The sequence below is a fragment of the Polyodon spathula genome, chromosome 2 (genome assembly GCF_017654505.1).
Source record: "Polyodon spathula isolate WHYD16114869_AA chromosome 2, ASM1765450v1, whole genome shotgun sequence".
Lineage (NCBI taxonomy): Eukaryota > Metazoa > Chordata > Actinopteri > Acipenseriformes > Polyodontidae > Polyodon > Polyodon spathula.
The window spans coordinates 66,017,156-66,089,244 of NC_054535.1; the positions used below are offsets into that span (position 1 = coordinate 66,017,156).

The 72,089-nt window shown below is 39.8% G+C and overlaps 1 protein-coding gene and 1 pseudogene across 1 annotated transcript; both read left to right on the forward strand.

Moving 5' to 3' along the window:
- Positions 1-3,582: 3,582 nt before the first annotated feature.
- Positions 3,583-14,817, forward strand: LOC121326847 (annotated as a pseudogene).
- Positions 14,818-23,289: 8,472 nt separating this feature from the next.
- LOC121328228 (beta-1,3-galactosyl-O-glycosyl-glycoprotein beta-1,6-N-acetylglucosaminyltransferase-like) lies at positions 23,290-35,562 on the forward strand. The gene is made up of 2 exons (XM_041272781.1): positions 23,290-23,444; positions 33,231-35,562. Exon 2 carries the CDS (start codon positions 33,317-33,319, stop codon positions 34,595-34,597), a length of 1,281 nt encoding a protein of 426 aa, XP_041128715.1. The 5' UTR covers positions 23,290-23,444; positions 33,231-33,316; the 3' UTR covers positions 34,598-35,562.
- Positions 35,563-72,089: the final 36,527 nt, after the last annotated feature.

Consider the following 72,089-nt stretch of genomic DNA (forward strand, 5'->3'; position numbering starts at 1 on the left):
GCCATGGGCGACAGCTCCAAATAGTGTTAGCCATCTAGTCTACGTGAAAAAACAACAATGATCAACGATTAGACAGACAGACAAAAAAAACAAAACACTCACGGTTCTCTCTATAAATACAAAGGTCCTTTTGGTTTCAGCGTAGCAATAATAAGGAACAGATCACATTACTATATCCCCTATTTATATTGTCAGTCATGACCCCTTGGTTAACTAGCATATCCGCTCCTCCAATCTGCGGATGCCATGCCGTTAACCTTCTGGGTCAATGGTTTAGTGTACAGTAGCTCTGCCCCCTTTCTAGATGTCCGACTTCCACCGAACCCCAGGAATAAATTGTCGGGCCAATTAGTCCAAGGTCCTCTGTTCCCTTTACACAGCGCCCTCACAGGTCTGGGGGGAGATCTAACACCAAGAATCATTCAATTTCCGTCACAGTGGTACATTTAGGCTACTTCCGTTAAATGCCTTAAAACTATATGCAATGTTTTATGTTAATGTCTACACAGGTTTAAAACAATATCATTACTATTCTTTTTAGAAAAACAGGTGGTGTAAACTTTTATTGGACAGTAAATACTAAACAAAGATGTCATTGGTGGAAATTAATTTTATTATCCTCCAAAACCAGCCAATCAATATTTTGTTTTGATGAGAGCAACCAATCCTGTGTCTGCAATTGCAGAGTCAGCCAATCACAGCATGTCAGTTCGACTGGAGCTCAGACAATATCTTTAAACAACAACAAAAAGACATGGACGATACAGATAAAGCACACACAGCCCCGACAAGTAAAAAAGGTATTTATTTAATAAAGTTAAATTTTTTTCTCTAATTATGTGTGCAAAATGAACATTTGTGGGACTATTTTTCTAAAACTTTTTTTTCAGAGGAAGGGTACATGACGAATGCTTAATATTCAAGGTCCATTTATATATATATATATATATATATATATATATATATATATATATATATATATATATATATATATATATATATATATTTTTAAGAAAATTAAAATTTTTTTCTAATAGCAATAGTGCCCTCTTGATGCAGGCTCTATTGTGCCATAGTTGACCTTGACTTTCGTTAGCCTTTGGCTAATGGCTTTCAATAAGCTTAATTTTGTCTCTCTACACAGATAAAGACTTTAGTCTAATACATTGTGATTTTTTTTTTTTTAATCATGCAAACCTTTATATACAAGAAAATAATTCAATCTAAGGTTTTTCTGACGTCATAAATTAAGAGACCAAAGATCAAGTAATTAAACCTTTACAGAAACCCGAGAAGAATTGTTTTCCTGTAACTCACTGAAGAGGCCCATCTGTTATTTTTTCTAATACATGGATACCCTTGTGATGCTGATATTAAAGAAGATGAGGTTCAGCAATACAGTTTTTTTAAAAACTTAGTGTTTCTGTGCTGTGCAGACGTTCTACATCCATTAGTGCTTCAGCTTTATTTGGATGATTGCCTTTACCTTGTTTTAATTTCCTGGTCCTCTTCAGTTTCTCTGGGATATGAATGTACCACTTTGCATCTTTGTTATATATTTATTTTAACGTATTCTCATTTATTTGATCATTAATGACTTTAATTGTCTCGAGGAGTCTAATGGGTCAAAGTTCAAGTATATTTGCATCTAGATGAATTATCAATTTTTTATGTCACTACTGTGGTATTATGCTTTTTTTCTCAAATGGCTCAGGATGCAAATATACCCTTCATCCATATATATATATATATATATATATATATATATATATAATATATATATATATATATATATATATAATATATGATTCTTCAACTACAAGCATTTTGGAGTCCCAAAGGAATATTTGACTAATAATGTGTTACATATATAATGTCAATAATGCCAGTAATACAAGAAGGTTTTCCTCATCTGTGCCAATTCATATGTTTTCCATATCATTTGTGTTAATGTTGTTTTTCTTTATATGCTTTTCTCTGTATATTTCATTGCTTTGAACTTGTCCATTGTCTGGTTTTTGTAAAAATATTGCAGTAATATAACATTCCTTCATGTTTGTATGTACAGTTAATAATACATTTAACAATGTTGTATGAATTGTTTGGACAGTATGTGTTTTTTCTTTATTTGTTGTCAAAAACATGGTTGTCCCTTAGTTTTGCTGTCATTACCATCACAAAGCACAAATTATAGAAAAATAAAGTTCCCTTTCAATTCGAAAATAACCATCAACGTATGGGACATTGTCGTCAGGCAGTATGGATTGGCTGAGCTTTATAGCAAAGCTGCCGATAAGCCTCTGCGCAAGCTGCCGTGTAAGCTTGCCCCCCTGGGAGCTTACTATACGCAGCGCGCAGAGACTCTCTTCCTCTTTTGTCTTCAGCATCGGTAGCGTTAGGTACTTGAGCTCATACTGATTGTACTCACAAAGCTTAGGCTTGAGAATCTGGTTTTGGCCCCTTCTCCGAGTTTATTTCAGTTACTTTTATTATTGGTTATTTGGGTTATATAATTGTGTATATATATTTTATATATTACTTTATATATCCTTTCACGCTTTGCTTCGGCATTGTGTTTTTGTTTAACCTCGTGGTCTCCGTCTTCTCTTTATTAGATCATTTTAATTTATTGTGTGTTTTTGGGTTGTATATATATTTTTTTCACAGATATATATATATATACACGGCTCCGACGTTATGTGTGGCAAAGCCCGTTTCGGTTGCGGCGAGCAGGATTCTTATATTATATATATATATATATATATATATATATATATATATATATATATATATATATATTCTTAGGACGAGCGGCGTTGGCTTTGCCACACGTGTATTGCAGCCTCGGTCTTGCCTGGCTAAATCACGTGTGTGGAGCCCTCTAGAATCTTCTACTTCTGTGTGTTCCCCACCGTGTGGTAGCTGTACGGTTTGCCCTACAGTATCTCTCACAGTACACCAAGCACTTGCTGCAGCGTCCCAAAAAGAAAAAAAAGATGACCACCAAGCACCAAGATAAGTATTAACACCAAATAAGACACTGTACCAGCACCAGCGTCTCCGCTTAGGCGTCTTGTGCTAGCGTCTCGACGCTCGGTACTCGCTCTGCGAGGTGTCAGCGCTTCGGCACTCGGCGTAGCACTTCCGCACTTGGGACTCGATGCTCGACGTCGACGCTATACGCTCGACGCTTGGCGCTTCAACGCCACATGCTCGACGCTTGGCGCCTCGACGCTATGCGCTTGCCGCTTTGACGCCATGTGCTCGACGTTCAGCGCCTCGATGCTACACGCTCGGCACTTTGACACTCTGTGCTTCGGGCCACGTGCTCGACGCTAGGTGCTTCGACGCCACGTCCTCGACGCTCAGCGCTTCGACACCACATGCTCGACCCTAGGCGCCTCGACCCCACACGCTCGGCGCTTCAACGCCACGTGCCCCGACACTCGGCGCTTTGACGCTTGATGCTTCAACGCCACGTGTTTCGACGATTGGCGCTTTGATGCCACGTGCTCAATGCTTGTCGCCTCGACGCTACATGCTCAGCGCTTCAACGCTCGATGTTAGACGCCACGTCGTTTCATGCTCGATGCTTCAACGCCACGCACTCGACGCTTCGGCGCTCTTTCGCTCGACACTCAGCGCTTCGACGCTAGACGCTCGGCACTTCGACGCACGGTGCCTCGGTCGATGTTTGTCATGCCACACTCTACTAAGATGTTGGGCTTTCACCACTGCACGTCCTGCCAGGCAAAGCTGCCTGCCAGTGACCCTCATGAGGAGTGTGTGGCATGTCTTGGGCCGGAACACGCCGCATCCGCGTTGGCGGATAGGGCTTTTTGCCACCTTTGTGCTTGATTTCAAGCACGCGCCCTTCGGCAAAGGTCTAAGAAGTCAGTGGGTGGGCACTCCCCTTCGTCGGGATCTTCCCACACTATTTCAGCCCCGTCGTCGTCTACTGCGACGCCGCCAGGGCGACTGCAGCTCTCCACGAGCCCGGCCTCCCAGATTACAGCAGGTCAGAGGTCCCCCACCAAACGCACTTGGGCTCGTAGCCCCTCCCCTCCTAGGGCTCGCCCTCGTCGGGAGTCTAGCTCGCCCTCCAGATCGCCTCGACGTAGAGGACACTCTCGCTCCCCTCGTTGAGACAGGCGACAGAGACAAGTCTCAAGATGTCCCAATTCATGGAGGTCATGATGGGACAGCAGACCGTTCTTATGTCTCTGGCTACTGCAGTGCCTTGAGCCCCAGAGCAGCCCATTGGGCCGTCTCCAGCCAACCAGTGGCCCCTCCATTGGCCGTTTCCCTTCCAATGCAACTGCAGAAGGACTGGGATATCGATGCTGTCTCCAGAGATGCCTCTGACATCCTGGAAGGGGACAGTGTAGAGGCTGAGGTAGCCTCCCATCACTTGGACCAGGACGCTGAGTCCAAGGTGATGGACACTGACGACCCTATGTGGTCTGTGGTGGACAGGGCAACCCGCCACTTGTGTATCGATTTGCCCAAGACAGAGCTTCCTCGGCGATCTCTGTTTGAGTCGCCTTCAGCCCACTCCCATCAGTCCAGGATACTTCCAGCATTCCTGGACTTTGTCAAGGAGGTGCAGTCTACCTGGGGGGTCCCGGCTTCTGCTCCTGCGACGTCTCGCAAGGCTTCAGCCTTTACTATGCAGGGGGCCAGTGAGGCTTGTCTAGCGTCCTTTCCACTGGTGGACGCTGCGTTCGCCGCGTTGGTTAAAACGTCACACTGTCTGGGCTTACAAAGGACCCAGCGTGTCCTAATAAGCAATGCAGGACTACAGAGATACACCTCAAAAAAGGGTACTCTGCGGCCACAGAGGCAGTCAGACTGTCTAATGTGGCCAGTCTACTGGCGGTTTACCAGGTGGCACTCATTAGAGACCTACCTGAGTGCCCTTCTGCGGCCCTCAGAAGCGAGCTAGGCACAGTCAGCCAGTTGCTGGTGAGGCTAGCCCAGCTCAACGCACAGGCTCAGGGCAGGAGCATTGCTTCTATGGTTGTGGCCAGAAGACAGTTCTGGCTCTCACAGGTGAGAGTGCAGGAGCCTGACAAGGCCCCCTTGCTGGACGCTCCAATTACACCCGGACACACATTTGGTCCGGCAGTGGAGGAGATGCTGCAACGCTCTGTCAAGGCGCAGGACGTGTCGCAGCAAATGGCCAAGATGTGGCCTAATAAGCAGCTCCAGCCGAAGTGGCCTCAGGAACAGCCATGGCGTAAGACACCACCACAGCAGCAGGCGCGACCACAGGGTAGTAGGACCTCCCCCGTAGGTCCATCAGCACGCGGGCAGCCTGGCTTTACAAAGCCGCGGCGTGTAGAATGGCACCCTAGAGGAGGTGGCAGGTCATGTCCTCGTGGCTCTGGCCAGGCCCCTCATGAGCGAGCACAGCCAAAGCAGCCCTGAGACACCGAGGCAGCTATTAGCCCACCCTTATACTGTTGCCAGTTCTGGCAACTGGCCAATGACATCTGGGTGCACAAGACCATTTCCACCGGGTACACCCTTCAGTTCCGGTTAAAGCCCCCCCCCCCCCCCCCCCCCCCTTCAGGGGGGTGGTTGTAACTGCAGTGAAGGACTCGGTTCAGTCCTCAGCTCTGAATGTGCAATACAGGCACTGCACAGGAAGCGTGCCATTCAACAAGTAGACCCTGCTCTCATCGAACAGGGGTTCTATTCCAAATACTTCCTAGTGTCCAAAAAGGACGTCGGGTTCCGCCTTATTTTAGATCTGCGAGTACTGAACAGATACCTACGGCAGTTATCATTCAGATGCTTACGCACAGGCACATCATCCAGTCAGTCCAACACGGCAACTGGTTTACCACCGTGGACTTAACAGATGCGTACTTTCACGTTCCCATCTGCGCGGGTCACAGGAAGTATCTGCATTTCGCATTCCAGAGCAGGGTGTACGAGTTTTGTGTCCTCCCATTCGGTCTGTCACTAGCTCCTCGAACCTTTTCGAAGTGTATGGGAGCTATTCTAGCTCCTTTGTGGGCTCAAGGCGTCCGACTGCTGAATTATCTGGATGACTGGCTCGTCTGCACGCAGTCGAAGGAGCAGCGGGCACAGCACACAGTGATGGTTACGGACCATCTGCAACGGCTGGTTCTGAAGGTCAACTCAGAGAAGAGCCGCCTCGTGCCAAGCCAACAGACCGAATTCGTGGGTCTGCATCTGGACTCAGTGTCAATGGAAGTGACCTTGTCGACACAAAGGGTTGCCTCGCTGGGACGGTGTCTCTCCCTGTTCAGGTTGAGAGAAACAATCAGCATGGAGCTGTGTCAGCGCATGCTGGGGCTGATGGCTGCCACCTCACAAGCCCTTCCCTTGGGCTTATTACACCAGAGACCTCTACAGGCCTGGTTCAATGCCTTCGCGTTACATCCGCGGAGAGACAAACACCGCAGGTTAACGGTATCCCGAACATGCTGGGAAGCACTATTCTGGTGGGAAGTTCTGTTAAACATCCACCAGGGCGTTCGCTTGGGTCCCATCTTCCTGAGGGAAGTGGTTACGACTGACGCTTCCAACCAAGGTTGGGGAGCAGTCTGGAACAGCTCAGGGACCCGCGGAGTGTGGTCAGGACCCTGGAGGTCAGCCCACATCAATGCTCTGGAACGCAGAGCAGTGGACCTCGCCCTCCGGCACTTCTTGCTGGTGCTTCTAGACAAGCACGTGTTGGTGCGGTCGGACAACACCACAGTTGTGGCATATATCAACCGCCAGTGCAGTCTTCGGTCCCCCCGCCTTCACCGAATGGTAGCACGACTGTCGCTATGGGCACAACCGTGTTTGACCTCTCTGCGCGCAGTTAACCTACCGGGCAGAGCCAATTACGCAGCGGACCTCCTATCCAGAGGAGGCCCTCTTGCAGGGGAATGGCGTCTCCACCCTCAGGTGGTAGAGCGCATCTGGGAATGGTTCGGCATAGCGCAAGTAGATCTCTTCGCTTTGCGAGAGACCACGCGTTGCCCCCTATGGTTCTCAGTGAGGGACCCCACAGCCCCCTAAGTCGATGCACTGGCTCATGAATGGCCACCAGTCCTCCTATATGCGTTTCCACCGATTCCAATGCTCCCCGCCCTCTTAGGGAAGGTCAGGGTAGAGAAAGCGACAGTAAATCTGATTGCTTCTCTATGGCCTTGGAGAATATGGTTCCCGAGCGTGTTGCAGTTACTGCATGGTCAACCACGGGAGCTTCCCCTGCGAGCAGACCTATTGTCCCAGGCCGAAGGACGGCTTTGGCACCCGAACCCCAAGCTCATGCAGCTATGGGCTTGGCCCCTGAATGGGAGAGCCTGTCAGCCTTAGGGCTTTCGACAGCGGTGATCTCGACCATTCAGAGAGCTAGAGCGCCCTCTACCAGGTCACAGTACACGTACAAGTGGCAGTTGTTCCAAGATTGGTGTCTGGCGGGGGGCCATGACCCAATCTCTTGTCCTATGGCAGTAATATTACAGTTTCTACAGAAACTGTTAGATGAAGGGAAATCTCCCTCTACACTTAAAGTGTATTTAGCTGCCATATCAGCTTGCCATGTACGCATTGACGGATTATCTCCAGGTTGCCATTTTCTGGCATCTCAGTTCCTTAAAGGTGCAAGATGCTTGCGACCTCCAAGAATGACCAACTTACCGTCATGGAGCCTTGACGTGGTGCTAGAAGCCCTTACCAAGGCACCGTTCGAGCCTCTCCACACAGTGGATATGAAGCTCATGTCTATGAAAACCGCGTTTTTGCTGTCGGTAGTGTCAGCAAAACGCGTCAGCGAGTTACATGCACTGTCAGTGCACCCTTCATGTATTCACTTTGCAGGAGACGGTTCTAAGGTCTCCATGCGTACAAATCCAGCCTTTTTGCCAAAGGTTATATCTCTGTTCCGCATGAACCAGCCGGTCGAGTCCATCCTCCTCCCTTTTCCTCTCCAGAGGAACAGTGGTTACACATGCTTTGCCCTGTGCGGGCGTTGAGGTGTTATACTGACCATACAAAGACCGTGAGGCAAACAGAACAACTGTTCAAATGCCATGGTTATAAGACTTTGGGTCAGCCGTTGTCAAGACAATGCCTTTCCCACTGGATTGTGGATGCTATTAAATTAGCCTATGAGTCTGCAGGCCTTCCACCGCCAGGGCAGCTGAAGGCGCATTCCACTAGGGGTATGGCAACTTCCTGGGCCCTCTTTAGAGGGGTGCCAGTGTCTGATATTTGCGCGGCAGCCAGTTGGGCTACACCACATACCTTTATGAGGTTTTACAGATTAAACGTGCTGGATTCCTCTGCTCCATTATTTGGAGCATCTGTACTACACTCTATGGCACCTCAGGTTGCCAATGTAGTGTTTAATACCCCACCTTAGGACAGGTGTCATTGCGAGCATAGATGCTGAGGCGCAGCTCCGCATATGCCTAGATGTATTGCCTACGCAGTTGCGTTATGACGTAAGTCTGTCCTACTGCCGATAATCCTCCCTCGCGACGGCTTTGGTACACTGTTCCCATACGTTGATGGTTATTTTCGAACTGAAAGGGAACGATAGGTTGCGGATGCAACCCCAGTTCCCTGAAAGAGAAAATAACCATCAACCCGCGAGGTTGCTCCGGAAGCCTTCTCGGCCTGAAGAGCAAAAGAGGAAGATAGTCTCTGCGTGCTGCATATAGTAAGCTCCCGGGGGGGCGGGCTTACATGGAAGCTTGCACAAAGGCCTATTGGTAGCTTTACTATAAAGCTCAGCCAATCCCTACTGCCTGACGGCAACGTCCCATACGTTGATGGTCATTTTCTCTTTCAGGGAACCGGGGTTGCATCCGCAACCTATCATTTTATAAAAGTGTATCTATTTGGTCTCATGCAAATGAAGATGACACAACAAAGCGCATGGAGCTGATGGAGGGAGCTTCTTAATTTTATGTCTTTTCTATGAAGAAAAATTAAGGTAAATATTTTCAATTATTGGGTTATGTGTATTATGTAACATTACCAATCACGTCATAACTTGTGTAGATTAATTACAATTTTAAATATATCGTAGATTGTGATAAAATTAAAGTTTACCAATAGATACTTGTGCAGTATTATGTAGTAGGCCTGAAATCCTAGGTTTTAGACCTAAAAAAGTGTCACACTAGACTGTGAATGTAATGACACCACCATGCTGGTAATGACAATAATACAATCTTTCAGCATATTTTTGCAAATTCTATTAAGTTTATTGTGGAGAAAGCACATAAACTATAACTTAATGAACTGGCCAATGTAAATGCATCTTAAAATGCCCCCCTCCACCCACCTTATATGCAAGGTCAGTCTCTCTCTGTCAGTCTATTTTTCTATTCAATTTTATTACAACAAATCAAATTCCCCTACTGCATCCAGTTCAGTAATACCTACCATAAAGAGTGTGAATATAAATATTTAATTATGTATTAATATATTATATATATTTTCATTATTTTCACTATGTATTTCCATTCTTCTTTTTCAGGAAAAACAAAACAAAGACATCTGCTCAGAGGTCAAGTAAACAGTGGGAACAAATTAAAAATGATCCTGTGAAATATGCAGAGTTTCTTAAAGAAAAAGGGGAAATGCAAATTCCAAAGGAATACAAAACCAGGAAGTGGCTAACTGATGCAAAAAAAAGTATAAAATAAGATGTTAAAGAATGGCATCAAGGCTTAACAGTAAGACTAAAAGCTTCTCCAAAAGCTACCCAACAGTTTTGATCTCAGGTTAAGAAAATACCTCTTTTCCACAATGTTCCTATTGCAGAGTTGTGCAACTAAAATCGGAAAAAGAAAGGCAAGTTGCTTTTATGATCAACAGTGGGAAGATCCTGAAGAAATACAAGCTGATGAAAGAGGCAAAAATGGCATTTGGATTTTTTTTTTCAGATTCTCACTGATGTGTCTGGGGAAATAACTTGGAGGATTCTGAGGCTTTGTTTCTGCTCAAGTCCAGATTTCTGCAAATGTTTCAATCCTCGTACTGTTCTCATGTCAACGCCAGTGCACCACAATCAAGAACGGGAATGCACGACTGAAATTGTACCTATTAGAGATATCAGTGAATTGTAGGAAAGTGGTGTGTTGTTTTCTATGATGGTGATCCTTATCCAGGCATTGTACAGGATGTTGATGCTAGCGATTCTGCTCAGATTAAAACAATGCATCATGTTGGCATCAATCGATTCTTTTGGCCAATGAAAGATGATGTGACATGGTACAAACAAGAGAGCATTGCTGGTATAATTCCAGATCCAAAACCTGTCACAAAACGACATATGCAAATAGAGACCCAGGTCTGGCAAGAAATTTTTGCCCACTTCGGATTCTAATTAGTGTACCTCAGTTGTCCAGGTTCATTATTTATCAGTTTTGTTTGAAACAAAATGTCCACTACAGGCAATACAGATAAAATAAATAAATAAATAAATATAAGTTTAAAATGTTGTTCTAAGAATTACAATTTTATTAACATTTGTAAGACAATACAGCTACAATTACCTCTAAGTTTTAGATGCTGTTTTAAGAATTACAATTTTAGCAACACTAATGGTAATACAGATAACATGAATTGTAGGCTGTTTCATCTATTACTGTAGCAATTACAAATTTAATAACAGATATTTTTTATGTTAAAGGTCATTCAATGTATTTTTTATTGTCTGTTTGTAACTTTCACCACAAACACCCATTAACATTATGGTGTGAAAATAATACAAATCAAATTTACAAAGTAAATGTTTGTGTGTCATTAGCAGAACATTCCTGTCATTCATCATTACTACTACAGTCACATTTTTGTGATAATTAACTTATTTATGCTTCTAAAATACCTTCTGTGTCATAGCCATGCTAAAAACCACCAGGTAAATATTAAGGTAACATTAAAAAAAAAAAAAAACGTTAGGAAAATAAAATTATATTTACAAAAAAATGATGTAAACAGCGATCAGTTATAAAAAAAAATCAATTTTCTTAGAAAAGAAATATAAAAAGTGTCATCTTTAATATTAAAAAGTATTTTTTAATGTAGTATCCCTTATCTTTACAAATAAATAAATAGTTTAACTCTTTATTACATTAATTGTAACTTTGTATATTTAATTAAAATAGACTTTTAGAATTGTGATGGTAATGACTTTTTTTCTTAAGGACTTCATGGAAATGGCTTAATGTACACATTCTAAAATGAATAAGCTATTGCTGTTCATAGCATCCTTTTTGTAATAACTGTAGCTAAATATTAGCATATTCCATTTTGAACCACTTTGATTTGTAATCATTATGTGGTGGCCAAAATGCTTATAGTATATATATATATATATATATATATATATATATATATATATATATATATATAATTTTTTTTTCTTTAAATCAAACAAGTTTAAAAAAATTTTTATGTTATGATCCCAAGCCAAAATACGCTATTGGGACTGTTTCAACCCCATCCATCACCTTAAGTACAGTTGAATACTAATCGATTCAGATTTAAACTGCGAGAGAAAGTAACATGTAAGGGTTTGCGTGACCATGTTATTTTACTGTTAAGAAACAAGCCTGCAGTAATTTATTTAGTTCATAGTCTATTCAGTTTTGTATACAATGAAACGAATTAAACTTTGCACTTTTTTTTTCAAAATAACCTACTTTAATAAACTGTATAAAAAGTTTTTCGACATTTATTTCTGTCCTCTGTTTCCTTTAAAGCTGCATTAGCACTGTTAAACCATCTCTATTTGTTAATTCGGATATCTGGCAAACGAGCTAATATATTTTTCTAGCTATACATTCAAAAAATATATCTGATTTACTAAAACTGAATAAGTAACTGGGTCCTGGGGTATTTCAGGAGATAAATTGCTCATTTCAATCTTAATACAAACACAGGGGAACCCCTCTATGTCACTGTGACGGAAATATAATGAGTTCTGGTTGGAAATCTCCCACCCGACCTGTGAGGGCGCTAAGTAGCGAAAGGGGAAGTCTTTGGACAGACTGGTCTGACAGTTCATTTCCAGGGTCGGGAAGTCAGTTAGTCTCTGACTCTGTTGCAGGAACATATTGACCTGGAAGGTAAACGAGGTATCAGCTGCAAGCAATAAAGGCAGCTGCAATCATTTACCAAGGGGTCATGCGTGATAACATAAAGGGGCTGGAGAATCGTTAATCTTTGCTTGGGTTTGTTCATTGATCTGGAAGGACTGTGAGAGCTGCAGTAGTTACTGCCTGTGAATTGTTTTGTGAAAAGAATATTTGTGAGTATTTGTTTGTTTTTCCGTGCTGTTAGTAATTGTCTTGTTTGTTAAATCCCCAGACAACTAAACACATTTCCAGAGCTGTCGCTTTTGGGCCAGCACAAGCCGGAACAGCACTTCACAACAGTCACTAAAATTAGCTCTAATCACCCACCATGAGCATTAATACACACATCCCGGACCGGTGACCGTGTTTTAGCATTGTGGGGCGGATAAGGATTATTGTTTGGGACTGTAACCCCGTTGGATTTTTGGCTCGTCGCAGTACACATTGTTGTGTATTGCCGGGGCATTTTCTTTTGCTCACCAGACCCGGATTAAAAAAATAAAGCTTTCCAAACCAGATTACAATTGTCTGTGATTACTCTTGCACTGTATCACCTCTACACCTGTTCACAATCACCAGCCACTTTGCCACAGACACCCATAAATATTTATCCCAAAACAAAATTTGGTGCAAGAACAGCGAACAAACACGACACATAGAAATATTGACATCGGGTATAGTGCAATATTTCAAAGTAGGTATCCAGAAGTGGAAACCCTGTGTGTGATCCATATGTATTCTTTCCTGTCTAACATGGAATTTGTTTTTTTTTGTTATCTTGTCTAATACCCAATTTTTAAGCTTTGTGCTTTTCCCATTTAAAATAGCACTTACAAACCTGAACAGGAAAAAGTCAAGTTAACAAACCATTCTGTTTTAAAGTCACCTGTCCAAGTTTACTACTTTATTCTGCACCGTACAGAAAGCATGTTTTCCTTGTTGAGTTTTTATTTCTACTTTTCAGAGGTAAGCCCCATGTGAAGTGCAAAGCATGTGTGCACTGTGTCATTGCTGAATATCAATCTCTACCCCTAAATAACATTTTAGTTCTGTAGTATATTTATAGTCCTTATAGTTTCCTCTGGTTTGTTAAATTGACTTTTTCTTGTTCAGGTCATTGTGAGTATGCTATATTAAATAGGGAATGCATAAAACTGGATTATTAGAAACAGTGGTGTAATTTCAATCCTACCACGCTGCCTGCAGAACCGCAGTTTTTCACTAGTAGTTACGGTATTTGAAAGGGCTAACAAGTGTACCAATTAATTACCAATTCAGACAATCATGTATTGAGGTATTATTTTAAAGCAACTAGACTTACAACTATTTATACTAAAGTTACATAAATGCACAAATACTGTACATATTTTCACAACCAGTTTCATACACTAATTCACACGATTAAAACACTGTCAATATTATTATTATTATTATTATTATTATTATTATTATTATTATTATTATTATTATTATTCCAAATACTCCCCCAGTCCCCCTTCTCGTATATTGAATAGTTTGGTCCAGAATCAGCTTGACTCACTGTCCTATTGCAGCCACTTATGAGCAAATGCAGCTGAAGTTTTGAAACAGAAGTGCATCCGTTAGCAAAAAAAGATGTGTAAGGCCACAGGTACTCTTTATTTCTTTGTTGTCAGTTGATTTTTATCTTTTAAATAAATGTTTAGCTTATTTTATCTACATTATTTCTTATATATGGGTCGAAAAATAAGAACTTGTTCCAATTATTGCATCTAATTGTAAAACAGTGACACCAGCACAACATTAATACAGGTTCCCTACACCTCTACATTATTCACACCTGTTGTTCCAGACCAGGCATACTATATTAAAACTTTTTTTCATTATTTATCTCTCAAGTTTTGTACGGTTATTGTATGATTTGCTTATTTGTATGGATCAAAACAGTTCAATATTCTACAATATTCTCCCTGCCCAAGAGAAGTGGGGGAGCAGAGCTCGCCCCTGACCTCCGAGCATTACACACCTGATTAGAAAGCAAATTCCATGTTAGACAGGGAAGAATACACATGGATCACGCACAAGGTTTCCACTTCTGGATTCTGTGGCAAAGTCATAGAAGGCTGCTATATAAATTATAGGAGGTTAGGGCGCAGAACCTCTAGTCTGGAAGAATGTTTGTTGTGATTTTAAAGTTTTGTTATTAATTTGGTCTACCCACCACTAGTGGCTGTTAGTTTGGGAAAGACAGGCTCCAGGGAAAGTGGGTTCCAGAGACATCTGATCTGGCCTCTGTTGATTGGTTTGGGGAACAGGAAGTTCCACCTCCTGGAGGAACAAAAGGAAGCTGTCATGACTCCGAAAGGGGGGAAATAACCAGGAAGTGTCATTTTTCTCCTACCTGGTGTTGGATACAATAGTTCCCAGTGTACAAAACTTCCCAGTATGGCTTCTGGTTCTGACGCTTCCTTTTTACATCACAAGTGAAGGAAATCTGTGCTTGAGCATTGAAGTGAAAAAGAAAGACTTAATTTCCCAGTGTCCCTCCCTTTCATAGCTGCGCTTGTGCATTGCATTAATGTGAAAAGACTTAATTTCCCAGTGTCCCTCCCTTTCACAGCTGCGCTTGCACATTAACGGATTCAGGGCTGTAGCGAAAGGCAGCGGTGACAAAGACAAAAACCTGCAGCGATGCGTCAGTGATGGCGGGGTGCAATGACAGCTGGTCTCCACCAGGTGGCAGTCAAGACTGCAGTAAGGGTAGACTCAGAGCCGAGTCAAACCTGAGCTGCAACAAGAGATGCCGAATCACTGCTGGTGCAATGAGTGAAGCCATGGGGTATGAAGCAGCGAAGGTCTAAGCCTGGAACAAAAGGTGCAACACCAAATCAACAACAGGGTGCCCCCCCAAGCCGAAAATCGTTACTGACCCTGAGAAGATAGCTGCTGTGCAGCAGTGTCCTGTCCCTCCTCGATGAAGAAGCTGCAGTTTCCTGGGGCTGGCCTACTATTATCCTATTACCGATGGTTTGTACAGAATTTTGCAACAATCGCTAACCCCCTGCATTGGTTGCTGGAGTGAAGTGTTCCTTTTGAGTGGACAATGAAGCCAGAGAATGCTTTCTCCCAGCTGCACGAGGCCCAGACACAAGCCCTGCTGCTCCCTGCCTCATTCACGGCTGCACCATTTATCCTAGACAGGGATGCCTGCCAGCAACATCGGGATCGGTGCGGTGCTGTCCCAGGAAAGCACCGGGAAGAAGAGAGCATACTTCAGGCGGACCCTCACCCGTGTGGAGTGCAACTACTGCGTTATCCGGAGGAAGCTATAGGCAGTGGTGGAAGCCATCAAGCAATATCCCTACCTCTGTGGTTGCTGGTTTCTGCTCCGCACCGACCACGCTTCGTTGCAACGGCTGCTGCAGTTTCGGGAGCCGGAGGGACAAGTGGCGCGCTGGCTTGAAACACTCCAGGCTTTTGACTTTGCAATCCAACATTGCCCTCGAGTGAAGCACGGAAATGCAGATGCACTGTCTGGGAGACTGTGCAATGAAGCAGGATGCTTCACTGTGAGCACTGGAAGGCCAGAGAGCAGGAAGCTCTGGAAGAGGACAGTGAGGTCATGCACGCCCAGGAAGTGCAGGCGGTGACCCCGGAGGAGTGGCGCAGGCAACAAGAACAGGATGGCAGATTGTGGTTCCAGCCCCGCTCTGAGATGCTGTATTTCAGGGTCCCTAGGATAGGGCACTTAGACATCACAAAGATGCTGACCCACCTCTGGGCTCACGTTTACTGGGGACAATGCCGGTGAGACGTCAAGACCTTTTGCCGCCACATCGGGGTGGATCGGGGTGGGTAGTTACAGTCTTTGCAAATGATGACGTCCCGGATTATTGTATGATTTTTGCTGTTTTTGTATCAAAATCATTTTTGGGCTGGGATAAATACATGTGGGTGACATAGTGGGGTTCCCGCTGTGTGAGAATCAGCTTTGAAATAAGTGGCCCAAAATGACTTAACCCCTGAAATACCCCAGTTACTTATTTACATTTGCAAGATACGATTAAGAAGCTTGACTGCGAATAAGAACCTATAACGTGAATAAGAAGCTGGCCGAATAAGAATAAGAAGCCAACTTTAGCATCATACTGTGATGGACTTGATTGATAAATACTGTAATTGTAGACGAGGTTTGTGCTGTGTTCAGTTAACCCAGACTTATTAAATGAGAGAGGTGAGCAGGGTATAAAGAGACTGATACAGAGACTGAGAGGTAAGAGTGATAAGGGGATGAGATCTGACCTGTGTATATAGAAGGGGAGTGGAGTGAGATTATTGACTGAAAGTTTTACCAATGGAGCTGTTAATAAGCGGAGCTGAGCGAGTGCAATGGAGGGTGGCTATCAGTAAAGAAAGCTGCTTGTTGCGGATCTGGGTGAGCGGGGTGTTTAGCTGTGAACTTCGGCAGGAGAAACTGGAGGCGGGGAGTCCTCTGTGGCTATTACAGACACTGTGATACAGAAGTTAAGTCTCACTCTCTTCCCCTCTCTCTATAGTTAATCTGGGTTGACTGGCCTTTTTAATGTGTAATATGTGGATTGTTGAAGTGGTTTTAGTGTAGTGCAGTCTGTCTATAAATTATTATTCACCATGTAGGTACATGAAATTGACGATAGTTTAAGCTGTCTTGATATTAAAGGCTTTTTGCTAATTAGTCTGGTATTGTGCAAAAACTACTTTATTAGGATCTAATCTGCATAATTGTTGTAATTCACATACCGTGTTTTATTTATATAAAAGACATTTTAAAAACTATATCTGGTGTTGTGTATGTTTTGAACCTTTACCCTCCTGAGTCTTTGGGGATCACTAAAAAAAAAAAGAAAAACTGACCTTCTGGTCAAATAAAGGTGGTGGCAGCTAATTACGCTACTGGAATCCAGTTGGTTCTAAAAGTAGGTCCATTACAATTGGAGGCAGCTGTGGGATCTAAATTAGATCTATAATGACGGAGGGGGCTGGAAGTTCAAACCAAGGGGCTAGCCAAGGTGGTCTTGTACTTACTTTATTTATGCCTGAGACCTTTAATGGCACAGGCAGGGGTTGGGCAGATTGGCTTGATCAATTTGAAGCAGCTGCAGAAGTGAATCAATGGGATGATACTATGAAATTAAAATTTATTAAGTTACTAATGTCTGGTTGGGCCAGGGAGATTTATTGGGGATTAACCCCTAAGTCCTGTGAGGGCTATTCAACTTTAAAAGTCCGGTATTTGATCACCTCAGCTAGTGAAGAATTGCATAGAGTAAATTTTCATAATCGTGTAAGACAGCCTCAAGAATCTGTTGAAGTGTTTGGTAATGTTATGAGTAGGCTGGTTATTAAATCCTACCCAGGGGCAGATCTACCTACCCAGAACATGCTTGCTCGTGATCATTTTATTTTTGGAATAGGTAGTGGGCATATTCGTATCCAGCTACGTAGCGCTAAACTCGGTAGTTTCGAAGAAACTATTATATTGGCTGCTGAATTAGAATTGATTAGGAATTTAGAGAAAGATGCAACACCTGGAACTCGAGTATGAGGTTTAGTTAGTGAACAAGCAAGCGTTTCAGGGGAGGGGGCATCTGCTGTTGAGGAAGTCATGGAGGTTGTAAAACTGTTGAGGGCAGAGGTCCAACAGCTTAAGGCTTCGGTCCATCAGGAATTGGGAAGGGGAGAAAGGCAATGTAGTTCATCGGGATAGTATAACAAGGGGAATTCAGAGCGAAGACATGGTAGGGAGGGGCCCCCTATTAGTTCTATTATCAAGTGAAATCGTGCTGGCGTTGTGGCAGTAACCAATATATAAAGAGAAATTGCCCACAGGTTTTGGGAAACTGCCTGTTTTGGTTTAAATCTATGGTCCAATATAGAGGTGCAATTGGGGAACTCTGGGATAGGGGTTTATTTAGAAAGAATTATTAAATATAGACCATGTCAGTTTCTGATTGATAATGGGGCACAGGTATCTATTTTAAATTATCAACTGTGGGAAGAATTGACTGAGGGATGGCAACAGGAATTTAAACCCTATTCTGGGAGGGTACACACAGCAAATGGAGGGCAGTTGGAAATTGTGGGAGTTTGGAGAGTAAAATGTGTGTTTTTAACATAAATTCCAAATAATGACTTTTTGAATGCTAAAAATGCTAACCAGTCTGCTCTATTGGTCACAGATTTTTTTTGAGCTGTAGTGGATTTGAAGGCTTGGACCTGTTGCTTTCTGGGTAAGAAATTGCCCTTGCTTTATTTGAAGGAGTCTCAAGTATTAAGGGTTGTACTCAGAGAGGATGTAATCACCCCCCACTTGTGCTGAAGTCTTTATAAATGGCTGGGTGGAAGGACCCCTGGGCTTAACGGCTGAATGGATCCTGGAACCTGCTAGTGATTTTGTTGAGAAATACGACCTGTTGGTCGCCCAACTAGTGAGTAAAATATCCCAAGGTTGTACACCGGTTCGAGTTGCAAATCTAACTGTGGAACCACAGACCTTGAGACAGGGGGTGTGTAAGGAAAATTTTGGCCGGGGGCCACAATCTTACAAGAAATAATGGCTATTAATAGATCAGACTGGCTGGCCCCAGAATGGAAGGGCCAGTCGGTGGGGAAATTAATGGAGCAATTGCTAGCTGGGCTCTTACAAAATCTGAGCGCAATTTTGCAACTACAAAAAAGGACCTGTTAGCAGTTTACATTTGTTCAATATTTCTAACATTATCTTTTGTTCTAAGGACTGACCACAGCTCTTTATGGTGGCTACATACTTTTAGCCAACCTGAAGGTCAGTTGGCACGTTGGTTGGAACAATTGGCTCCCTTCCATTATAGCATTATATATCATCCAGGAAAATTTCATACTAATACCGATGCTCTTTCTTGGCGTCCAGTGGAACTTGTCAGTGAGGTTTATGGTTTCAATGAGGGTGGAGAACAAACAGCGGAGGTAGCCACAGTTTGTCAACTGGAAATAGAAACATTGAACATTCAGGCAGCACAGGCTGGGGATGCAGATATCCAACAACTGTGCCGATGGAAAGAGATGGGATCAGAAGTGCCTGTAGAGTTAAAGAGTCATCCAATACTATGCAATTTCCAAGGTGTGTGGCTGGAGCTGGAGGTAGAGGATGGGCTCTTGGTAAGGTCTCTGGGAAACCGTTCTAAATTACCAGGGGGGGGGGGGGGGGGGGGGGGGGGGGGGGGGGGGGGTGGGGACAGGTTTGCCCAGGACACTAGTTACTTCTGTTTTAGAGATGCTGCGTTCTGAGGTTACAGGGGGCCATTTGGGGTCTGAAAAGTTATGGAAAAAGATAAAAGAGAGGTTCTAGTGGCCTGGTTGGTTAAAAGATGTTAAAGTGTTTTGTTGTAACTATAATATTTGTGCTTCACATAAGATTGTGGGTCCTCAACCTAGGGCCCCTATGGTTTCTTCTGCTGCATTTCAACCTATGGAGCGCATGGCTATTGATAGTCTGGGTCCCCTTACTGTCAGTGTTAATGGGAATTGGTATGTCTTGGTAATTCTGGATTATTTTTCCAAGTGGGCTGAAGCCTTTCCTCTGCCTAATTAGGAAGCTATCACTGTTGCAAGGATTGTGGTTGAACAGTTCATTTGTCGGTTTGGGACACCTAGAACAATTCATAGTGATCAAGGTAGGAATTTTGACTCCCTATTGATTATGGAGATTTGTAGATTATTAGAGATTAATAAAACTTGAACTTCCCCTTACCACCTGCAGTCGGATGGTTTGGTGAAGAGATTTAATAGGACCTTAACCACTGTGCTTGCCTCATTTGTAAATGAAAATCAAACAAACTGGGTGTCCAGAGTACCACACAGTTTACACCTTATGAGGTAATGTTTGGTAGGGAGATTACCCTCCCAATCGATGTGTTAATGGATGTAAAACCTGTATCGACTTACCAGTTTGTTCATGATTATGTCTCAGACTTATCAGAAACTTTAAGAACTGTACATGAAGCTGTAAAGAAACATCAGAATATAGCTACTGGTAGACAAAAGAGTTTTTATGACTTGAAGGCCAGTCCCCAGGTGTATAGGGAAGGAGAGAGAGTATGGGTAAGGGATACTGCCCGGAAGAAGGGACAATCTTCAAAACTCCAGAAACATTTTAAGGGACCTTACAGAATTGCGGTGAAAGTGTCTGATGTACTTTATAGAGTACAAGTTTGTGATGAGAGGATTTCTGTACTACATTATAACAAATTAAAACCATGTACAAGTAACTATGTTGCAGGAGTACCTGGAAGACAGTTGTCTGAACCAAACTCTTTAACCCTTATGGACAATTGGTTCTGAGGGAGGATCATGTTAATTTTAACCCGGACGATTTGTCTATAGGGGTATTGCAAGGGGGTGATGGACTGAGACCCCCACCAGCTGTTGGACGTTGTGAACAATCGGACCAACGGGGGGTGGGTTATAAATCCATGTACAAGGTCTTCTTTTTCAGGATTACAAGGCCTAGATAACCGTCCGCAGGATTTGTCGCTTTTGCCTAGGCCACCGATACTGTTGGCCAACCAGAGAAGTCAAAATCCAAAAATACCTGCCGATTGGTGGGTGCGTGCCAGGCGACCGACGAGACCATCGGATGGACAGACATTGATAAATTCTGAGGTGCCAGTTGTGTCTGGTGTCCCGATCAACATGGCTACAGTGAGACCAATGGAGGAGGTTGCTACATCACGTCAGAGAGAACGACATCCATCGTGTTGGACTTGATTGAGGTGAGCAAGGTATAAAGAGACTGATATGGAGAAAAGACTGATATAGGGATGAGATCTGACCTGTGTATGTAGAAGGGGTGCACAGCGAGATTATTGACTAAAAGTTTTACCAGTGGAGCTGTTAATAAGCAGAGCCGAACGAGTGCAATGGAGGGTGGCTATCGGTAAAGAAAGCTGCTTGTTGCGGATCTGGGTGAGCGGGGCGTTTAGCTGTGGACTTCGGCTGGAGAAACTGGAGGCGGAGAGTCCTCTGTGGCTATTACAGACACTGTGATACAGAAGTTATGTCTCACTCTCTTCCCCTTTCTCTATAGTTAATCTGGCTTGACTGGCCTTTTAAATGTGTAATATGTGGATTTTTGAAGTGGTTTTAGTGTAATGCAGTCTGTCTATAAATTATTATTCACCGCGTAGGTACATGAAATTGGCGATAGTTTAAACTAAATTAGTTATACCTGACTTATAGTAAAAACCCCATCAATTGTGTTCCCTCTTTTTAAGATAACTAGTACACTGTAGTTTAATGGAGTGATTTTGAGTTATTAATTATTTTGCACTGTTTTATGTAAAAGATTTGATGTGTGTTTAATTATGTGATTGATATGGTTTTTATTTGATTTGTGTTTATTGGTTTGATACTCCTGTGTGTGTCTTGATATTGAAGGCTTTTTGCTAATTAGTCTGGGATTGTCCAATAACTACTTTATTGGAGCAAATCTGTATAATTGTTGTAATTCATATACCACATTTTATTTATATAAAAGACATTTTAAGAACTATACCTGGTGTTGTGTATGGTTTGAACCTTTATCCTCCCGAGACTTTGAGGGTCGCTAAAAAAAACGGAACTTGCTGGTCAAATAAAGGTGGTGGCAGCTAATTACGCTACCGGAATCCAGTTGGCCCTAAAAGTAGGTTCGTTACAATACGTTGGAGCCCGTTTATCAACAAGCAAGAGCATAGGGATTCCTATGCATTTTTATTGGTTACACTTTGGAGTGCTGCTGCTCGTGGGTAGGGCTTGCTCACTAAAATAATTTGTTGTTTTTTGCAAAGAGGAGACAATTACCTATCTAAGGATACCTCAATATTTAGTGAGCAAGACGTCTAAGGGGTACATGGGGCATCCAAAGACGTGGCCCCATGTGTTCTGTATTGGTTATAATGGGCTAGAATTTGGGGTTCTGCTGCTTGTGGGGTACGGCTTGCTCACTAAAATCTTTAGTGTTTTTGCAAAGATGAGACGGTAACCTATCTAGGGATACCTCGATATTTGGTGAGCAAAGCATAATGGGGTAAATGGGGCAAAGCAAGCGGGTAATATAGGGTACCGCTATGCTGCCGATACAGATTTGTAATTAATATTTTCCTTTTTTTTTTTTTTTCTAACGGAGCGATTATTATTTTTTAAATAGTAGTAATATATTAATTGAGCAAGATGTGTAAATGAGTTAAAACACACTGAAAAAGAACACGTTGCTTTGTCAGCTATACCGCAAATAAGGAACCGGGAATCAGTAAGTAACCAACTTCCAGGTAGGTGGTGATTTGCCAGATTTGCCTGATCTACCCACCACTTCGTTGGAGTCTCAGCTGATGCACTATCCTTCAACTGTTGCACTACTAATATGTCACTGTAGGTATAACTTGTTGTAATCCTCCATCCTATTTCATATTGTATTTAGTAGTATTGTTTGCACTTACTGTAATGTATACTGTATTTAAATATTAATCTTGGTTGTAACCCTGTACTGCCCCTGTAACATCTGTAAATCGCATTGGATAAAGGCGTCTGCCAAATAATAATAATAATAATAATAATAATAATAATAATAATAATAATAATAATAATAATAATGCGTCAGCCAGAATAATAAGATATTACTGCAGGGGTTTAGGGGACCAGCCGCCATTGATGTATAAACTATTGTGTAAAATCTAAAATGTAGTAGTACATTTAGACTACTTCCGTTCAATAGCTTTACAATATAGTTAATGTTTTATGTTAATGTCTACACACTCCCAGTTTAAAACCAACATCATCACTACTCCTTTTAGAAAAACAGGTAGGGTAAACTTCGAAAAAGCCACTGTATCACCATTGCAAAAACTGCTGGTCTGCAAAAAGTTTAACGAGAAGCACAGACAGACCTGGAATTGTACACGGTTGTAAGCCTCGGCGTCCATATCAGAGTTGCAAATTAATTGTACATTTTCTAGACGTTTCCTCGGGTTAGAAGTACTCAAATAAAATAACAGCTGCTGGGAGATTTACATATAAAAGTCCTTGTTTGCAAAGGTGAGGGGCGCTGCGAGCACACGTCGCAAAATGTGTAGAGCCTTATCCTTTCACACACAGTACAGTAGTTCATTCATGCTGTAAAGTACTCGACTCGCTAGCATTCTGTCCACCCAGCTGTATTGAACTATCGCTGCCGTTCAACTGGATTTATTCTTCGGGGTTGAGATAATTTGATGACACTTAAGTTGGAGTTGTTATTTAAAATTCTAGCGACACGTAAGACTAGTTTTAACAGTGAATTTCGTCGAAGCCTGAGTAAGTATTTTATATATTTTTCCACAAACGCTATGACGTTGTCTTTATTTTCTACAATATTTTCCGCTATTTAATATTGTGATTGCATTTTCCAAAGTCCAACTCCATTTGCTGTAAAATCTGCATTATATATATATATATATATATATATATATATATATATATATATATATATATATATATATATATATATATATATATATAAAAAGTAGGCTATTTATAGTCACATTTACCTTGTGTGCATATTTTATTCTTCAGTACAGATGTATTGGCTATGCGTGCTGTTGGACATTATAAATACAGAAAAAACAAACAAAAAACAAACAAACAAACAAAAAACATTATCAGACTAATTTGATAACACAACTATGTCGTTAAAACACTTTAGAAGACAGTGCTGTTACACATTAATAATGATAGCAAATTAATCATATAGAATGATAGGGCCAAATCAATCATATAGAATGATACGCCCAAATCATAAAATAAGTTTGCTGAAAATACTGTAGACTACATTTCAGCCCTGCTGAGAATTCTAGCAACTGCTGGTGACCAGAACAGGGTTGTGAATTGAAACAATTATATATTGACCTCTTACTTGACAATTAGCAGGCGTATACTATTAGAAAAAATGCTTACATCAAATAATTTAGGAGTGTTATATAATGTTTAATGGACCGATTATTAAAGCAATTAGTCAGGGCTGGTCATTGCAGACTTAAATAGTTTTATAAAGGGGCCCCCCTTAGAAAACCACACTTCAGTAAGTACAGTAATTGCAATACATTGAAAAACTGAAACATCTTTGTATTTCGTTTGTATTTACCCCAGCTCCAGTCAAGCCAGACCTCTTATTGCTGATTTGAAATATATTATTTCACATTTTGATTTTGTTTGAATGTGGAGCTCTTCTTCTGCACACTGTAATCATGCCTGTTATAAGTCACTGCATTATGGTGTTAAAAACTAAAACCATGATTAGAGCTAAAGGGATCAGTGCTGTAGTCCTTCCACTCCTATTATATCATGAGGGTATACATTTGGAGGTAGCATAGCCTTGAGTTTCACACAACAATCTGTCTGGAAAAGCTTGGACATGAACTAACCCCAACCCAAACACACACACACAACCCCTAGTAGGGGCTGGCAAAAAAATTGATGCACCTTCTATTGCTCTGTATACCAGGTGTAAGACCAGCATGGAAAGCCAGATCCTGCACAGTTTAACTTGTTATGGAGGGATGCATGATCATTTCCCCATGATTTCAAACTTTTTTTAGAACATTGGGTTTGGAACTGTGCAGTAAAGTCCGTTCTCACAGCCCAGTTATTGCAAATAAGTCTGAACTTTGTTAAGGTGCAAATTTCACACACACCGTACTATATCAAGATATTGAGAATACTAATATTTTAATTCTAACCTGGCTACGCCCTCTGCCCCTCCCCCATCAGCAGTGAAACCCTGTAAGTGTGATACAAAACTGAAAGCTTTATACTTGTGTGAGCAAGATTTCAGTACAATCTGATACAGATGCTAATTCGGTGTTCTACCCTCTCATTAGCCTGTTTTGCTGTGGCACCACAAAAGACAGAATCGTATCAAAAGTATGTTGTCTTGCGCAGTGGATTACAGTGCGCATATTAAACAAGGATGTTAATTAGAATTTTAAAGATATGGCAGTTGGCTGGTGAAAAGTTTATGACTGAGCTGATTTCAAAAGTGAGACACATATTGGAACTCTCATTGAGCGTGATTACATGCAAGATTAAGTTTTTGGCTATTATAGTATTTTGTAGTGCTAAAGTAAAAATCTCCATTTGTAGTGCAATAAGATGGATTTCCTTTCCTATTTTAGTCCCCTGATGCTATGCTGTATAAGGTGGTTCATTTGTATTTAGTTTTGCACAGTTGTTTCCAAACTGGGTGACAGAGACCAATTGGGAGGATGTGGGATGGTTTCAGGGAGGCCACTGCACATACATACATTTTGAATTATATTTCTATGGATTCTGGATAGGACCACATTTTTTTAATTTCATTTTCCATCTTATTAGCATGTTAGGGTATTATCATGATTTTTTGTTTTTTAGTGTCGTTAATTAGCTATATGCTCTGATACTGTAGTTCAAGGAGGTGTATTACCCTGCTTCTCTTCCTGTGCTGTAGGTCACACTGCTTGAAGAGAGCTAGTTAGTACTGGGAAGAAGCAATTTACTTAAAAATAAATAAATGCAAATCTGAGTTAATGTAAGAAACTAATACATGTTCATGTGACAGTCTTGTAAATGGTGTGTTTATCACTCTAGCCACTCACTCTTATATGGTGACTTTAAGCTTTGCAATACAAATTAAAGTACTTTGCTGTGATGTGGCATTTGCTTTGGAGTTCATGCAAATCAGACTGTTCTGGAAGTTGCTGTAATGAAATCCTAGCCTATTCTTAAGAACTGGTAGTATGTTGCTTGTCACTTACTCAGATCACATAGAAATTTTTATATGTTACAAATCATTTCTAGATACTGTTTTACAGTATAGTAGGGAGATACTGAACTGGGCTTTAAATAGGTGAAAAGAATAAAACACTTGTGAGAATAAAAATAGACATTAAAACTAAATAAAGTGAAAGTGTCATACATTGTAAAAAAAACATATCTCAAATAAATAAACCAAATACATGATCCGAACTGCAACTTGGTAAATCCATTATCAAAGCAGGGTTAGAACAATAATTGATTATCATGATACTAAAGATAAGTAGTCTATAATATCTAGTTCACCCCTAATTTTATATAGGAAGTGTCTCTTGCCATGATTGGAGCCCAAGACCAAAAAAAAAGGTTTGGAGCAAAAATGGACTACTGCGTTTTATGAATCTACCATGGACATTTGTTAATAAGAAGCAGTTTTTTGAGATTTTGGATGAAAAACTATCTCAGAATGAGGTTCTGAATTGGTGGTGGCTAAACCTGGTTTTAAGAAATGCAGTACAATAGGATATTGTCAAAAAGTGCCTCACATAGGATATCAGTTATAATATGAATCATTTTTATAATAATAACCTGGTTTTAACTGTTTTTAATGAACCATGTGGACAATTTTGGAAATAGTCACCATGCCCACAATGTATGCTTCAAATGCAAGTACTTATGCTGGTCGATTTCTCCTCCATGCGTCAATAGTGCATAATATTATCTATTATTATTAATTTCTTAGAGGATGCAGTTGACCAGGGCAAATTACAGTTGTATACAAACAATACATATCAAGAAAGTACAATTAAGAGTAAAATATAATATACAGTGACTTCAGTTCTAATAGCACATACAAAACACAGTACGATGTGATATCAGGCAGTTCAAGAGCAGATAAGCATTGATAGTTACATCAGGGTTAGATACGAGTGCAAGTGAAATACAAAATACTACAGTGATTTAAATACAGCGATCTGGGCAGCAGATTGTGCAAGGTAAAGTACATTAAATCCAGAGTGCTGTATTGTCCAGTAGGGGAGAGTTGAGTTTTACAGGTGTTGTCTGAAAAGGTGTGTCCTGAGGAGCTGCCAGAAGGTGGTGAGGGACTGGGCAGTCCTGACATCCCTAGGAAGCTAGTTCCACCACTGCGGGGCGAGGGTGGAGAAGGAGCGGGCTCTGGAGGCAGGGGAGCCTAGAGGAGGTACGGCCTGTCTTCTGGTGCAGGCAGAGCAGAGAGGTTGGGTGGGGTTGTAGGGAGAGATGAGGGTCTGGAGGTAGCTGGGTGCAGTCTGGTCATGGCATTGGTACAGTAGTTTGTTCTGTGTTTGAAAAAGGTAGTGAAATGGAAATATTGGTAGAATGTGTGTTTTTAAGTTAAATATACAGTGCGTTCACATTTCCAGAATGCGGTGGTATTTGAATAATTGGTTGCTGTGAGCTTTAGTCACTTTGCGTTATCAGTTGTCTTACTTCAGGTATTTAACACATGCTTTAAAATAAAGTCAGAATTGTTCCATCTGAGAAAGAAGCAATTCCAAAAAAAAAGTGCTCCAATAGTTTAGACATTCTATGTTACAACATTATTTGTACATTAATTTGAGTGTTACACCTTAACTATGGGCATTTTATTCTGGAGCATCTCAGAACCCTTGTTTTTGAGCCTCATGACAGCAGCTAATTTTCTGGTGCACCACCAACTTAACCCTTTTAGGAGTGTGATTGTGTATACACGGCCATTGGAAGTGTCTTTCTGGGCCCGTGGTCAGGTACACACAATATAAAACACTTTTTTTTACTGACTTACTGGGCCAGCATACTCTGCCATACAGGTTGGAAATGCATATCATTGGATAGTGGAGAGATTGAGTTACTCTCCCTGCTAGTTTTTATTTCGTGTGATGTCACTGAGAGGGGCATTTCAGTTTTACAGGGCTGAGAAAGTTTTCAGCAACACGCAGAGGAAAAACATCAGAGAAACTTGTTTAGAGGGAAGAAAACATTGTAAGTCCAATGTATTTGACTTAATTACAGTGGCTCTCAAAAGCATTCACTACCCTTGGACTTTTCCACATTTTATTGTTTTACAACATGGAATCAAAATTGATTTAATTAGGAGTTTTTGGCACTGATCAACACAAAAAAGTCCATAATGTCAAAGTGAAAAAGAAAATCTACAAATTGTTCTAAATTAATTACAAACACAAAACAGAAAAAAAAATTGATTGCATAAGTATTCACCCCCTTTGCTATGACACACCTAAATATGCCCTGGTGCAGCCAGTTGTCTTTAGAAGTCACATAATTGCTTTTGAGAGCCAATGTTTATCGCCACTCACTATACTGCAGATTCGAATATATCCATGATCCTGGAGCTGGCTGCCAATTTTTACTGTCTAACTGTGCATGCCTTAGCTGCAGTATACATAGGCACTTAGAATTACTGTCCATTTTATTTCGTACTGCACATCACAAACAACAATATACAAGACAATTAAAAACAAAGCATTAATATCGTACTGTTATTATATACACATGTATTACAGAATAACACAAAGCAAATTAAATACAGTATCTACTTGCTGATGCAGTTTTTATATTAGCCAACAAGGTGTTCACGTGGGGCAGCAATGCACTAGCAAAAGCCACAAGGCAGTAGGGATGGGTCGGTATTCCGTTTTTTCGGTTAATCGTGGATTAGGTACATTACGTTATTAATACCGTTTCTTTTATTCTAAACCACAATTATCGTAATTTGGTTATACACCGGTTAACGCATTTTTTTAACTGCAAACACACTTCTTCTAAATCAAGCGATGGTACTTGCAGCCTTAGCAAAGTGCCTGAGGAAGATCTTTTTGTGAACTGATTCTGTATTTTGATAATGGTTTTGAAGGAAACTGTCAACGACACAGAATACACGTTTCAGTTGCTGTGTTCTGTTACCCAGAGCTTGCTGCGCCGGCTGCTCTTGGCTGCTGTCTTTCTGATGTCACACGCAGCTTTTAGAAAAATGCCTTCTCCAAACCTTGCAGCGTGGCACACATTTTCAACATGCTATATTTACATTTGTCTGGATTATCAATGGTCAGTTTAATATAATAGATAAACATTAACTTTATTGTAATATTATACATCACTTATCACTGATTTAGTACATTATGTTTTCTTTTATGAATTAAAACAGTGTGCTGCTTTTTAAATAAAAAAATGAGAAAAAGCAGGTTGCATAGAGGATTTATAATGGACCCTGAAGCACCTGTTAAAACGAGGGAGTGGTTGTACAGTGTTTATTTGTTAGCCTATTTGTTTCTCTGTGGGTCTCTCGCTATATCGCGACCCTCGATATATAGTGGATTTATATTGGACCCCGACACCCGCGATATATCGAGTGGGTTGTGTATCTTGAAAATCCTGTCTTGATGATATGAAGCACTAATTCAATCAAACCACTTTGTGACATCGCAGAAAATGTGTCTAGTCTTTCCCTGTTATTTAGTATATAACAGTTACAGCCTGGGGATATAATCTGTAACCTTGACATTGACCCGGAGTCCTCCATCAGCAGGCTCCAATTGATCCAGAATTCAATCACTCCTGCCCTCCATGGACTTGCCCCACAATGCCGTACTGCCTCCCTGTGTGCCTGCTTGTTGGCCAGTCTTTGGATTCAAATTCCATACAGTACATCAAAGGGAACCACAGCTTTCTTCTTTCATTCCTGAGAGACCAATCACCTATGATAAGTTGAATTATTCAAAGTAGGGGGCGGGGCTTTCCTCTTATTATAAAGTTTCAGACAGTTCGAACAGTATTTCACAGAGAAGAGATCATCCAGCATATGGGTGAGTTCCTGTGCTTTAATATAAATGTGTATTCCTTAGAATTTGTATGATTAAACAAGCAACAAGGATTGGGGGATTTTGGTGTGTTTGATTATACTATTATAAGTGGATCACTTTTTCTTTATGATAAAAATATGCAGTATGTACAAAAGGCATCTACCATAATTAAACATATAGTCTATTTACGGTCATGGCAAGGCTTGAATGTCACTGACATGATCGTTATCATCACATTGCAATGGCCCAGATAGAATATTATGGAGCCAATGGGGACACGTTAATGGTAATATCTCCTTAATATCACTCGCATTTATCAACTGATCTAGTCAACTGTTCTAGTCTGATTGACTGTTACCTAATGAATTAAATCAAAATTAATTCATTTCCATGTATACACCTCATGGATCGCCCATTAGGTCACCTTCAATTTATCATTCATTCATTTTGTAGGAAAGGCTTCAGAGACAGTCAAGTAAATTAGAGCAGGCAGAGCAGGCAGTAATTACACATAAATTAGAAAGAATTCAAGAAGATCTCTGGAAGCGAGATGACCAAGGACAGCACCCCAACAGGCAACTAGCAAACTCAGCTCAATACTCTCAAAACGAGCCCCTATACCGACGTCACATTTCCCAGGGCAATGTCCTTGCTCCACACAGAATGAACTCAACCTCACGCTGTAACAACTTGCAAAACCATTTAACAAAAACATCAGTAAAGACTTATCACTTTATTATTGTCTTCATACTGGGTAGGCATCTGTGATTCATTAGGGACTGATATGCAGCTGTACAGTTTGATTCTCTTACAAAAGGCACTGTAAAATAGGAGATATAATGCTGGGATATTGTAACTTTTTGGGAGGGCACTGAAATTTCAGTTTCCATGAATCACAGTTTTATTGAAATACAAAAGGGTCTGCAATCACATTGCAGTATGGCAACAACATGTGTTTGTCACACTATTTAGAAACATATTTAGATATATACAACTCACTTTATAACAGGCACCTCTAACATCTTTGAACAGCATTTCAAAGACCTACTCATGCTTAGTTTGCAGGGTTTAAAAAATGCAGAATGCACACACCATAATTTACTAAACTGAAATATAACCTAGCACTGCCCAAGGTGTGTCAAAAGCCTTGAAAAATGACAATTTCAGAAACAAGGATGTCCTACTATTTCTTGGAAAATTAAAAGTAAAAACAAAGCAAAAGCATTTTGACTATTTACCAATTTGATTGTATTTATTTTTTCAGTGTAATATATTTAATTTGGTTTAATGCAAACTACCAAATTAAAAAAAAAATTAAAATAAAAATACCGTGAATACTATTTTAATAAAAAGGTCAATATGCACTTTATTTTTTTTATTTTTTTTGTAAAGTCTGTTATTCATCATTAACTCCCTTTCTGTAAAGTTGCTTAGTACCAAATGGTTATATTTTCATTTCCATTTGGTGGTTGTCGGAAAACAGAAGCCTTTGTTAACCTTTGTCTTGCATTGATTCACCATAATTGTATGCAAAACAATTTGGTTAGTCAGATGCAAGTTATCATTAAAGATTGCACTGTCACTAAAAGTTAATCATTAATGAGGTGTTTACAGACACTGGATATAAGTAATCCTGGACTACATAATGATTAGTGCTAATTGGTGTCTGCGACACTAGACCTATATGGATTAAGTTATTTCTATGAAATTAGGGAGGCTGTTGCCCTGTTTAGTCCCCTTTTTTTCCTCTGTTTTTTTGCAAATATTTTGTTAATGCTTATGTACTGTATATAAAAAGTGTAAAAGATCTAGAATATATAATCAGGTTTCTAAAATTAGGGCTAGGTAGAGAGTTATAAATGCATGGACCAGTTGACCAGGGAAAGTAGTAACATGAATAAGTGTAGGGCCTTGATCTTCAGAACTTGGAGAGTGGATCTTGAGTAAATATACCTTAAAAATATAATTTCAAAAGTGTAATTGTGCCTTTATTTTAGGATGTGGTTCATGAAAAAAATAATTAGTTTCACTACTTAGTTTTTTTAGATTTACTCAACAAAAGTTGCTACAGTGAAAATCAGGCCCTGAAGCAACAACATTTCTGCCCAGTAACATGTAGTTTCCATTAGATGGTGCAAATGTTGTGATGGAAAGGGACAAACTTTTTAGTTTGTTCTTACATACAGAAAGATTTGCCAATATCTAGTCTGCATGGTTTAAGAAATGTTTAGGATTTCACCTCTGATTTAGATATATGAAATACAGCCAACAAGCTCTGCCCAAGATGATACAATAGAAGCAGGATGAGGATGTTCTGCTAGTCAAAAGCAGATTTGCATTGGCCTCTTAATAGAGACAAACAAGATTACATACTAAGCCATGTATACAACAGACAAGACCTTCTACTTGCGTGTATTACGTGTAACTGTTTAAAATGTATATTTGTATTTAGACACGAGGATTGCACAGCACTTCACGTGCAGGTAAAACGTAATAATAAATATGAGCATGGGGAATTGCACTTAATAAATTCACGTGCAGTTGTACCGAGACTCCAGTTGAATGATTGATTAGCAATCGAGTCTCGGTACAACTACATAAAAGCAGCATATTGTCACTCACTCGGGGTTGTGTGTTCGGTGAGTGGAGAATGGGATTGGAGATGTAATTATAATAACAGCTCACCGTGTTTGTCTGTGTAGTCCGTATTGTTTGTCTCTTTGTTTTGGCTACCAGTTCCGTGTCCTGTGTTTTGTTTGTCTTTCAAACCTTTTATTTTCTGTCTGTTTAAAATGCTGAGCGCAACGAAGCGCTCAGCTTCACCAAACTGCACGTCTTTGTCTGTTCTGTGTTGGTCCCTGTCTCTGGTAAGACGTCACCCACTACAGCCATCTTTGTGACACAACATTACAAATACATTAGGCAAAATCCATGTCAATGATCTTGATCACATTAGTATTACACTCAACTCCATTACTGGTAATGTAAGCCTCCTCTAATAAAAATCCATCAGAATAGAAACATATACAGTACTGTTCTGATCCCACATGCTCCGGGTATATTGAAAAATCTATATAGCATTAATAACATGCTTTTATTTGTATTTGATCAAATTCAGGTGAAAGTCTTAATGGGACAGGTATTTGCTGCCAATGCACATAACATCTGAGGGTGATTATTAGCGTGCTCCCTAAAGTTCCGTGATGCAGATTTTAGTAGCAAGGCATGTTAGGACATGATGTATTATGGGTATTATCTGGAAGTATTTTTATTATTGTTTATTTTATTATTGTTATTTTTAGATTTTGACATGTCTTATTTTTTTTTATCTTCTCTAAATCATAAATCACAGTTTAAGGGTTATTTTTACTGTACTTTCCACCCCAAAAAATAATCAGGATAATGCCACGATTCATATTGTAATAAAAATAGGACAATATTTGTATTTTTGTGACACATTTCTTCTTTTTTTTAGATTTGAATCTTCTCTAAATATTGCTGTAGCCGTATTACCATTACTGAAGAAAATCCTTTAAACAGCTAACATATATTCATTGCAAGATGTTGATGAGAAGGTTAACCATGCAAAGGAAAAGTGCAAAAATGGTTTTGATTGGAATCTTAATTTTAACCACCATCTGCATGATTAATATTCAAACAAAAGAGAATGTTGAACAGTACAACAGGCTGGAGCTCACGCAGGAGGATGACGATAAAATCAACTGCACGAGAATTATTGAGGGCAATGCTGATGAGATTGAGCAGGCTAAGCTTCAGGTGATCACAGTTAATTATAAAAACAAACACAGACCAAAAGTTGATCAATATTATATTGATCTTACCAGAAACTGTGGGGACTTCAGAAAGGTCCGCAAATACTTAACATTTCCTCTCAGTGAAGAAGAAAAAGAATTTCCCATTGCATATTCATTAGTTGTTCACCACAAAACTGATACATTTGAAAGGCTTTTAAGGTCCATATACACACCTCAGAATTTTTACTGTGTCCACGTTGACAAAAAATCCCCAGAGTCCTTCTTGGCCGCTGTGAGAGGAATTGCAGCTTGCTTTGAGAATGTTTTTGTTGCCAGTCAGCTAGAAAGTGTTGTTTATGCAAGCTGGAGCAGGGTACAGGCAGATATCAACTGCATGAAAGACCTTCAGAGAAGGAGTTTAACGTGGAAGTACTTTATCAACCTCTGCGGCCTGGATTTCCCTATTAAAACCAACCTGGAAATAGTTAAAATACTGAAGGGGCTGAATGGGAGAAACAGCATGGAAACTGAAACAATGCCACCTCATAAAGAGACAAGATGGAGGAAACATTATGAAGTTGCTGATGGTACAATGAAAAAAAAAAACACTGACAAGGCTCCTCCACCAATTGAAACTCCAGTGTTTGCAGGTGGAGCCTACATAGTGGTTAGCAGGAGCTTCATTGAACACATATTGAAAGACCAGAAAATACTTAAATTCATGGACTGGGCTAATGACACCTATAGTCCTGATGAGTTCTTATGGGCAACGCTGCAAAGAACTCCTGGTGTCCCTGGCTTTATTCCAGTCAATTCAAAGTATGATGTCTCCGACATGAACTCTGTGTCAAGGTTTGTTAAATGGAGCTATCATGAAGGAAGCATGTCCAAAGGAGCCATGTACCCCCCATGCACTGGCGTGCATGTAAGATCAGTATGTGTGTATGGAGCAGGGGATTTGAACCATATGCTGAAACAACATCATTTATTTGCAAATAAATTTGATACAGATGTGGACCCAATTGCCATTCAGTGCTTGGAAGAACATTTAAGACATACAGCTATTGTTGAAGCTACTAAACGTTAAAGAAGTCTCATAGGGCTGATTTTCAAAGCATTTTACTCCAGTATAAATCAGTCAATTTTTTCAAAAGACAAAAACAAAACAAAACAAAAAAATCAATTTAGAGGAATAAGAAATAAACTTAATTCAGTTGCCTTAAAATAAATACCCGATGTGATGTTTTTAACAGGTGCTTTTCTGCTTTGAGGAAATTGAGCAATTTACTCTTTGGAGTTAAAATGTTTTGAAAATCTGCCACATTGTTTTTAAGAGTTATTACCCTTATTTAAAATCATCAACTATCATGTTTTAATAACCATTTGCTGATCATGTCAATGCATAAACTAACATACCAACATACATGTCATGGCCCCAGGGACATTGATAAAAAGCTTTAATAAACCATCCGTGAACACAAAAACAGAATACCTTTGACAAGTGGAATGTAGAATTAGAATTTAATTCTAGCCTGGGCACTGGCAATAATAGTCTCCTCATAGAGAAAATTGCAACACCACTGAGCTCCAGTAAAGGCTTAACTACAGTGATCAGATCAGCTTTATTAATTTTATGAGGTGGTTTTAAAGAGCACCTTGATATGGAGGGCAGGATTTTCAAAAAACAGTGTTATTGTATCAAACTCGTGATATAGTAACGAAAGCGATTGAGTTGATGAGGTTGTTAATGAACGCATTTCTCGTTAAAAAGCTTAATTGTCACAGGTCACGTACATAACTTCCTGTCTCAATGGCTAAATAAGGGGAACTTGTTAATGAAAGTGTGTTAACGAGAGAAAAAAAGAATGGAAGCATAATTCGCAGTTATGGAAACTACTAGTGAGACGGCTCTCTCACCTGTGAGCAGCAACCAAATGGAAATGAAATAAAAAAAATAATGAGAATATCTACTTTGTGTATAATTTGTAAATTTCATTTAAAATTGTGAATTTTGTTATGCAAAATGTGCATTTATTTAGATAAATTCAGATATACAATACTGATTTAATATTTATCTGGCATGTAGGTAAAAATCATATGGCACAGATTAAAAAAAAAATATATATATATATATATATATATATATATATATATATATATATATATATATATATATATATATATATATATTTTCGGGATGGGTGGGGGGTAAGCCATCTATCTATAGTAGCTTGGAATATATTTTCTTATGTTGACATCTACTTTTGTATGTATGTTAGTATGTACGGTTGTAGGCTATAAATAAATCTGTTTGAAGTGTCATTTCTGTTTGTAGTTGTTGGTTATTATACATATATACCATGTATGTAACACTTCATTATACATTTATTAAGATTTTAAAATTACGATAGAACTCCCCAACCCAATACCTAATTTGTTTTTAGTTAATTGTTCAGTGAATTCCTCTAGTCATGCATTTACTCTGGTACTGTTTGCTTCCCTCCACAATAAATAAACTCAACAGAAGTAGCCACCGAACACTTACAGTATTATAAGCAGATGTTATAATATGTGCATACAGACATGTGAAGCTGAGAGTGTACACTGTACATACAGTGTGAGGTGAGTCTGACGTGGCAGTGTGCCCCGCCCCTGTGCATATTTTTGTGTTATATGTTGTATGTATGGTGTTAATGTTGGTGTATTGTAGTTGGTACACAAGATATAATATGGGTTATGAGCATTTATGAGTTATGAGTTATGAGTGTTTAAAATGTATATTTGTATTTAGGCACGAGGATTGCACAGCACTTCACGTGCAGGTAAAACGTAATAATAATATGAGCATGGGGAATTGCACTTAATAAATTCACGTGCAGTTGGACCGAGACTCCAGTTGAATGATTGATTAGCAATGGAGTCTCGGTACAACTACATAAAAGCAGCATGTTGTCACTCACTCGGGGTTGTGTGTTCGGTGAGTGGAGAATGGGATTGGAGATGGAGGTAACAGTAATTATAATAACAGCTCACCGTGTTTGTCTGTGTAGTCCGTATTGTTTGTCTCTTTGTTTTGGCTACCAGTGCCGTGTCCTGTGTTTTGTTTGTCTTTCAAACCTTTTATTTTCTGTCTGTTTAATTAAATGCTGAGCGCAACAAGCGCTCAGCTTCACCAAACTCCACGTCTTTGTCTGTTCTGTGTTGGCCCCTGTCGATGGTAAGACGTCACCCACTACAGCCGTCTTTGTGACACAACATTACAAATACGTTAGGCAAAATCCATGTCAATGATCTTGATCACATTAGTATTACACTCAACTCCATGGTGATGTCTTCTGAAAGCGAGCTCCATATTGCACGTTTTAACTATTAGACTAAATGTTTACAGAATAATTAACAACTGCTATTAGCACCATGCTGCATGATTTGTTTATTATTAATAGCATTATAATTAAAACTGTACCAAATCACATTTTTATTTACAATGAATGGAAAACATGTTTTTGCTGACTTTAAGCATTTGGGCAACAGTATAGGTTACCTTCATTGTAAATAAAAAAATGTGGTATCTTATTAATGATAACACTATTCATAATATATTAATCATGGTTATAGCAGCAGTTTAAGTATTCCGTAAATATTTTTTCTAATAGTTAAAAAGTACAATGTGGACCTGTCATGTCACATGTCTCTAAAAATATCGGCACTGAGATTATATCAAACCAGTGAAATACAGTGTGTGTATGTAGTGTGAAAGATTTCACCAATTATAAGGTTCGTAGCCCCTTTAAAATTGACCCAGACCCAGATTTAAAGTGTTTTAAAGTACTTACACTAGGGTGCTTATTACACTTTTCTTTGTTTCCCTGACTAATCCACTGGACGGCTAAGCCGTTTACCAGTCAAAACAGCACTTTGACACACACACACACACACACACACACACACACACACACACACACACACACACACACACACACACACACACACACACACACACAATCCAAAAGGTCTTCACTCTGCCTTTTAAACAGAGATTACTTCTTCATGACAGCCTTACTTCACACACACTGAGACTGCAAAGAACAAATATTTTCACTGGTTAAATACCTGCCTGCTAATTGCAGGCAGGTGATATTCATTATAATTTGGAGCCAGGTGAATCCAATCCTGGCTCCCTCATGTGGCATTCTGGGAAATGTAGTCTTTCATAACTCCTCCTGGACTACATTTTCTCTCTCTCCCACCTGTGCCACAGTAGTTATGTGTGCACGTGTGTTTAATAGAGAGAGAGAATACATGCATGTCCCCAGTTGTATGTGGTTTTCACGATCACCGTGCATTAAGTTCTTTCAAAAATTGTAGATATTTATTACTGCCATAGCCTTTGTTCTGCAATGTCATCGGGCAGTGTGTTCCGGGCCTAAGGTTACAAATTGTTAAAACAAGCGAACAAATCTCATTCATAACCACAAGTCTATAAAAGTCTAAAATATTTCCATAAAAATATATAAATATATAAATACAAATATTGTTAAATTTCTGTTTCAAGGAGAGTTATAGTCTTCATTAATTAAAACCCTCATTTTCCAAGTGCAAATTAACTCCTGATAAATTATAACAATTAACACGGATTTGCTTTTAAATTCCCAAGCAAACAAAAGAAATAGCCGCAAGAACCACAGCTCGTTAAAATATTAACATTATTTTGGAAATCAGCAATTTTGGAAATCATGTTAGCATGATTATTTGATAAAGAGGTTGGCATAACGACCTCTTGAAAATGCCAAAGTTAATGCTACATAATGATTTGTTGATTAACACTGGAGTTATCATTTACAACCTTGTGAAAATCCTGCCCAGTATTCTTGTTGTTTTGATTCACTTTCTATCATTGTTTATTTTAGTCAGAACCCCCGTGGCCTCAATGCAGTCCACAGAATCAAGTCTAAGTTCCAAGTACAGATGGTACACCAGAGTTTAACCATGCATCTGCCCCCCAATGGATGTAAGAAATACCACTATTTTTCCTAATTCATATCCATTTTGTAATGTGAGCCCCATCTTTAAACAACTTAGGTAAAATGAACTAAAACAATTGCATAAGAGGGCCTATCTAGGAATCAGTACACATGGATATAAATTATAATGTAACAATATACAGTACATGCTCATTTCTGTAGCTAAACCCATGACAGTTCTACTGAAAAAGAAACAATATCCACAGTTATTATTTAATGTTTGCTTGTCGATTTCAAGCAAAATTCCCACCCTTTTTCTGTAAGCAAGGCTCTAGAGGAAGAACATTAAATATTCAAATAAAAACACCTAAAGGTCACATCAAGTTAATCAACTGAAAAGATAAAGTATTTGCTTACAGTAATTGTAGCTAACAAAATAATTCCATGAATATTAACCATTTTGCACTTCTGTTAGTTAAATAGGTCTGAAATGTTCAAACATTATTTTAATTTTAAGGTATCTCATACTACTGTAGGTAAAATTAATTCTGTTAGCAGGCCATGCCTTCCAGGAAGTCTGTTACTGCTTGACTTCTTGGTAATTTCACCCCTGCAATGTCTTCTTTGTCAAAGAATGCTACTGGCTGACAGCATATCGGTTGGTTATTGTTTGGTTATTGACAGGAAAGAAGCCAGCGAATGGGGTAAGGACAGTTTCACCATCCAGATGAAATGATCTGAAAAATTCAGAGTCTAAAAGCATGGTTTGCAATCTGAGATTTCTTTAATTGTACCTTATAGTATGTTTTAAACTAAAAATGCATGTTTGCTAAAGCATGTGTTTCTTTCAGACTTGCAGATTAGATATCTATAAAATTAATGGAAATATTTTACTTGTTGCCATAACTTTAAAGACTTTTTATGTTGATGTTTCTAACTATTTAAGCAAAAAAAAAAAAAAAAATCTATAAAAAAATGTTGTTTTTTATTTATATATTTTTTGTTTTTGGGGCTCCAGTATACTGGTAGTCCATACAAGTTCAACACGTTTCTCAGTAGATGGTCATCCACACTGTATAACTTCATTCTGTAAGTCTTGCTGCAAGCTGATATTAAGCCCCATATTTGTCTTTTTGAACACATTCGTGGAACCAACACATTTTTTTTATGTTTTCATTGTTCTAACTTAATTAAGGTTAAGAGATTTTACTTCAACTCTATAGGTGGTCGCTCAAGCCTGTTATTGTTAAGGGATTGAAAAGTCTAGGCTTAAAGCAATCAGCTATCCGATAATCAAAAAAAAAATAAATAAATAAAAATCTTCCTGTGCGTTTGCAAATAATTATTTATTTATTTATTGCAAAGGGCTGCATTTTTTAAATTTGTAATAGCTTAAATATTTTTTATAACCTTGCTTAAAAAACAACTAAACTATAAAGCCCGATCATTTTGAGTCAAATGGCAATAAACTTGAATAAATGGTGTCAACAAAGTGGAGTGCAGAGTGAATGTGCTGTAGACTATATTTGTAAATCAAATCTATTGTTTTTAACAGGTAGGGTTTTGCCCATTCAGTAGCTATTGCATATGCATATCGAACCCTACAGATTTCGATCCTGTCTCTCTTAGAAATGCAATTTTAATACGGGCAATGCATGCTGTTGAATTGCGTATTTTCTAATTACACTAACTTATACTAACAAAAACCAAGAGAATTAATACTTTCATTATCAAAATTAATGAAATGAAAAGTACAGTTATCAACCAAACAATGAATCAACCCCCTTTTAACCGTCTACGTCAAATGGGAAGACATCTGCATTTTGGGTAAGTGTGAAATATGACTATTGGCCTGTGTCACAAAGACGACTGTAGTGGGTGATGTCAGACCAGAAGCAGGAAGAGACAGACACTGCAGGTACGGTGCAAAACGACGAGGTATGACGCTGTGCCTATAAAGGGTCCACGAAATTCTGTCAGGAATGTTCCTGACAGGAGCAGCAGGTCTGTTCTTTCTGATTGGCTGACTGGAAAATAGCTAGTCTTCTTTAATTGGTCTAAATCTACTAGCCCCTACCTTTCAATCTCATTTCACAGTCGGTCTTTTCATTGATCAGCCGTATTTAGGTCGTTAGGTTTCGTCCCCTTTGCTTTTTTTATTCAGTTTTGGCGGACAGTTATTTTTCAGCGTTGCTTGAGAGAAGAAGGTGCAGATTGAAGGAGCAGAAGGAGGGTTTTGGCGGGCAGTCATTTTTCAGTGCTTCTCCGGCGAAGCAGGAGAGACTGTGTTGCTGCAAGTACCGATGTTTTGTATCATGTTATTTTCATTTTATAGAGCATGCATGTGTAGATAATCTCTTCTTCTTCTTCTTCTTCTTCTTCTTCTTCTTCTTCTTCTTCTTCTTCTTCTTCTTCTTCTTCTTCTTCTTCTTCTTTATTTCTTAGCAGACACTCTTACCCAGGATGACTTACAGTTGTATACAAAAACTACATATCAAGAATCACAGCACAATTAAGAGCAAGATACAAAATACAATGACTTCAGTCCTAATACAAAACATTTGCTTACACCATACATTGTAGTTCGAGATTCTAAAATTACAAAATAAAGTGCAGCGATGTCAGAGACAATCAATTGCCACCGATTGCTGCATCAAAGGTTTATTGCAGTGGTCATCAAACAACAGAGCGCTCCGGAGAATAACGGTCACTTTATCAGTAACCAGTGTATTCTACCGGGGTAAACATGTACATGGGTTATATAGATTCTACATAAAATCCCTTGCTCCTATCAGGATTTGGCACGCCTAACCCTGACCCCCCCCCCCCGTTGTAGTATGTTGATTTCAAAAAACAATTAAGATTGAAGCAAGCATTTTATGGTTAAGCAAACATAGCACTTCTCCTTCTCCCCTTCCTCTGTCCCCAGTCATCTGACTCGGACTCAACCTAAGGTGTGAAGGAACATTCTGTCCTTTCTTCCACCTTTCACAAGTTCTTCATATTCAAAACTGCACCCCAATGATTGTTGGTTGATCCTGTTATCCTGTTTGGTTCCTTCAGGGGTATTGCGTGTGCAATTGTTCTGGCAGGGGTATTGTATGTGCAATTGTCCTGGCAGGGGTATTGCGTGTGCAATTGTCCTGGCAGGGGTATTGCGTGTGCAAGTTCTTTCAGGGGTGTTGTGTGTGCAATTGTTCTGTCAGGGTTATTGTGTGTGCAATTGTCCTGGCAGGGGTATTGCGTGTGCAATTGTCCTGGCAGGGGTATTGCGTGTGCAGTTGTCCTGGCAGGGGTATTGTGTGTGAAAGATCTTTCAGGGGTGTTGTGTGTGCAATTGTTCTGTCAGGGTTATTGTGTGTACAATAGTCCTTTCCGGGATATTGTGTGTGCAATTGTCCTGGCAGGGATATTGTGTGTGCAATTGTCCTGGCAGGGAGATTGCACTGTAACTCAGATTTTTTACTACTAAACTATTGTTAATAGTTGTCAACTACCTTTAGTAATATTGAAGTATTTTGAAATAATATTTAAAAAGTTTTTTTTGGAAAGCCATTAAGTCACTTTCTGCAAACTATATTACTCAATTAATAGTTATTACTTTCTGTGATATGTTTAGTTAATTTTCACAAACCATATTTTATATTTATGCATGTGTGTCCTGACATTTTACTTTTTTTAGGTGTCTTAAATGGAGGAGATAATGTCTTTTCTAATGATTTAAGCATAAAGGTTTGAGAGGAAAGGTATGTCTTGAAGCCTTTTCTTATTAAACTCTATGGATGAAGTTCCTAACTATGTTCAAGATAGACTTTAAAATGCATTAGAAGAAAACAAGGGTCATTTTTCGCAAATGATTACAAGACGAAACATTTCATACTACCAATGTGAACATCACTGAAAACCACATAGCTCATCCTCTGGTAACCCGACTGTCACTAGGGTTAATGATTGCAGTGCCTACATATCTTTCCAAGTATTGTCTGAGGGATCTAACCTAGCACTGGTGGTGCGAGAGAAGTTGCAGCATAATGGCCATGATTTTATAATGTTGCTGAACAGAGAGTAAATCTCACTGACCCATTACTCCTGACCCTTGTTGAAGGTTGGCTGTCTTTAAATATGACGAACAGTAAAATTTTATTAAAAGAAGTGGAGTGGGCCGAAATGCATGCAAATTTTGATATTGCTGACAGATGTATTATCTCACACCAGATGACATCAGTGCTGTCAGACAACGGTGGATGACTTCACAGAGGTGTGACCCTATGGATGCATGCAGTGTAAATAAGCGTGTGCAAACAGTTTTGAAGGATGATGTGTTCTTTTACCAACTGCTTTCTAGTGCAAATGGAATCCCTCTCATCCTGTGTTTGCAGTCTGCATGGCAAACAGAACAAATGAAAAAATTTGGAAGAAATTTGTTTTTTCTTGATGCCATATATTTCAGTATAACTGCATATAGATATGCACTGTATACTCTCTTGATTAAGAATGACCATGTGCATGGAGTTCGAGTGGTGAACTTTGTTACCAGCAGAGAAAAACAAGAAGATCTTACAAAAATGCTGGGAGAATTAAAAAAGATATAACCAAACCTTTTCACCAAGGTATTTGTGCTGTAATTCTAAAGCTTGAATTTAAACTTTTTTGTTTGTTTCTTTTCTTTAAGATTTCTTTAACTTTTCTTTACTGGATGTTTAAATAGGAACATTTGGAAAAAGATATATATATATATATATATATATATATATATATATATATATATTATATATATATATATATATATATATATATATACACACACACACAGTGCCTTGCAAAAGTATTCAGACCCCTGACCAATTCTCTCATATTACTGAATTACAAATGATACATTGAAATTTTGTTCTGTTCGATATTTTATTTTAAAACACTTAAACTCAAAATCAATTATTGCAAGGTGACATTGGTTTTTATGTTGGGAAATATTTTTAAGAAAAATAAAAAACTGAAATATCTTGCTTGCATAAGTATTCAACCCCCACACATTAATATTTGGTAGAGCCACCTTTCGCTGCAATAACAGCTTTAAGTCTTTTGGGGTAAGTATGTACCAGCTTTGCACATAGTGTCGGAGTGATTTTGGCCCATTCTTCTTGGCAGATTTTCTCCAGGTTGTTCAGGTTGGTTGGACGATGTTTGTGGACCGCAATTTTCAAATAGTGCCACAGATTCTCAATGGGATTGAGATCAGGACTTTGACTGGGCCACTGTAGGACATTCACCTTTTTGTTCTTGAGCCACTCCAATGTTGCTTTGGCCTTGTGCTTGGGATCATTGTCCTGCTGAAAGGTGAATTTCCTCCCAAATTTCAGTTTTTTAGCGGACTGAAGCAGATTCTCTTGCAGTATTTTCCTGTATTTTGCTCCATCCATTATTCCTTCAATTGTAACAAGATACCAAGTCCCTGCTGATGAGAAGCATCCCCACAGCATAATGCTGCCACCACCATACTTCACCGTAGGGATGGTGTGCCTTGAGGCATGGGCAGTGTTAGGTTTGCGCCACACATAGCGCTTTGAGTTTTGGCCAAAAAGCTCTATCTTGGTCTCATCTGACCACAAAACCTTTTCCCACATCGCAGCTGGGTCACTCGCATGCTTTCTGGCAAACTCCAGACATGCTTTCAGATGGTACTTTTTGAGTAATGGCTTCTTTCTTGCCACCTTCCCATACAGGCCAGTGTTATGCAGAGCTCTTGATATGGTTGACTGGTGCACCATTACTCCACTCCCAGCCACTGAATTCTGTAGCTCCTTCAAAGTGATTGTTGGCCTCTCTGTGGCTTCTCTCACAAGTCTCCTTCTTGTTTGAGAGCTGAGTTTTGAGGGGCGGCCTTTTCTTAGCAGTGCCTGGGTGGTGTGATGCAACTTCCACTTCCTGATTATTGATCCAACTGTGCTCACTGGGATAACCAAACACTTGGATATTATTTTGTACCCTTTCCCTAATCTATGCATTTGTATTACTTTATCTCTAACTTCTGTAGAATGCTGTTTGGTTTTCATTTTCCTTCAGATTCATGTGTTACATGTATTGTTTTTCCACCTATTTTTAAAAATGTTTTTAATACAGGTGCTGAGTAAACTGACCAAGAGATGCTCTACCTGTTTAAGTATAATATTATTATTATCAGATCTAAAAATGATGGAACAAGTGCCCCTTTATTCAGATCAAATAATACTAAAAGAACAAAAGTTGCAAAATTAGAAGCTCTGAGCTGTTCAAAGATGACTACAGAAGAAACAATCAACTGCGAGTGGACCGAAAAACAAAGACCTCCAGCAAGATGTAATGCAAACCATGTATGCATTGAGGAGCTGCCTTACTGTAAGTGTAGTAAAAGAGCATTGCATAGTTTATATGCATTTTCTGTATTGTGAATGTTTTTGTATGGCTTGTTATCTCAAACTAAAGATAGATGATACAAACAAACAAATATATTTTGTTAATATAGTAAGTAACTCAGGTGCATTTAGAAACCCTCCTAGTTTCTTCAGCTCACCCACTCACCTTGCTACACCTGTGATCAACATTAATCTCGGCTCTATTATGGCCTTTAATTTAAACAGCTGTTGCCATATAAATATTCCTATAGACAACCTCAAACAAGAGTAATGGTTTCGATTTTACATTTTACATCATTTTGATATAGAAATGATATGGATGTAAAGGCTTAAGAATGGTCATGACAATCCAAAACTTTTATTTTGTACAATAAGCAGATTGCTAGAGCTGAGCTGGGCTTCTCAAGACCTATGTAATGATTTTTTGGATTTTTTTATTGCTCAGATTGACAATATCAGATGTCAATTTCAAGTCCTTGCCCCATCTATCTAGTTTTATCATCAACATGCCTTTACTGGCACTCCTGGTTAATTTCACTCCTGTCACTCTCAGTAGGCTTACTGAATGGGTTCATAAAAAAAAGCCCACTACTTGCCTGTTAGACACCATTCGGTCCTGTTTTCATGCTCTCGGTCCATTTAAGACTAACATCATTAATGAGTCTGTGAGCTTTGGAGTTGATCCCTCTGCATTTAAAATTGCTGCTTCACAACGGTATTGAAAAAAAACATTTTTCCACCGATAACCTGGGCAGTTTATAGGCCTATTTCTAACCTCGCTTTTCTGTCCAACGTCCTGGAATGTGTTGTGGCACAACAATTAAACAATCATCTCATGTTAAATAATCTTTATGAACCACTCCAGTCAGGTTTTAGAAAGCTGCATAGCACTCAAACAGCTCTGGTCAAGGTTGCAAATGATATGCTGATGGATTCTGACTCTGGGGCCCTCTCTATTTTGGCCTTATTGGACCTTAGTGCTGCCTTTGACACTGTGAACCATAATACTCTCCTTGCCCGGCTGAAGAACATGCTTGGCATATCTGGTACAGCCACTAGATTGGTTTAACCCCTACCTCCACGAGAGAAAGTATTTTGTCTCCTTGGGTGATTTCAGGTCTACTGCTGGGTTGGTTTCTTCTGGTGTTCCCCAGGGCTCCATATTGGGACCTATCCTAGTTAGCATACTGTATATATGCTTCCGATAGGTCACATTTTTCAGTCACACTGTTAATTTCCATATTTGTGCCGATGATACATAGATTTATCTGCAAACCACACATTGACTTGGCTATTTCTGTGCTTACAAACTGTATTGCTGATATCAAAGTTTGGATGCAGCTTAACAAGTGACAAGACTGAAGTTATGCTATTAGGTACTATGCATCAATTACGTAAATACAGTTGTTGAAACATGACTATTGATGGGGTTCTAACCCAGTTTTGTTCCAAAATGAAAAACTTGGGTGGCATTTTTGACCCTAGTCTAACCTTTGAGCTGCATGTTAGGAATATTACCAAGTTGTCTTTCTTTCATCTTCAGAACATTGCTCGTCTGCGCTCTGTCTTGTCAATGTCTGCTGCAGAAAAACTTGTCCATGCTTTTGTTTCCTCCATACTATTGCAATGAACCATTTACTGGGGCATCAAAGAATACCCATCTAAAACTCCAGTATGTCCAAAATTCGACATCTAGGGTGTTGACTAGGTCTCATGTTAAGCGAATATAATACACCTGTATTGAGATCTTTACATTGGTTGCTGGTTAAATACCTTACTGATGACAAAGTTTTACTGTTGCATTTTAAGACTTACATCTCGGACCTACTAACGGACGACACTCCTGGTCGCACTCTGCAGTCCTCCGATGCTGGTCTCTTGGTTGTTCCTTCTACCAACTTCTGCGAACAGTGAGTGATAGGGCTTTCTCTTCATGTGCACCCAGGCTGTGGAATATACTGCCCATTGAGATCCGAGTTTCTGAGTCCCTGTTTTTAAATCTCGCCTAAAAACATACTTATTTAAATTGGCATTCGTTTAGATTTTTTGCTGTTTTTATTCTTGATTTTTTTATTTTTTAGTATTATGTATACCTAATCTTGCATATGTTATGATTGTTTTATGCCTTTTTATTCTGTTCCCTTATTTTTGTTAAGTGCTTTGAGAATTTGTTATGATAGGCGCTATATAAAAAAAAATAAATAAATAAATAAATAAATAAAAATAATAATAATAATAATAATAATATAATAATAATAATAATAATAATAATAATAATAATAATATTATTATTATTATTATTATTATTATTATTATTATTATTATTATTATTATTATTATTTATTACACCGTGTAACATTTTTTTTTTTTTTTTTTTGTTCCTGGGTAGTAAGTGTTATTTCCTAATTGCTTATGCCTCAAAAGTATAGAAAATGGCTATTATTCCCCACAAACTTTGCTTTTGTGACCAGGACAGTGATATTTTGAAATGTACCTATTTTCCAGAACATTCCAGATAGATTCAGTGCTGAGTAAACTTGGAGTAACTTCTAGAACTGTCTAGAACTTTCCAGTAATATAAATAGTAGTATAAATACAGGGGCCTTAAGCCCACCAGTTCAGTTTAGTTCCAGCTGCCTAAGTGGATACATATCTGCATTTTTCTGAGATGGCATCAAGAGGCTGCAAGCATCGGGCAGACGCATTTTGCTATGTCTGCGGCCAATTTATCAAGACAAGAGCGAAAAAGTGCTCAGTGGAAGCATCTGCTTAGATGTGTGAGGCCTACAAGGCATATTTCGGCATGCCTGTCGGGGATCAAGACAAACCCTGGGCACCTCATTTCACCTGCGAGCACTGCAAAAAAATTTCTGGAAGGTAAGATGGACAATTGTTGCTTGGAAATTTATTTTATAAAATTTGTTAATTTTTAAATTGTAAAAGTTTTTAATTTTAAAATGTTTTACAATTTTCTATGTTATTGAAAAAATATATCATATATGAAAAATGTTGCGAGAATCTCTTACACATTAGTCATGGGTGAAATAAATGTATTTTTGTAGGATGGTACAGAGGGGAAAAGAGAGCCATGAAGTTTGCTATCCCAAGAATTTGGGGGGAACCCACTGACCACTCAAGCAACTGCTACTTCTGCATGGTGGACCCTTCCAAATGTCGGACTGGCAAGAAGGTACCTGCTATCACGTATCCGGACCTTCCTTCATCCATCGCCTCGGTACCACACTGCCATGAGCTCCCCGTACCCACTCCTCCGGAGAGAGAGCAGCCGTCTTTAGAAGAGAGCAGCAAGTCAGAGAGCGAGGAAGACGTTGCAGATCCAGATGACAATTTCAGAGGTGGAGCTGAGGAGAGAAACCCATACTACCCCAACCAAAAAGACCTCAACGACTTGATTAGAGATCTTGGTCTCACCAGCTCTAATGCCGAGCTTTTGACGTCTAAGCTCAAGCAGTGGAACTTGTTGGATAAAAGTGTGCAAGTCGCAGATCAGAGGAAGCGTCACCAACCTTTTTCCAGCTTCTTCACCCATCAAGATGGGCTCTGCTTCTGCCACAATGTGACCGAGGCAATCGGAATCGCTTGTAACCAGACTGAGTGGCGCCTCTTCATTGACAGGTCATCCTCAAAGCCGTGCTGCTCCATAATGGTAACAAGTACCCGTCTCTTCCCCTGGCTCACTCGGTGCACCTCAAAGAGGATTACAACAGCATCAAGACCTTGCTGGACATCTTGAAGTATGATGAGTACAGCTGGGAGGTCATAGGAGACTTCAAAATGGTAGCATTCCTGATGGGTCTCCAAAGAGGTTTTAACAAGTTTCTCTGCTATCTTTGCCTTTGGGACAGCAGGGACACCAAGGCGCACTACCACAGGCAGGACTGGCCACAGCGGACTGAGTTGGCAAACTATGGCAGGAGATTCTGTCAGGAAGAATCAGAAACAAATAATATCTCTGAGAGGTAATTTTATAGGTATCTAATAATAAATAATGTTTATTAGAAAAAGTTTTTTTGAATTCTGCATTCCCACAGAACAATGTTACATGTCATATTTAACATTGTTAGAAGCATAATGTGGTAGGTTTCTCTTATTTTTTGGTACTGTGAAATGTCTGTCCTAATTACACATGCAGTTTTACAATTAAACAACCTGAACAGCAACATTTGAAAAACTGTTGTAAAAATCAGTGCTGGCACCTTTTGGGGTGGCTTCAGAGACCCTGGTTAGCAGTAGTACTAGACTACCTTACCTAAATTAACGTTGTGTAGTGCAAGATTAGTGTTAATCAGGGTCCATGAAACCATAGGTATATGTTATTTTCACAGGACAGATTTATTCATGAGCTTGTTGATGTGCATTTGGGATAATACCCATAAACATTTATTTCAGTATTAGTACATACTGTAGGACTAACTCAAGAAACATGAAAATATGCTTCTGTTAATCATATTCAAAGTTTCCATATTCCAAAGTTTATTTCATTGTATGAAATTTATTTGATGTAGAAATGTAAGATATTAGTCATTAAATAAATCGGCATAATAAAATCTTTACAATTTAATTTTAGATTTAATTTAATTTAATTTCTTTTTGACTGTGAAGTACCAGTTCCTCAGTGGGTGCAGCAATCTGAGATTGGATGATCTTCTGCATTTGCTGTGCACCAAAATCCTAGACTACTGTGGATATTTGGACAAGCTTCAACAGTCTGGCCAGGTGAAAAATGCGGGAGAAAAAAATAATTCTGAAATACTGTTGAAAACTAAAGAAATGTATAGGGATAAATGGCTGGACAGCATTGACTGGGTATCTGATATTGTTGCCCAGGTTGCTGAGTCAGTTTGTAACAGATGTAAGTTATACCTCATGAGCAGATTTGTAATTGTCCTGTGGCAGGACTGGGCAGGCAGTGCAAACATCTGTGTCTGCTTAAGATAGTCTTTGAGGCAAAAGAAAACGGGCCACAAGCAATCCTCCAACTTCAACAGCATGCTGCAGAAAATATAGTGGAAAGTGCAAGTTTTGTGTTGGAGAACAAAAGTCTTACTGTTAAGAGCCCATTTAGTGGGTTACATAGTATTGTTGACATAACTTCAATTCAGTGCACATGTATTGCCAACAGATTTGGAATGTCATGTGTCTGCCTGCAAATGCTGAACTTTTTTAAAGGATCAGTAGATATATCCCTGACTGTTAGTGCAATAGATAGTACTGATTCTGTGGCCTGTGAAAACTTACACACCCAACAATCTATAAACTATACCAACAAATGTATCACTTTCATAGAACTTCATCAGTGGAGTAAATCCAATGAATTTAGAGCAAGTGCAGCATTGCATGCAGCACTGAAACAGGCACACACACTTGCACGTGGTTCCTATACCTTTAAAGTGAGTAAAAGGAAAATCCTCCCTTTAAATCCTTACTGAAAAGCCATCCAAAGAGCATGTGGTACTCTGAATACACATTCGGAGCACACTTATATAGTGTAACACTTAAAGAAGCGAACATCTTTTAAGAAATGTCAAAACAGTGGCCGAGATTATATTGCTAAAAAGACAAGCTACAAAGTTTAAATGAGCCAGTTTAATTTTAAACTGCCTTCTAATGACAGTAAAACATTGACACAGTAATACACAGATCAAGCATCTGTAATCATTAGTTACATTTATTTTAGTCTAATTCCACAGTAAAGATTCTTGGATAATTCCATATCATATCAAACAGCATCCACAAGATGTTATACTCCCCCTATCAACATTTTATTAAGTGCTAGACCCACTTGAATAATGAAAATTTAATGTTACAACTTTCCAAATTACCCTTTAGAACTTTCTCGCAATGCAAACATATATAAGGCAAACTTTTTGTGAATGACATTTGAAGAGGCAGTGTTTGGTTTATTTCACATGGAATAACACCCCAATCATAAAGATATTTACTTCACAGAGTCTACTGATTCTACTCTTCCTCGCATTTGAAACCTTTTGCTGGCAATCCGGCCTCCTCTAACCTGGCTATAAATGCCGTACTCTTGTTTTTGCCTTTTCTTGTATAAGCCATTAAAAGAGATGGTCCTAAATGTTCTGGGCTACTGCCCCTTCTTCTAATTTCAGCTACAGATACGCTAAGTATCTATACTCTCTGTGGCTTGTTGGACAAGTCCAGCAAGCTCCGAACCTGACAAAACTCTGAAATGAGACCAATAGAAATCAATTACATCTAATCCAAAATTAACAGAATTGTTTAAAAGCTGTTAAATAAAGATTATCATAGTATGAGATTAAATAAAACCTTGTAATTCTATTAAACTGTATTTGGAACTTGAATTCCTTAAATTTTTACAACAGCTGATCTTCTATAATTACGACTTCCAGTCTTATCTATTTTACAATCTTATCTACCTTTGGACAATGTTTATTTAAATCGTTGGTTTTACCTTTACACTGTTTTCTGGTATGCATTACATTTGTATTTTATAATTATAATTATTCTGTTATGTTTTTTTAAATACTGTGGATTTTGTACTACTTATGTAGGGCACTTTCTAATGATGGTCCACTCTGTAAAATTGATTGATCGTAGCATAAGAAAAAGATTTAATTTTTTGCATAAATACATCACAATGTATTACATTGTTAACCTTTATCTTCTTCAGAAATCTGTGTTGAAGATTCTGTATTTGCAGAAGCCGATACAGAAGGGGCAGATGTTGCTGCTCAATTGTTTGATGGGTCTAGGGATGCTGAACCTACTGGTTCAGCAGCCTCCTTAGTTGTGTCTGTAAATGTATAGAATATATTAAATTTGAAGCAGAGTACTCAGCTACACTCAGAAAAAGTTCTCTGCATTACTCCCAAGCAATTTTTATATCAGGGTTTAATTGCAAAATAAATTACTCTGATGTCATACCTATGATCATACTTATTTCACTGTATAGGAAAGCTGTTTGGGAAAACGGTAGACTGAAAAAAAGCTCACAGTATGTAAAAAATTGGTCAAACATGAGGTTCCTACTTACCTAAATCATCTGATGAAGGTGTTTTTTTTCTCTTCTTTGTTTGAAGTTTAGAATTAACAACTGCACACACAATACCCCTGACAGGACAGGTACACACACAATATCCCTGACAGGACAAGCAAGGTAATTTTTACATATTTTCCTGTTAAAATGATGATATACATGGAATTTGAACGTGAGTGGCAGTTTAATTTTTTTATCACAAACTACAATGTATGGTGTAAGTAACTGCATATACTTGCAATTAACACTGATATCTGCTCTTGAACTGCCCCGATATCAAATCATACTGTGATTTGTATTTTCTCTTATTAGGACTGAAGTCAATGTATTTTGTATCTTGCTCTTAATTGTGCCACCACCTTCTCTCAAACAATGCTGATAAACGGCTGTCCACCAAAACTGATTCAAAAAGCAAAGGGGACGAAACCTAAAGACGTAAATACGGCTGACCAATGAAAAGACCAATTAAAGAAGACTACCTATTTTCCAATCAGCCAATCATTAAGCACGGACCTGCTGCTCCTGTCAGGAACATTCCTGACAGAATTTCTTGGAACCCTTGTAGGCACAGCAGGTGTGACACAGGCTCGGTTTTTGGGATGGAACCGCATAAGTCTTGCGTTTTGATTGGTCCATGTCATCACACGAGTGGAATTGCTTGCAGGCATTTTTAACATTGCGATCAGAGAAAGAAAGCGAGAGATCTGCTTTCCACAATCTTTCAATTAAAGTGTAACGTGGTATTTTAGCCCAGGCCTGTGGGCTTTTACAGCGTCGAGGTCAGACGTGTCTGACCCAGCCACATCTATTGGGCAAGCCACAACGAGTGGCTCCTTACCTTCCTTGCCACGTGTGTCACTAAAGGAAGAGTTCCGGGTACTCATTGAGCGTGCGTTTGCAGCCACGGACGTCCCCTGGCGGGTAGAACAAGAGGAAAGGGGGATCCGCTTCCAACAAAAGAAAGGGTACCCACAGCATGCCTCTCCTTGTGCCAGGATTTCCTCGAGCTAGTTCACTCGATGTGAGCCTTGAAAGGTCCCACAAGGCCACGGAGGTCGCTTTCAAGTTCTCGTGCCTTCCTGCCTACTGCCAGCACCCAAGGGGGCATTCACAGCCTGCGGGAACAACAGGGCCTGAACACCGCCCGCCACTCCAAAACAGACAAACAGGTGGAGGCAGAGCCGGCGGCAAGGGACCACCGCCGGCCAGGAGTACCAAGGTCGGGTTCCCTCGGTCGGTGGGGGGGAGTGTGTTGGCCTGACTGGTTTCTGGCAAGCTGGGTACCGTTCTGCCGTGGGGTCCTGAGAACCACGATAGTGTACCCTGGATACGCTATGCGAGATGTTAAGGCGATCAATCAGTCAGTTGGAATCTTAGAGTCGTGCACGTGAATTAAATTTATCTCACACGTGTCCACACACTATGGTGTTTTAATCTGCAAATTAGATTGTACCTGTGCTATCGTTAGGTACCCTCATAATTTATGTTTACAATGTACTTTAGGGGCAGCAAGTGTTGACCCATTTATATCCCGTGTACCAATGAGTACACACCAACATTAACACACCACCCGCAACATACAACACTGAAATACACACAGGGGCGGGGGCAACACTGCAACATACCTGAAACGTGCACATTTTGTAATGTATTTATGCAACAAAATCACTGATTAAGTTCATTTGAAGTGTTTTGTGATCACAGTCTTGAGGTTTTATCTTGAGGTAAACATTTTAAATGTCACACAATTATGCAGAGATGGGAAGTTAACATAAAAAAAATTGTATTATTTATATTAACTTTGATGAATAGAAAGCAAATACGACTGTTTCCAAAGAGATTACCAAATACTTGTCTTTTTAATTCTGTGCATCCAAATACTTTTTAAGAATTAATGCTGCTGTTTGTTATTCTGTCCTGAACCAGCAGTTTGTCATCCAAACTGTTGTGACATTAAATTATTTATTAAATAAACTGGGGCGATTGTTCATCAGATTATTCTCCATTTTATTACAACTGAGGTACCGTTCAGTTGAGTGAAAATTGTAAAGGGGTACTTGAGCTGAAACCTCCAGGTAGAAGGGATACAATTTAATAAAAAGATTGCATTCCCCTGGCTTACAGAATAAACTATTAGGAATAAGGAAAATGTTGACTAATTGTGGCAAAGTGCCCTGCCCCTGTATGTATTTTGTGTTGTATGTTGTGTGTTAATGTTGGTGTATAGTCACTGGTACACAGGATATAAACGGGTCTTTGTAACACAAGTGTTTAAAATGTATATTTGTATTTAGGCATGAGGATTACACAACACTTCACGTGCAAGTACAATGTAATAATATGTGAGCACGGGGAATTGCACTCTATTAATTCACATTCAGTTGTACTGCGACTCCAATTGAATGATTGATTACCAATTGAGTCTCAGTACAGCTGCATAAAAGCATCATGTTTTCACTCACTCGGGGTTGTGTGTTCGGTGAGTGGTGAACGGGATTGGAGACGGAGGTAATTGTAATAGTAATAATAATAATAATAATAATAATAGTTAAAATAGAAGCTCACCGTGTTTTGTCTGTATAGTCCGTTTTGTTTGTCTTTTGGTTTTGGCTACGAGTGCTGTGTCCTGTGTCTTGCTTGTCTTACAACCTTTTATTTTCTGTCAGTCTGTTCATTATTAAATGCTGAGCGAGACAATTTGCTCAGCTTCAGCAAACTCCACCTCTCTGTTGTTTATTTCCTGGTTCCTGGTTTCTGGTCTGACGTCACCCACTGTAGCCGTCTTTGTGACACATGGTGTCATCGTGGGATTACCAGATCCTTCTAGATGCAGACCAGAGAGGGAACTGCAGTGTTTTTTTGGAAAAAAAATGGAAGGTTGTAAAGACAGCTGCAGTGGGTGACATCAGACCAGAAACCAGGAATTAAACAACATGGAGTTTGGTGAAGATGAGCGAATGGTCTCGCTCAGCATTTAATAATGAACAGACAGACAGAAAATAAAAGGTTGTAAGACAAACAAGACACAGGACATCCCAATAATAACAATAATAATAATTATTATTATTATTATTATTATTATTATTATTATTATTATTATTATTATTATTACAATTACCTCCATCTCCACTAACTGAACACACAACCCGAGTGAGTGAAAACATGTTGCTTTTATGCAGCTGTACCGAGACTCGATTGCTAATCAATCATTCAATTGCAACTGCACTTGAATTAATAAAGTGCAATTCCCCGTGCTCACATATTATTTTACTTGCACGTGAAGTGCTGTGCAATCCTCGTGCCTAAATACAAATATACATTTTAAACACTCGTGTTACACAGACCCGTTTATATCCCGTGTACCAATGACTATACACCAACATTAACACACAACATACAACACAAAATACACACAGGGGCAGGGCACTTTGCCACACTAATACAATAAGACTTATATGAAGTTGTTGAAGGGCACTGGTCTCTTAAACCCAGAAGGTCACATAAACCCATACGCATGATTATATATTGATGGACATTACATAAGCAAATGAAATGTTCTCTTTTTTGGGAATGCCATGTTCCTTCTCAAAAGTGTTACCCTTTGATAAAGGAAAACTACTGCTTTAATTAACTTTCATATATCTATTTCAAGTTTCTTCATTGTAATAAGAAATACTTTAACATTTACATTTTATTTCAGAATTTGGGACGTCATTTGCAAATCAAAGCTGCCCAGAATTTGGGACATTATCAAAAGGAAAGCAGCCCAGAATTTGGAACATAAATGAAAACAGGAGCAATCAATATTTAAAACTGATTACATTAGAGATAAACCAATGTATTCTGTAACAAAACTGCAATAGTGTATATATCTGATATTAAAATACATCGCGCAAACGATTATAAATATATGCTGTTTGAAAGAAAAAAGTACACTACTGCAGAAAAAAAAAACAATTGTCACATTCATGCATAACGTGACAATTCATATAAAGTAATAACCCATACTTTGTTATATTAATACAGCAAAATACCACGTTATATTTTAATTAAAAGGTTGTGGAAAGCAGATCTCTTGCTCTCTTTCTCTCTCTGATCACAATGTTAAAAATGCCTGCAAGCTTTTCCATTCATGTGACAACATATTCATGTGAAAGACATGGACCAATCAAAATGCAAGACTGTTATGCAGTTCCATCCCAAAAACCAGGCCTGTGCCATACCTCAAAACTGTGTTTGCTTTCTCCGGTTTATTATAAAATAAAAGATTGAAAAAAACAGAAAACACTGAATGAACAGATAAAAACGGCGCATTGGCCAAAGTAAATAGACAAATAAAATGAATAAAATAGTGGACGAACAGACAAACACACAGGGACGAATACTAAGCAAAACAAGTACCGTGCTGGTCCTCCAGCACGACGTAGCAATTGATGTTCTTACTGTTTTAATTCTCCTTCTCCACACCTGTTCCTTCGCCCTGAACACACAACCCAGAGTGAGTGAAAACATACTGCTTTTATGCAGCTGTACCAAGACTCAATTGCTAATCATTCAATTGGAGTCTCGGTACAACTGCACGTGAATTAATCTAGTGCAATTTCCAATGGTCACATATTATTACGTTTTACCTGCACATGAAGTGGTGTGCAATCCTTGTGCCTAAATACAAATATATATTTTAAATCACTTGTGTTCATAACCCATAATATAGCCTGTGTACCAACTACAATACACCAACATTAATGCAATACATACAACATATAACACAAAAATATGCACAGGGGCGGGGCACTCTGCCAAAGCCTGTTATTGCTTTTCTCACAGAATATACAGGTTCAGCTTTTCAGTTGGTGCTTTATGCCTGGCTGCTTACATTTCAAGATGCTGGTTGATTCCTGCTCATAAGTTACACAAGAAAGATTGGCACTTAGTTACCTTAATAGATTTCATTAGAAAATAGAGCCTGGCAAACTGAATGTTAATTGAAAGCATGTTCCTTGTAATACCAAGTAGTGATTCTTTAAATAAACTGTGACAGTATCTTAAATGGATATCAATTAAATCACCCTATCAAAAAGTACTTTAATGAGTGTGTTCATACAGTTATGTATCTGTATTTAACAGGTACATAATCAAGGTGAATTACACTAATTCCATCTTAAATGTTAATTAGAGTTATACACAATACAATGATTGGAACATTATTTTGTAAGCAAATGGCACTAAATCTGCAGATATGCACCTCTCAACAAATTATCCAACCCATGAGAACCTCATACTGGCAGTGCGTGAAATGCCTATTCACTCATGTGCTCACCTCACAGTTCACCACATATACTTAGCAATATATTCAACATGTTTAGATGTAGTTTATTCTTTGCCAGCTTGTTTTGGTATTGACATGGTATTTAGGTTCTGTACTCTTGATATATTATAGTTTTGTGTGTGTGCTTTTCCTATTGAATGTATAATTTATTTGTGAACTGGATCCAGCAGTGAATAATTAACAACCAATGTACAAGATTGCATTGCCTGGTGAGGCATCAGTTACTCAGTGCTGTTTTGCATGCACACAACATTGGCACCATTTTCTCAATTACATGTGATTTATTTATCATTAACCACAATTGGAAGGAAGTGTAATATTAGTTATGTGTACAGTAAATGCTGCCACCTGATGGTTATAATAGCCAATTGATGTAACAGAAGTCTAAAAAAAAGCTTGATTGAATAAACATGTGATCCTAAGTTTCTTGAATATTACATACTACATTACACCTAATTATCATTTTCATAAACAATAGGTCTACAGCCACCTCCGCTTCAAAGGTAATTTCAATCAATCAATCAGTCTTTCATTAAATAGCATATTTTACATCAATAAAGGAGGCAGTTACAACTATAATATATATATTGATAGATATATAATATCTATATATATATATATCATATATACTTTGAGTAGTGAGACACTAAATCCCAGCTCAACACAAGAGAACAGACCTGAGAAACATCCCCTATGCTTATATTTCAGGATTAGCATTTTGGTAGAAAAGTTCGAACAACACATTTTCAACACTCTGATTCAGAAGACTGATGAAACTTCAAATCTACAGGAACTTTCCAGAGATTGAATTCTACACAGTAAAATGTATGAGGTGTTTTAGGAATGTAAAAGTCTTTCAAATGAAACTGTTTTGTGGTGAACAACTAATGAATATGGAATGGGAACTTATTTTTCTTCTTCACTGAGAGGAAATGTTACGTACTTGCAAACCTTTGTGAAGGTCCCACTTTTTCTGGTAAAGTTTGTTTCTGTATTTAAATGTGGTCATCTGCAACATTGCCTGCTCAGTTTCCACAGCATTGACTTTAATAATTCTTCTGCAATTCATAAGCTTTAGCATGCTGTACTGTTCAACATTTGATTTTATGTGAAGATTAATCAAGCAGATGATAGTTAAAATAAAGATATCAGTCAAAACCATCTTCCCAATTTTCCTTTGCATGACTAACCTTCTCATTAACATTTTTATTTTTCAGCCATGAAAATCTTCAGAAAAGAAGAAAGATGTGTTTAATACTTTCATATCTTAAAGCTTCGTCGTGTGTAAGTATATATAATAGCGTATTATATACTATATATAGTATTATATATATATATTATATGCTCGATAGGAATATAAGTGTTTTGATATCTATTCTAGGCGTCTCCCCGCCCTAATGACCTATGAAGTCCAGGCTAGCTCTAATGGAGTGGGCGGGCCACTGAAGCAGGGCTGCGAGAGGAAGGGAGTGTTTTGCAACTTGGGATTCAAGGCTTGGGCAGGGAGAGAGAAAAGGACGGGATGGACTCCAACCGAGAGAGCCTTCCCTATGGAGTTCAGGCTAGCCCTAATGGCCTCCTGGCCCCTGAAAAGAAAGAGTCCTCTGACTTCTCGGAGAGTTGTATAGGCTCGGCCTCACGACTGGGTCCCAGTTAATGACCGGGGTCGACCCTCAGAGGATGGAACGGCTCATACGAAGCCTTGACATAAGGAAGAAAGAACCTAAAAGAACACAAGTAATGTTAGTTATGGGACTTGAGCACTAAGATTAAGAGGGCCACATCCCACAAGGGTAAAGGAGGAAGTAAGACAGAGCCTTCTTTTGTGAGGCAAGATATATAGTGCATGAACTGTGAAAGAACAGTGTGGCCGGTGGTCCCCTCTGACCACACAAAGAACCTGCAGAGTTACTAGAACTCCAGGTCAGGGAAGTGAGACTCACTATCTACCCAAAAGATGACCACCGACCCCCTGCTGAACCTGCACCTGTGAAGACAAACAAAGACCGTTTTCCAATGCATAACATAAAAAAGCAAGAAGAGACAAACAATGACAAACCAAATAACTAAAATAGATGGTTAGTGGAACAAACTATGTGTCAGCCATCCACTCGGTGGAGAGGAACAACTGTGGCTGGGAAACTAGAAGATGAGGGGACTGTGAATTAAGAACTAAAGAAGACGGTTAGGCGCATTGCTTCCATGACAATGTTGTCGAATGGATTGAAACATCCTGACCTGAGAATTGATATCAGGGCATTGAGAATATCGGTGGTTGTAGAAAGTCTGGAAGGAGATGCAGCAGGGAGGCTCTCGGTTATTCCTCGGAGTGTCAGGCATACTGCTGGGATGGAGAGAAGGGTCAGCGAGGGAATGAACATACTGCAGAAGAGAAATTGAATTCCTGAAATGTAGGTTTTCATAGAGGTTGGAGATAAATGTAGTGTGTCCCGAGCGTGAACAATGAAAGCTACGATCCAGTTTTCATTAAAGGGTGTGGGGGATATCCTGTTCTGAGCTCAGAATGTAGAGAAGGTTGCCCTGCCTGTTGCATCAGAGGAGGTGAGCAGGTGGATGGCGAGAGGACTGCTATCTATGTTTTTGCTAATAGGAGACAGTTGGAGAGGTTTGGGTTTATGCTGGGATAGCTGCATAGATGGTTAGAAGATGTGAGCTGGGATGATGAAATTGTGGGGAACTGATATCCAAGCAGTTAAAGATGAACAGAGTCGTTGCTTAATGGTATCAAAGGCCCCCTGACATTCCCCTTTCCATTTGATTAAATTTGGTGCGCTCTTTTTAGTGAGGTTCTAGAGGGTTTACCATTGTGGCGTACTCGGGGATGAATCGACGATAATAACCGTCCAACTCCAAGAGAGACCTCACCTGGGACTTGGTTTTCGGGATTGATGCGTCCATCAAAGCCTGGACTTTGGTGGCGACGGGTTTCACCTGCCCATGTCCCATAATAAATCCCAGATATTGTGTTTCTTCTTTGGCAAATGCACATTTACCCAAGTTAGCTGTCAGCCGGGCTACCCTCAGAGACTGCAAGACGGCTGCGACCCTAGCCAAATGCTCCCGCCAGGTGGAGCTGTAAATCACCACATCATCAATATACGCTGCTGCATATTCATGGTGTGGGCATAAAACCTGGTCCATTAGTCTCTGAAAGGCAGCGGGCACACCATGTAGCCAAAACGGCATGGTTGTGAAATTAAACAAACCATCAGGGGTAGAAAATTCAGTTTTCTCACGAGATCTGCGGGTTAATGGGATCTGCCAGTATCCCTTCGTCAGGTCCAAAGTCGAAATGAACCTCGCCGTTCCTAGTCTGTCTAGAAGCTTGTCGACCCGAGGCATGGGATATGCATCGAACTTGGCAATAGCGTTCACCTTGCAGAAATCAACGCATAAGCGGTTGGTGCCGTCCGTTTTGGCGACTATCACAATCGATACTCCCGGAACCGCAGCCGATGTGTCTCCCCCGTGATATTGAGGCGTCGGAGGGTGGCCTGTTTTGATTTTGATACTTGGAAGTTGTTAATGAACTGACGAATGCGTTCCAGGATTGTCGAGTGGGAGGCTGGTTTTGGCCGTGTCCCGGGTGAATTCTAGTCGGGCTGATGGTTTATCTTAAGAGTGGGCCGCCTACTGAAGAAAACAGGGATCACAGATTGAAGATTGCTTGAGTGGGGGGGATCAACGGTGGGGTATAAGGAGAAAGTTGACTTTCTGTGACTGCAGGGCAGTGTAGCGCTGTATGTGTATCTGTGACCGCGGGGCAGTGTAGAGCTGTACGTGTATCTGTGACTGCGTTGCAGTGTAGAGCTGTATGTGTATCTGTGACCGCGGGGCAGTGCAGAGCTTGAATGTGGCTGTGACTGCAGGGCAGTGTAGAGCTGTATGTGTGTCTGTGACCGTGGGGCGGTGCAGTGCTTGTGTGTCTGTGACCGTGGAGTGGTGTAGAGCTTGTGTGTATCTAAGACCGCAGGGTGGTGCAGAGCTCTATGTGTGTCTGTGACTGTGGGGAGGTGCAGAGCTGTATGTGTGTCTGTGACCGCGGGGTGGTGCAGAGCTCTATGTGTGTCTGTGACCGTGGGGAGGTGCAGAGCTGTATGTGTGTCTGTGACCGCAGGGCAGTGCAGAGCTTGTGTGTCTGTGACAGCGGGGTGGTGCAGAGCTTGAATGTGTCTGTGACTGCGGGGCAGTGCAGTGCTGTATGTGTAAATGTGACCGCAGGGCGGTGCAGAGCTGTATGTGTATCTTTGACCGCAGGGCGGTGCAGAGCTGTATGTGTGTCTGTGACCACGGGGCGGTGCAGAGCTTGAATGTGAATGTGACCACGGGGCGGTGCAAAGCTGTATGTGTGTCTGTGACCACAGAGCGATGCAGAGTGTATGTGTGTCTGTGACCTTGGGGCGGTGCAGAGCTCTATCTGTGTCTTTGACTGCAGGGCAGTGCAGTGCTTGTGTGTCTGTGACCGTGGAGCGGTGTAGAGCTTGTGTGTGTCTGTGACCGCGGGGCAATGCAGAGTGTATGTGTGTCTGTGACCACGGGGCAGTGCAGAGCTTATGTGAGTCTGTGACTGCGGGGCGTTGCAGAGCTTGAGTGTGACTGTGACCACGGGGCGGTGCAAAGCTGTATGTGTGTCTGTGACCACGGGGCGATGCAGAGCTCTATCTGTGTCTTTGACCGCAGGGCGGTGCAGTGCTTGTGTGTCTGTGACCGTGGAGCGGTGTAGAGCTTGTGTGTGTCTGTGACCGCGGGGCGATGCAGAGTGTATGTGTGATGAGTCAAAGGGGTTTCGGTCTGCAATTCAGCCTCCCAACAGTAGAAGGCATCAAACCAACTCGAGACTTCCCTTACCAAGGTCTTGTAACCATGACAAAAGTCATCTTTTTGAGGGGCGGCACCTTGGTGAGGGGCGGAAGTACGAGTATGTAAATTCCAGTCACTGGAGTCAAGTGAAATTAAGGATACCTGTCAGTTTGGGATTGGTGATCCACTGACTACCGGGGCGGGGTTTGCATACTAAAGGAAACGTGCTACTGTGTTCGGGGTTGGTCCTAAGGAATAGAGGCGGGGGAAAAAAGGCTGGAGGGAAGTATGTGGGAGTTTGGACTGTGTTACGAATGGAGGCTTTACTAACTTGGCTCTTTTCTGTTTTTATTCCTTTTTGTTTTATTTTTGGATTTAAGCAGAACGCGAAGAGGACTAAGAGGCTTCCGTTCCTTTATTTTTGATTACTCCAGCACTCCCTCCCTCACATCCTTCTTTATTATTTTTCTTTTTTTCCGTGTAATATTAAATAAAATTTTAATTTTTACACGTAAATCACTGTCTGGAAAATCCATTTTTACTCACACGCCTCACAGTATGTGTGACTCTGACCACGGGGCAGTGCAGAGCTTGAGTGTGACTGTGACTGCGGGACGGTGCAGAGCTGGAGTGTGTCTGTGAGTCAGCTTTGCCAGGGTAAAATCGAAATTATGAAAATATCTTTAGTTCAGTATCAGTGAAAACTGGAAGTGTACAGCATGGGAAAGTCCAGCAGTGTGAAGCCAGTTTCCAAAATTGAATTTGACAGAAACAAAAACTCAGCCATTTCTTAATACTTGGAAGCAGTCTATATCAGCATTGTACTTGAAAAATGTTCCTGTTCAGAAAAATAAAATACAATGAGCTTGGAAAATAATCCTTAATGTTGCACAAATATCAAAAGAAGAAACCATATGTGTTTGCTGGACTTGATTTCTGACTACAGGCAGTTTCTGTGGACAAATGAGGGTGGCTGATGCCCGCTTGTACGTGAGAACATTAGCTGTGGGGTCCAGAAGTCTATATCTCCCATATATCTCCCATATATCTCCCATTATAAATATCATATGGGAGATATTAAAATTGGAGAAGGAATCTATGAAAAAGATCTAGGAGTTTTTGTTGACTCAGAAATGTCTTCATCTAGACAATGTGGGGAAGCTATAAAAAAGGCTAACAAGATGCTCGGATACATTGTGAAAAGTGTTGAATTTAAATCAAGGGAAGTAATGTTAAAACTGTACAATGCACTAGTAAGACCTCATCTTGAATATTGTGTTCAGTTCTGGTCACCTCGCTATAAAAAAGATATTGCTGCTCTAGAAAGAGTGCAAAGAAGAGTGACCAGAATTATTCTGGGCTTAAAAGGCATGTCATATGCAGACAGGCTAAAATAATTGAATCTGTTCAGTCTTGAACAAAGAAGACTACGCGGCGACCTAATTCAAGCATTCAAAATTCTAAAAGGTATTGACAGTGTCAACCCAAGGGACTTTTTCAGCCTGAAAAAAGAAACAAGGACCAGGGGTCACAAATGGAGTTTAGAAAAAGGGGCATTCAGAACAGAAAATAGGAGACACTTTTTTACACAGAGAATTGTGAGGGTCTGGAATCAACTCCCCAGTAATGTTGTTGAAGCTGACACCCTGGGATCCTTCAAGAAGCTGCTTGATGAGATTTTGGGATCAATAAACTACTAACAACCAAACGAGCAAGATGGGCCGAATGGCCTCCTCTCGTTTCTTATGTTCTTATGTTCTTAGTGCTGAACCCCAAGACAGCGGCCATGATTGAAGTGCCGAATACTGGCTTGAAGTAATGGAGATTGCTGCAGTGTTGGAAGCAATCAGTTTGTCAATATTGTTGATTAATTAAAGCAACTGAAACAGGGATGGGGTGAATGAGGGACTTCACTTCATGTCCTCGAAAATGTTATGAAGCTTAAGGATGGCATCTGTTTGGCTGTGCTGTGCTGGAGAGGAGGGGATGACCTGACTGGAGAGGAGGGACTGGCAAGCTAATTTGCGGTAGCAAAGTGGATGTAGTAGATATGAAGGTACAATTATCATTGAACAATGACATACACTCGCTTTTAGCCGGGATGTTGATATTGCTGTAGTGCTGGGTTTTTAAGAGTTTGGTGAATGGCCAACCCCTATAAAATAGCTGCTCTGGAGGCTGAGCCTGCTGGTGGGGCATTTTCATCTCCGTATTGCTGGGGCGGCAGGTCTGGTTGCTGGGTATGGGTCTGCATTAGAAGTAGACGGTACTGAGCTTCCATTGGAGAAATGATTTGATATTTTGAAAAGATTCGGCAGGGAGGGAGAATGGGTCACAGCATACGCAAAAAAGCAAAATGCAAGAGAAAGAGCTGAGCTCTGACTGATTAAATAGGTAGTCAGTAATGACAGACAGGTGAAATTAGTCAATGATGATAGACAGGTGAAATTAGGAAATAGTGGAGCCCTGGATCACGTCCCTTGAATTTTCACAAGTTAACAAACAGTGCCTATAGGAAGTATTCACACCCCATGGACATTTTCAGTTTGCAGTTGCATTTAAGTTAGATTTTTTTTTCTTTGATTTACACAACCTATTCAACACTTTGAAGAGGAAAGAGAATTTTTATTGTGAAACAACAGTTAATGAAAAATAAAAAGAACACAAAATCTTTTGCCATATCTTTTCAGAGTCTCCTACATGCCTTTTTGCAAAGCGGGATTTTACATGGGCTTTTTTCAAAAAAGAAACTTCTTGCCACTCTTCCATACAGGCCAGATTTATGGATTACCTCAGCGACTGTTGACACATGGACAGTTTCTCCCATCTCAGCCATGGAACACTGTAGGTCTGGAGGTGTCATTGACCTCTAGGTGGCTTCTCTGACCAATGCCCTTCTTACCAGGCTGCTCAGTTTGGGAGGATGGCCTGCTCTAAGCAGATTCTTGGTGGTGCTGTATACCTTCCACTTCTTAATGATCGACTTGACTGTGCTCCAAGGGATATTCAATGCTTTTGAAATCTTTTTATACCCCTCCCCTGATCTGCGCCTTTACACAACTTTAACCCAGAGTTGTTTTGAAAGATCCTTGGTCTTCATGGTAGAATGTTTGCTTTGAATGCACTACCCAGCTGTGGGACCTTACAGAGAAAGGTGTCCGGTGTTTAATCTGAAATTATGTAAACCACTTTTATTGCACACAGATGGACTCCATTTAACTTATTGTGTGAATTCTGAAGGCAGTTGGTTGCACCTGAGCTTATTTAGGAATGTCACAGCAAAGGGGGTGAATACTTCCTATAAGCGCTGTATATACACACACAATCATACATACATACATACATACATAAAACATAAGGTTAAGAATGAGAAGAGGTTTCTAGTAGCTGATTCAGCTCAAAACTTTAAAGAATCCTAATTGGTCAGCAGCAACAACACTCAACACCCTGTGAAAAATGTATCTCCTATCCTCTGTCCTAAATCTGTCTTCACTCAAATACTGGTAATTCTTTGGATTCATTATCTCAATTTAAGAAAACGTAGCATTCATGTGAATGTTGTTATTTATTTATTACATAATTATAACTTTCTGATTTGTGTCTTAATTAGTTTTACATTTGTTCGTCAAAATAAATGTCATTGTGTTTTGTTTCCCTGTAAGAAAGGTGGAATTTAAAGACCTGGCAAGATTAAAAGAACCCTATTTAATCAGAGTGCACAAGCAATTAAAATGTATTTTAGAGATATAAAACCTAAATCTGCTATCTTATAGAGATAACAAAAACAAACAATGAAATGTTACAATAAAGCAGTTTTAAACACACATGCGAGACACACACGATCACAAGTCCAGAGTGAGTGTTAAGTGCAAGTGTTGTCCGGGTTTGGTGCTGGCCTTAAGCGACAACTCCAGATCATGTTAGCCATCTAACAAGAACAAACAAGTACTATTGACAAGACAGAGAAACAAAACACTCACAGTAAGTTTACAGTTTTTCCTTTAGCGGTTTGCTCTTAACCATAGCAAAAGAAACAGATCACCTAGCCCCGTAACCTTTTATCTTGCCTGTTACGCCCCCTTGGTTAGAGAGTTGAACCATTTCTCCTCCAGCTGGTTGCCACATCGCTTCCCTTCTGGGGTGATGATTTGGTGTACCGTAGCTCCGCCCCCTTTCTAGATGGCCGAATTCCACCTTTCCCTGGAATTAATTGTCAGACCATCCAGTCCGGGGCACTCTGTTCCCCTTACGTAGCAACCTCACAGGTCAAGAAGGAGATTTATAACCAAGATTCATTCTTTCTCTATCACATATGTAAAAATATTTTGTAATTGCAGTATCATATTTCCACGTTGCAAAATACTTCATTTACTGCATGCAGTATGGTAAATGTACTAATGCAAATGTACTTTGGCTACTGCAGTCACTATTTTAATATTAAAGTTATGAAATACAGTGGCTCTCAAAAGTATTCACCCTCCTTGGACTTTTCCACATTTTATTGTGTTAAAACATGGAATTAAAATGGATCTAATTAGGAGTTTTTGCCTGTGTGCAATTAAGGTGTTTCAAGTGATTCAGGTTAAATATACCTGTCTCTTGGAGGTCCCACAGATGGTTAGTACATTTCCTAACAAAAACATTCAAAGCAAATTCGGAATAAGGTTTTTCAAAAGCACCAATCAGGGGTAGGATATAAGAACATTTCCAAGGCACTGAATATCCCACAGAGCACAGTAAAGTCCATTATTAAGAAATTGAGAGAATATGGCACAACTGTGAATCTGTCTAAAACAGGTCGTTCTCAAAAACTGAGTATCCGGGTGAGAAGGGCACTAGTCAGGGAGGGCACCAAGAGGCCTATGGCAACTCTAAAAGAGTTACAGTCTTCCACGGCTGAGCTGGGAGACACTGTCATACGGTAACAATAGCCCGGGTGCTTTACAAAACTGGCCTTTATGGGAGAGTGGCAAAAAGAAAGCCATTGTTGTTGCCAGAAGGCATGTGGGAGATTTTGAGACCAAGTGGAAGAAGATTCTATGGTCTGATGAGACCAAAATAAAGCTTTTTGGCCTCATCGCTAAGCTCTATGTTTGGTGCAAACCTAACACTGCACATCAGCCTGAGAACACCATCCCTACTGGAAGCATGGCGGTGGCAGCATCATGCTATGGGAATGCTTCTCTGCATCAGGGCCTGGAAAGCTTGTGAAGATAGAGGGCAAAATGGATGCAGCAAAGTACAGAGAAATCCTGGAGGAAAACCTGCTGAAGTCTGCAAGAGACATGGGACTTGGGAGAAGATTCATCTTCCAGAAAAAAGGTCAATGTCCTAGAGTGGCCCAGTCAAAGCCCAGACCTCAATCCAATTGAGAATATGTGAAAGAGTTGAAAATTGATGTTCACCAAAGGTCCCCATCCAACTTGATGGAGCTTGAGCAATTTTGCAAAATTGCAGTGTCCAGATGTGCAAAGCTGGTAGGGACTTATCCAAATAAACTCATGGCTGTAATTGCTGCCAAAGGTGCTTCTACCAAATATTGACTCAAGGGGGTGAATACTTATGCAATCCATTTTATTTTTTCACTTTGACATTATGGACTTTTTTGTGTTGATCAGTGGCAAAAACTCCTAATTAAATCCATTTTGATTCCATGTTGTAACACAATAAAATGTGGAAAAGTCCAAGGGGGGTGAATATTTTGAGAGCCACTGTATCATGTGAAATACATTAACACATTTCCTTAATTCATCCATGAATCCATAATTCACAATTCTCTTATATAAAAAAAAGTTATCAAATACTTAAGAATTTTGCACCAGGGCCGCCACTGATCCAGATTTCATAATTGCATCTGCTGTGTGAAGTTCTAATCTCTGCTTTCTGTGCATGCGCCAGAAAAGTGCACTTTTTGTATCAATTATGGCATGTCATCATTAACACAGGTTTTTTTTTTCACCAAGACACAAGTTTTTTTCAATTTTTTTAAACAGCAATAAAATCACCTTAATGTTGCTCAATCCATTGATCTTGATAGAAAAACTTCTCCTAGCTCTCTTTATATCCCATAACCATCGCAGCATGATGGAAGTCCCCATAGAGAATCAGCAGATAATCAAACAATTTGCCCTGAAGCACAGTAGTTTGATCAGTGGCAGCCCTGTTGGGCGCTGTAATGAGCACGTCATGACTGAGTGGAAATGAAAGGCATGTGGCAATTGCTTTTTCTCGCGAAAATTGAAAAGCAAGGTACATTTGTAACATGCCGAGGTATCAAGATAGCTTAGTCTAAACCAGGGCACACTGGCATGCTCGACCTCTAATGCAGATCGTGTACGCGATTTCACACTGCTTTTGATAAAGCAGGGTTGACCTGGGTGACAGACGCAAGTAAACAATGCATGTATCAATGTGCATAGCAATGTTACTTCAGCTTCTCTGGATTGAACTGTCTGCCCAAATGTTGAATACAGAAAATGTTTCTTCATCCCTGGCTTATGATTTGTCACAAAAATATAAACAGAATAAACAGAAATGTTCTTTGTGGAAGTGAAACTTTCATGCAGGCGTGGCTGTTTGTTATTTCTGGATGATCGACTGCATTGTCCTTTTATGTCAGTTGCTGTTTTTTTTTTTTTTACAAGGCTGTTAAGTTGTGACTGAGTACCTTCACTGTTAACACCACAGTGTTCAAACCCATCGAATATGTTGGGATGTATAATTGATCTGTATGAAGAAGGGACTAACATTATCATTAGAAATAATAACCAGAAATTATTTTTCATAATTACAGTAATTTCTGTAATCTGTTTTTTAAAATGATGAGATAATAATGAGTACATCCAAACACAAGGGATACAAAATTAGCATTTTAAATTGCCTATATTATTTTAATATATTTTCACATAGTGATTAACAAAAGTATATAATTAGTGCTGCTAGCATCCACAGGCCTATGTGTTTTTGTTATTGATAAGCAGAATGGCTGTTTGTGCATCATTACCTGCATGAAGCCCTGACACTTTTGACTTGCAGCTCTGAACTTGGACTTATGACACCTCCAGCACTTACATTGTGAAACAGTGGCTTTCCAGAATATGCAAACTGGGTATTTAAATCACAAAAATACAGACTATCCTAATACAAATACTGAATTCCTTACTAGCCAAACTTTAGTATTTATTGTAGTATGATGCACTGCTATTGTGAAGTATTTACTTTCAATGAGCTTATATTAGTATGCAGACTTTACTATAGAGCCTGTATTTTAATCTGGCTATTTATTAAATGTTCTTGCCAACAGATGACTTGCTGATCGAGTTATGTTAAAGTTGTGTTTATCACGTGATAACTGCAAACCCTGTGGGAGTTTCCTCCTGCCAAGATGCCAGTACTTCTTGTTCTTTGTGTACTTGATATTATAATTATAAGAGGGGGTTTCCAGAACAACCATAAAGAGCAACACAGAGAACAAACAATATATTACAACAAGATGTGGCATCCCAAGCATGAGTAAAGAAACATGAATTTGTATTTGCTGCTTAATTAGTTGGTGGTGCTGGGTCCAGAACAATTACCTGTGTATGATTCCCTACGATTTAAACATTTGAACTTCCTAATGAGTTCTAAGCCTTATGTGGTTCAATTCCTGTCTTTTGTATAGGTGCTTTTTTGAACTTCTTGGGCCTGATATTCGAAAGGTTATGGGGTATGCGCGTCGCAAATGGCCGTTGTGCTGAAATTGTACCAAGTTGCCATATTCAAAACGTCCTTTTGCGTGTCACAATCCATTCTGCGCTGTGCAGAAATAAAATGTATGCATCGCGCTATATGGTGGGAATGGCCGACAATATGCGTGATTCTAGTATATTCGAAGGTATGCGCCAAGCACAAAACCAGGTTTGTGACGTGCAGAATAAGTATTGTAAAAGGACTGTATTAACTCTGCGCACACTACCATTCCAGCACTGACTACAAACATGCAACAATGGGAAACATGGGTAGCATGCAGCGTGTCCGTCGACATTTGGATGTGAATGACACAAGGCACACCCAGCATCTGACATAGGCAAAGATATGCTGAAAGGGTGTACCGGCCTCATATGAGGAGATCAGCAATGAACAAATCGTGTCCAGGTATCGTCTCGACCGAGACATGCTGACTCATCTTTGTCACATGCTGCATGATGACTGGGACAGAACAAACATGCACAGTCATGCCTTGTCTGAGCAAGGTAGTGTCTGTCTGTATGTGTATCCTGGCTACGAGGATCTTCCAGAAGGTAGCAGGTGATACAGTGGGAATCACCTAGTCAGCCGTGTCCCGCTACCACGACAGCTTCATAACCACGTTACTGCGACATGTTGAGGAACATATTAAATTCCCCAGTACCAGAGCAAACGGAGGAGATAATGCATGGTTTTTATGAGGTCGCGCACCTGCCGCGTGTGGTCGGTGCAATTGACTGCACCCATATTGCTATCCGGGCACCTGTTCCGGTTGTCCTGTTCTATCAGGATTCCAGTTGTATTTGGAATAGTGGGAAATTTCAATCGGTATTCCATGCCATGTAAGTAGGGTATTCCGAATGAATCCGTCCTTATTCTGGATACCAGTATTCTGAAAACATGACACTAAATACCCACTTAGTATTAGAATACTATCGGAATCCTAGCCCTTCTAGACACCTTATTCAGAAAACCATTTTTTTACTATACACACGGGTCATCATTTTATAATCTATAATATATAAGATTGGATAAGATGGCTTGTGTGCCCAAACAGCCTTTGCAAAAACTGTGCACAAATATATTAGTACTTGTATAACCCCAAACTGGTTGCCGTCTATGCAATAGCTTCCTTTTTTTTTCAGTTTTTTAGTAGAGCAACAGTCAATACCAGGATATATATATATATATATATATATATATATATATATATATATATATATATATATATATATAAAAATATAAACTCAACATGTAAAGTGTTGGTCCCATGTTTCATGAGCTGAAATAAAAGATCCCAGAAATTTTCCATATGCACAAAAAGCTTATTTCTCTCAAATTTTGTGCACAAATTAGTTTACATCCTTGTTAGTGAGCATTTCTCCTTTGCCAAGATAATCCATCCACCAGACAGGTGTGGCATATCAAGAAGCTGATTTAACAGCATGATCATTACATAAGTGCAACTTGTGCTGGGGACAATAAAAGGCCGCTCTAAAATGTGCAGTTTTGTCACGCAACACAATGCCACAGATGTCTCAAGTTTTGAAGGAGTGTGTAATTGGCATGCTGACTGGAGGTATGTTCACCAGAGCTGTTGTCAGAGAATTGAATGTTCATTTCACTACCATAAGCCGCCTCCAACGTCGTTTTAGAGAATTTGGGAGTATGTCCAACCGGCCTCACTACCGCAGACCATGTGTAACCACACCAGCCCAGGACCTCCACATCCGGCTTTTTCACCTGCGGAATCATCTGAGACCAGCCACTTGGACAGCTGATGAAACTGTGGGTTTGCACAACCGAAGAATTTCTGCACAAACTGTCAGAAACTGTCTCAGGAAAGCTCATCTGCGTGCTTGTTGTCCTCACTAGGGTCTTGACTTGACTGCAGTCTGGCGTCGTAACCAACTTCAGTGGGCAAATGCTCACCTTCGATGGCCAGTGGAAAGCTGGAGAAGTGTGCTCTTCACGGATGAATCCGGTTTCAACTGTACCGGGCAGATGGCAGACAGAGTGTATGGCGTCGTGTGGGCGAGTGGTTTGCTGATGTCAACGTTGTGAACACAGTGCCCCATGGTGGCGGTGGGGTTATGGTATGGGCAGGCATAAGCTACGGACAATAAACACAATTGCATTTTATTGATGGCAATTTGAATGCACAGAGATACCGTGACGAGATCCTGAGGCCCATTTTCGTGCCATTCATCGACCGCCATCACCTTATGTTTCAGCATGATAATGCACGGCCCTATATAGCAAAAATCTGTACACAATTCCTGGAAGCTGAAAATGGCCCAGTTCTT

Coding starts and splice junctions, on each gene's coding strand:
- LOC121328228 (XM_041272781.1), top strand. CDS start 33,317: ATGTTGATGAGAAGGTTAACCATGCAAAGGAAAAGTGCAAAAATGGTT.